The following is a 72,089-nucleotide window of genomic DNA, read 5'->3' on the forward strand; positions in this document are numbered from 1 at the left end:
AGGATTGGCCAGGCGGCAGTTGCAACCACGGATAAAGGGGAGGAAAACTGTCGTACCTGAAATCGGAAGGAGGGAAGGTTTCAGGGAAACATACCATCCCTTCAGTGGATTTCTTTTCCTTCCGGGAAAAAGAACATTTTTTTATAGACATGCAGATAGACATCAATAACGTGCTCCTCCCGGTCAGAGCCATGGTTGATTCTGGAGCCACAGGCTGTTTTATGGATATGCAGGAGGCCAACCGACTAGGCGTACGGTTCCTCCTAAAAGCCTCCCCCGAACTGGTCTACGCCGTGGACGGAAAAGAACTGGATTCTGGACCCATACGGCATCACACAGCGGAGTACGAACTCCGGTATGAGGAGGATCACCGCGAATGGATATCGTTCAACGTCATCCACGCCCCGCAGTACGGGATCATCCTCAGACTCCCGTGGCTGCAGAAACATGAACCCATGATTCACTGGGCCTCAAAGACCCTCCAGCTGAGGTCGGCATTTTGTCAAGCACAGTGTAACCGCGAACCAGTGCAGCCGGCGGCGGTGCTCGCCATCATACACGGGATAGCCACGGTGGCTGAAAAAGAGACCAAGCTACCAGAATGTTACCTTGCCTTCCAAGAAGTCGTCAGCGACAGTAAGGCCGAAGAACTCCCTCCACACAGGGAATTTGACTGTCGGATTGATCTGGTACCCGGGGCGGTGATACCCTGTGGGCGAATATATGCTCTAACCATCCCAGAAAACCTGCACCTACGAGCATACCTTGACAAGTACCTAGCACTCGGCTTTATTCGTCCGTCTAGATCACCTGCGGCATCGCCACTCTTCTTCATACCCAAGGCCAATGGGGAATTGAGGTGTTGTATCGACTTTCGAGCGATCAACGCTATCACGGTGAAGAACCGATACCCCCTCCCGTTGATCCCGGTTCTCTTGGAGCAGGTGAGAGCTGCAACGATTTACACCAAGTTGGATCTGAAAGGAGCTTATCACCTCGTGCGTATGCGCGACGGTGATGAATGGAAGACGGCATTCAAAACGAGGTATGGGCTGTTTGAATACCTCGTAATGCCCTTTGGGCTCTGTAACGCCCCGGCCGCCTTTCAGTTCTTTCTCAACGAGGTGTTGCGTGATTTTCTGGACGTCTTCGTAGTCGTATACATCGACGACATCCTCGTGTATTCCCTCACAGAAGAAGAACACATTACCCACGTGCAAAGAGTGCTACACGCCTTGTTCACAAACCACCTATTCTGCAAACTCACAAAGTGTGAGTTTCATGTGACCACCATGGAGTTCCTCAGGGTGATGTTGACCCCTTCAGGACAAGTGATGGCTGAGAGGAAGGTGAAGGCAGTGACGGACTGGCCCCGTCCTCAGAACGTGAAAGACATCCAAAGCCTACTCGGGTTTGCAAACTTTTACAGGCGATTTATACAACATTTTTCCAACACGGTCGCCCCGCTGACCAAGTTGACCCGAGTGAAGGTTCCCTTTGTTTGGACGGTGGAAACCCAAGGGGCATTCGATCAACTGAAACATGCCTTCAGCTCCGCTCCTATTCTGGTGCATGCCAAACCGGAGTTGCCGTTTTTGTTGAAGCAGACGCTTCGGAAATCGCGGTAGGAGCGGTATTGTCGCAGAGACAGGAGAACACCAGATATCTGCACCCCATTGCCTTTATGTCTAGAAAACTAAACCCCGCAGAGCTGAACTATACAATAGCTGAAAAAGAGCTCCTAGCGATCAAAGATGCCTTCAAGGAATGGAGGCATTGGCTGATGGGGGCAGTACATCAGATAACCGTTTATACCGACCACCGCAATCTGCAGTTTTTGCGAGCAGCCCGACACCTTACACCGCGTCAGTTACGCTGGACGCTGTTTTTTGCGGAATATAACTTCATCGTAACATTCCGCCCGGGAGTCAACAATCGGAAGGCCGACGCCCTCACGCGGCAGGAAAACGCTCCACAGAAAGAACCAGTGAAGGAAGCATCGATCATAGAACCTAGTCGAGTGGTGGGTCTCGTGGCCACAGACGACTTCCTGAACGGCGTGCGGAGAGGGATCCGCAACACCACTTGGAGAACCTGGCTAAGGTTCCACCCCGAATGGAGAATCCATCAAGGCCTCCCATTCAAAGGGAAACAGCTGCTTATACCCACAGGAGCATTGAGGAAGATGGTCTTTGAATGGTGTCACACCTCTCCCTGTGCCGGACATACAGGGCGCACCAAGACACTCGAAAGAGTGCTTCGACAGTTCTGGTGGCCCTCGGTTCGTCCCGACCTTCAGCATTGGGTGCAAAACTGTTCCATCTGCGCCCAAATGAAAGCGGACCACCAACCCGTACAGGGCTTGCTACATCCTCTGCCCACACCAGAGAGACCATGGGAGCGGATTTCAGTAGATTTCATCGTGGGACTTTCTAACGATCACGGAATGACTGCCATCATGGTGGTGGTCGACTATTACACCAAGATGGGGCACTTTGTAGCCTGCAAACAGGCTCCCACAGCGGGGCAAACGGCCATCCTCCTGCTAACGCACATCGTTAGGCTTCATGGACTTCCACAGGTCATAGTATCGGACAGAGGGGCCCAATTTACCTCGGGATTTTGGAAAACGTGGTGTTCCAAACTCCAGGTCACCTCTTCTTTGTCAACAAGCTTTCACCCACAGACCGATGGCCAAACCGAGAGACTCAATCAGACTCTAAAGCAATATCTCCGTTGTTACGTGAACTCAGCTACAGAGGAATGGGTGGAGTGGTTATGGGCAGCAGAGATAGCGTATAACAGTGCCACGCATTCATCCACGAAGTTCACTCCGTTCTTTAGCACTTATGGGTTCCATCCCAGGTTTACTCCCCTACTCCTGCCCAACACGGACACGCGACGCCCTGAACTGCACAACAGGCTGAAGGTTATGCGTAGGGTGCTTGCGGTAGCCAGAGGAAATCTGTTGAAGGCAAAGGAACAATACAAGAAGCAGGCGGATAAACATCGGAGACCAGGGCCAGTGTATAGTCGGGGTGATTGGGTGTGGGTTTCGACACGTAACATCCGCTTTAAGAAGTATAGTGTGTTCAACCCCAAATACATAGGCCCATTCAGAGTGCTGGGGCATGTGAACCCGGTAGCAGTAAAGGTTCGTTTACCGTCGCACTTTCGGATCCACCCCGTGTTCCATGTCTCCCTTCTGAAACGTGCCCACCAGCCTCCGTCTAGCCGTCCGTCCTCGGTTCGGGTGCTGCAGGACCAGGAGTACGAAGTCAAGGCCATCCGGGACGCGAAGACAGTGCGAGGCAGGTTGTGGTACTTGATCGCGTGGAAAGGGTACGGTCCAGAGGATGACTCATGGGAACCTGCAGCAGCGGTCCATGCACCCAGACTGGTTGCACGGTTCCATAGGCTGCATCCAGACAAGCCTAGCGGCCGGCGGTGATCCTCGGAAGAGGGATGTGCTGTCAGACTCATCAGCGCACGCCGGCACATCCTCGCGCAACACTAGGAAATGCGCGAGGAACTACACTTCCCGATGGGCAGTGCGGGAGGTGCGCGACGTAACGCGCGCCACGCCCCACCACAAGACGTCAAAAGGCGAGAGGTCACCGAGCACGGAGCCGATAATTCTTCGACCCAGGAGACGAGAAAGGAGACGCCGAGAGACGAAGGTCCGAACGAGCTCATCACCCAGGTAGCGGCCCGTGACATCCGGAGGTTCGTCGTGACCGAGGTAGGAGTACTGTGGCAGTATTTCCATCGGGGCTCGACCCATCTTAGTCGGAGACAAGCTCTTCGATCCCTAGAGAATCCCAGGCCCGCCCCTCTGTTGGCGAGACCGGCTGGTCTCATGCAGGGGAGCGAACAAGTATTTTGAGAGATACTAGACTTAAGGGGGCAAGCCTCGCTGTTCAAGACAGGCAGCCCCGGGGACATCGGAACGAGGAACCTGACAGGGTTCCTCTTTTTCCTGGCCAAACCTCCGTAGTGTCTGGCCTACAAGACCAGCTCATGCTCCCAACCCTCCACCCAGTGGTAAGGTTTGGGAGTACTGAAGACCAAAGATTTTATGTCTAGTAAAACCCAAAACCAAATAGAGTTTTTAGAGTACAGCGGCACCACTGAAGAATCCAAATGTTATTTGAGACTTATGGTTTTCACCACTGAATTCAAACTCCTATGAGTTTTCTGAAAATCTCGCAAGATTTGGTGGTCGGCCCTCTGTTTAAGGCAGGGATCTCCAATCTATTCTGTAATGAGAGCTACTTCTGATCAGTGTAAATCATTGTGAGCTACTGAAGTCCACGTCACTTGTGCATTCTTACCAAACTTCCCTCGCCCAGCTTAATTGACTTTAAACCTAATGTCCACGGACTCCGATACTGTGGTTTGAACAAAATACTATGACTAGGGTAGTATGATAGGGCTGCCATATGCGTCAGTGAGTGCATGGTCTGTGCAGATGAATGAACATGTGTGGTGTGAATGAATGGGATATATGTGTATGGGTGTCTGAGAGCCTATCTACTTGTGGTACAGGACATACCGTTCACAATATGTGGCACTGTTACATGTACGACACAAACATGCAACCTTTTTTTTTAATGGGAGAAATTTAAAGTGCAGAGAAATGTTCTGCAAAAATGTTCATAATAAGGAACCTTTATCTGCACTTTAAATTTCTCCCATTGAAAAAAATGGCTGTATTTTTCAGTTATAAATATGGCAGCGTGTATACCAGCCACTGGGCGCAAGATGCCTGCTGTGTGTGTATGAAACACTTTGAAATGGGAGAAAATTCAACTGAAGAGTTAATTTTATGTTTATATTCATTACATAGAACTTATCATTTTAATTTTCTCCCTTGTCAAAGTGTCTTTAGAAACAGCAGGCATATTACTCCGAGTGGCCCGTTGACAAGGTGCCATATTTATAACAGGAAAATACAGTCATTTGTTTAAATGTGAGAAATTTAAAGTGAAGAAACATGCTTCATAAAACATTAAGGCGCCGATCACGATCCTGTAAAAACCGGGTACGAACCGTCGGACGGAGCAAATTCTCCGTCCGACGCGTACCCGGTCGTCAAAATGTACAAACATGGAATTACGATTCGCACGGAAACACCATTTCCGTACGAATCGTACAAAACCCCGACCGACGAAAAAAAAATACAAATGCGATCCGGGAAAGCGCCAACCTGACGTCGGGACGCTCGCAGCCTGCCATTCACGAACCAGGAATTACGATTCGCACCGACGTCATCCCGCACGGTGAATATTATCCGGCAGCCAAAAACTGCTGGGAAATCAGGACGACGTGAACAAGGAGGACCAGTACGCGACGGACAGACAGGACGACGCGAACAAGGAGTACCTGTACGCGACGGACAGACATGGACCCGAACCTACGTGTCACCCCGGCCCTCATAGCAGTCGACCTCCTCTACAGGTTACGACGCAGACGCCGCAGAAGGTCAGAACAACAAAGGGAGGGGGGAAAGGGGGGGGGGATGGCAGGACCAGGGCAGGCCACAAACCCCCCACCAAAGTCACACAGCACACATGCCCTGGACATACCTGACTCCCAGGCCCTGGTCACTACGAGGGGGTGGGGGCGTGTCCAGCTAAGCCAGCGACCGCCACAACGGAAGTTCTTGACGACGCGAACCGGCAACACAACCAGACAGGTACGGATATGTACGGACCGTACCCCCACCCCGTATTCATGGAGCGTACCCCGAATGCCAACAGTGTAAGTACGACACGTACCCCCACCCGCGTATGCAAGGAGCGTACCACCAACCCCAACAGTGTAAGTACGACCCGTACCCTCACCTCGAATGCATGGAGCTTACCCCCCATGCAAACATTGTACGTACGACACGTACCCTCACCTCGAATGCATGGAGCGTACCCCCTATGCAAACATTGTACGTACGACACGTACCCCCACCCGCGTACGTATGGAGCGTACCTCCACCCCAAAAGTGTAAGTACGATCCGTACCCTCACCCACGTATGTATGGAGCGTACCCCCACCCCAACAGTGTATGTACGGACCGTACCCACACCCCACCAGTGTACGTACGAACCATACCCCCACCCGCGTATGTATGGAGCGTACCCCCACCCCAACAGTGTATGTACGGACCGTACCCTCATCTCGTATTCATGGAGCGTACCCCCACCCCAACAGTGTAAGTACGACCCGTACCCTCACCTCGAATGCATGGAGCGTACCCCCACCCCAACAGTGTAAGTACGACCCGTACCCTCACCTCGTATTCATGGAGCGTACCCCCACCCCAACAGTGTAAGTACGACCCGTACCCTCACCTCGTATTCATGGAGCGTACCCCCACCCCAACAGTGTAAGTATGACCCGTACCCCCACCTCGAATGCATGGAGCGTACCCACATCCGTGTATGTCATGAGCGTACATATTGTGAAATAGGAGGGGTGTGTGCAGAGTCCTCCCAGCAGTGCCCTGAGACAGGAGGGGTGTGTGCAGAGTCCTCCCAGCAGTGCCCTGAGACAGGAGGGGTGGGGGCCTATCACTCCCAGCAGTGCCCTGAGACAGGAGGGGTGTGTGCAGAGTCCTCCCAGCAGTGCCCTGAGACAGGAGGGGTGTGTGCAGAGTCCTCCCAGCAGTGCCCTGAGACAGGAGGGGTGTGTGCAGAGTCCTCCCAGCAGTGCCCTGAGACAGGAGGGGTGGGGGCCTATCACTGCCCCCAGGGGGGACCATGGGATCTGTGTGCCATCACACGGTGTTAGCTAGCTTTCTCAATTAATGTAAGCAGTTGCTGCATGTTGCAATTGTCCCAAGGTGTTTTCCTTCCTCTGTGTACCCTGACTTCTTCCCTGCAGGGTGTTCCCAATATTTAGCGCCGAGCTGTGTGTACATTAGCTGGGTGTGTGACGGACTCCTTCAACTTTGCACATGCATGCTGAGCCATTCTCCACCTGCATCATTCGTGGCATCCTTGGTAGTCATTGTACTTGTGTATGTGGACTATTGACATGACTTCATGTGTACATGTTTTCTTTTCGGCGCTATGCATGTGTATACTCCCAGCCTCGCACACATGTGGTACATGTACTGCAGGGTCTTTGTGCACCTGACTGACATTTGTGGGCATGGTATCTGTGGCTACTCCACCCTTAGCGTTCCATGGGCACTGCTGGGAGTGATAGGCCCCCACCCCTCCTGTCTCAGGGCACTGCTGGGAGGACTCTGCACACACCCCTCCTGTCTCAGGGCACTGCTGGGAGTGATAGGCCCCCACCCCTCCTGTCTCAGGGCACTGCTGGGAGTGATAGGCCCCCACCCCTCCTGTCTCAGGGCACTGCTGGGAGTGTTAGGCCCCCACCCCTCCTGTCTCAGGGCACTGCTGGGAAGACTCTGCTCACACCCCTCCTGTCTCAGGGCACTGCTGGGAGTGTTAGGCCCCCACCCCTCCTGTCTCAGGGCACTGCTGGGAGTGATAGGCCCCCACCCCTCCTGTCTCAGGGCACTGCTGGGAGTGATAGGCCCCCACCCCTCCTGTCTCAGGGCACTGCTGGGAGGACTCTGCACACACCCCTCCTGTCTCAGGGCACTGCTGGGAGTGATAGGCCCCCACCCCTCCTGTCTCAGGGCACTGCTGGGAGTGTTAGGCCCCCACCCCTCCTGTCTCAGGGCACTGCTGGGAGGACTCTGCACACACCCCTCCTGTCTCAGGGCACTGCTGGGAGACATCAGGCATTCCCCCCCTGGGATCCCCCCTACAGTACATAGCATGTGTGTCACACCTGGACACAATGTCAGAAGTCACAGTCACTAAAAAGGGACACAGTCTGTGCCAGTGGACACTGCACTCACCTGATAACCTGGTCGCCCGTACAGCATGGGGTACCGTGGGAGGATCACATCCACCAAAGCCATGTTCTCCTCCAGGGTGAATGGCTGTGACCTCTCCACAGCCCTTGACATGGTTCCAGGGAATCAGTAGCAGCAGCTGGGTCGTGGAATACAGAGATGTGCAGGCAAGTGCTCCCTCATGGGACCTGGCTGCCTTATATCTGCCTTGCTGGCCCATCTCATGCACAGGAGTACAGAGTGATTGGTCACTCACATTTGCATCCTATGTTTCCTCCAATCCCTTCAAACCTAGCAGTCTGTGGGTTCTCAATCTGTTTTTTTCTCCTGCATGATGTCAGCCCCACAAACACATTGCAACAAAGTAGATTCATTCCAACTGACTTCTGCCGTGCAGCTTCCTGAACAAATTCAAAATTTGAACTTGGTCTCCATGACAACCAGCATGCATGTAGGCCTTAATACTTGTCCCTCATGTGTCCCCTATGTAATTTGGAGCTTCACACACAGGTACGGTGCGTTGCGGGGCCCTAGGGCACCCCAAATGCATAGCAACGGCCCGTACACGCGTGCCTACGTTCACTATCACTCTGGGGTCCACGCGTATGCGCACTTCCAAATTCATGCAGAGCGCCGCCTCTTCCCCGAGCAATTCCGGACTTGGCTGCCATGCGGGAGAATGATCATATCCGGTGCTACCGCTTCCCCCGACGGTTGATTCTGGAGTTGACGGCGAGACTGGCACCACACCTGGAACCGCTGCACAGGTATCCTACGGCACTGACACCCAAGCTGAAGGTAATGGCAGCCCTACATTTTCTAGCCACGGGTACCTTTCAAAATACCATAGCTCATGTTGGTGGCATGTCCCAGAGCATGTTCTGCCGTGTGCTGCATGATTTCTTAGAGGCCATGTTGATTCACCTGGATGACTTCATCAAGTTCCCAACCCCTGAAATGTTGACTGGGGTCAAGCGTGGATTCTATGCCCTGGGAGGGATGCCCCATGTCATTGGGTCCATAGATGGTACACATGTAGCTTTGGTACCACCACACGCACGGGAGGTAGCGTACCGCAATCGGAAGCACTACCACTCCATCAATGCCCTTGTGGTGTGTCTGTCCAACATGGTGATTTCACATGTCTGTGCTCGTTTTCCAGGATCAGCACACGATGCCTACATCATGAGGCGTAGCAGGATGCCTGAAATGATGATGCAGCTGCGCAACGAACGAGCATGTGTTGTTGGTGGGTACAGTCTGTCTGTCCTGTATTTTGCATAGCCTACCAGCACGACCGCTTAACCAGTTCTAACGATGTCCATGTGCTTCCCATGTAGGGGACGCTGGCTATCCCAACATGCCATGGCTGCGTACACCTCTCCGCAACCCCATCACGCCGGCCCAGCTCCGCTACAACACAGCCCATGGCCGGACAAGGCGAGTGATAGAGAGGACGTTTGGCCTGCTGAAGAGCCGATTTAGGTGCCTCCACAAGACCGGCGGCGCGCTCCCATATGCCCCGGCGAAGGTCTGCAAAATCTTCATGGTCTGCTGCATGCTGCACAACATGGCAGTTGAGAAAGCTGTGCCACTCATCCTGGATCAAGATGATCAGGACCATCCACCCGTGGAGGACGAAGGGCTTGGCAATGGGGCTAGTGATGTGGAGGATGTGGAGCCGCAAGAGGACATCCGGACTCGGCTCATACGCGACTTCTTTGCTTAGTGGTGAGTACCAGTGTCTGAGTGTGCACGCATTGGTCCCTGTGTGGCATGTGTTGCGATGTGTGTCTCCATCTGCATGTTTGGCACGTGAGTCAGAGGTGTGTGTGGATGTGTCACTGGAGTGATGGTGGCAGTGATGGTTGTATTTCCCCAGTCATGATTGTGACCTAGCATGTTGTCATCCATACATGTGTCGAGTTCATGCACATGCAAGTGGCTGTGCTTTTTGTGGCTGACTTCTTGTGTGTCTCTCATCCCCAGGTACTTGCGCATGGCGTCTGCTGGTTGCATTGTTGTGGCACTGCTATTCCTCATGGACACGTCATGGTGTGCTGACTCAGCGTTACATGCACGGACAAGTTTGGAAGTCTCCTTAGGGTAAGGGATGCATCAGGGGTGTATTGGGTGTGGCAGTTGTTCACGATGTATGCACACTGCCCCTGTCGATGTTTGGTTCCTCTGCAGCCATGTAGCATCACCATGGGACACAACATGCAGCTGTGTACACCTGAATAGATGGTCTGACTGGTTGACAGTCATCAGTGATGGGATAGTGGATTGTGATGATGGCATCAATGTGTGTAACACTGCCCTCGGACACATACGGTTTGCATTGGCTTGACATGGTGTGGGACTTCTACATCAGCGGATCAATGGTGTATGGCAGTCTCTCCGTGTGCAGCTGTGGGTGTTTAGCTGTTAGCCGACAATTGTGTGCCAGTTCCATGGCTAACACGCATTTGTGCTGCAGAAGGGGGGTGCCAGTGTTGGACCCACATGTTACTCCACAAGAAGTGTTCATGTGTACTTCAAGTTGCCTCTGCAATCCCGATAACATGACTAATAAAGGTGTCCCTATGCCTCCAAGGTGCCTCTTCTCAGTCAATGCTGGTGTGTTGCCACGGTGCATCCAGCATGTCTGGCATGGTTTTCCCGGATAGTGGCTATGTGTGGATGTGTCGAGTAGCAAGATGCAAGCTGTGTGTGTGGGCTGAGACTGTGTATTGGGCATGATGTCCATGACTGTGTGGGTATTGTGACATGTGCCATCCCCATGCATCCAACGTTGGCCAGGCCCCCATTCTCTGCATCCACCGGACTCAAGCTTGCAGGACATGGTTCTGCCACCTGTCTACACATACCTGGGTGCCCCCCAGGACACTCCACATGATCCCTGACCTCTGCGTAAGACTGTTGCTGTACTCAATGTGTCTGTCAGCACGGTTGTGCGGCCACCCCCTCAGCTGGTTGGGCCCATCACGGGTGTGTATGGTGCTCCATGTCTGTCTTGCCTAATACACTGTGACCCGTGTGTCCTGTGCCAGACTCAGGCCCCAGGGTGTGGATGGTTGCAGTCAAAAGATAACTCAGGCATGTTTAGACTTTACAACACACATGTAAGGTAATAATGCAACCAGCAGGCATCTTCTATTCATGGTGTGATTTTTTATTTTTGTGGGGGGGGGGGGGTGTATAACGTGAGGGGCTTTCCGGGAGTTTGGAATCCAAAGTTCAGTAGGGGAGTTGGTGTCCTTGCCATTGGAAATCCTCAGAGTCCATGCCACAGTCTTTGTCAACATTGGTCAGACAGTGACCAGCAGGGCCATGTGGCAGAGAATGTCTCTTGATGCTGTGATGCTGTTGCTCCAGTGGGCCAGGTGCCAGGCCAGGTGTCCTGGGAGATGGTGATGTAGCGCCGACCCTCACGGTCCTTTCCGTGGACGACCCGGCCTCCTGCGGGGACCCTCAGAAGCAGGCCGTGACGATGTTTGGGATGCTCCGTCGGATGTCTCCTCCTCCTCCTGATCCCTCCCTGTGGGTGGTGATGTTCTACGCCGTCTGGCACAGGGAGGGTTGCCCATGTTGTCGGCCATCCGACAGAGTGTATTGTGAATCCCCTGGAACGCCGTCACTTGCTCAGCCTGTCTGTCCTCCATCCTCCGTTGGTGTTGCAGTAGACAGGCATGTTGCTCCGCATGTTGCTGGGCCTGCTGGGTCTTTATCTCATCGAGGGTCCCCTTGATCTCATTGAGGGTGGACACAACCTGGGCCATGCCCGTGGTGTCCTGCCGGTATGTGTCCAGGATGTTACGGACATGGGAATATACCGGTTCCCCAGCCAACTGGTCAGGCTCGCGCCTCCGCCGTCCTCCACTCCCACCACCCCTGCCCACTTGCACCTGGCCTGCCCTTGTGGGCACATCGGGTCTCCGGGACCCCTGAGGGGTGGCATTGGCGTTGTCGCCTGCCTCCTCCTGGGTGCCCGGGACACCGTGTCCCTCCTGGCCAGCCTGGCTGCATTGTGGTGGTGGGGCAGGGATCCTGGGTGTCTCCTGGGATGTGGCAGGAGTGGGGGTGGTGGTTGGCACAGTTGTACCTGACGCAGGTGCTGCAGGTCGTTGGACACCAGAGGGGCCAGGTCGGTCGGGGTCGGGTTCGTCCACAGAGTGGTGAGAGGCATCACTGCCGGTGGCTCCGTCATCCTGCAGAGCCGGGTCCTGTGAGTCTTCCCCCCCAGTGTTGGGGGGTGAACCATGAGGTTGACCTGTGTGTGAGAGAGACAATGTTAATTTTGGTCCATGCAACATCCATGTTTCATCAGTTTCAAAGTTGGAACATTGCCTCTGGGAATTAGGATCTGTCTTGCATTCCACTCACAGTGCACTTGTGCATGGGTGTGTCCCTTGGGCACCCCTTTGGCGCCTTTAACTATGTGTGGCACAGTCTTACTTGCTGCGTCAAGTGTGACTGCAGTCAGCAGTGGAGTGGGCAGGTGTGGCGAGCCGTGCATTGGCGCCTTCCGTGTTGCACTGTACGTGGGCACATGAAGTTGTTCCACACACTTCAATGATGCAGGTAGCTGTCGTTGTGCTCGTGCACAGGTTGTGACATGGCCCTGTGTTTTGCCATGGAGGAGAGGGGGGGTGCTGGCACTGGCCACCCTTGTCTACATGCACGCAGTCCACCTGCTGACGAGCAGACATTCCCACACACCACAAGGCTGATTTGCTCTCCCTGTGTGTCCCTTTCTCGCTCCCTCTCTGTCCCCCTCTCCCTCCCTCTGTGTGTCGGCCTCCTCCCTCTGTCCGTCTCCCTGTGTCTCCCTCCCTCTCTGTCCCCCTCTCCCTCCCTCTGTGTGTCAGCCTCCTCCCTCTGTCCATCTTTCTGTGTCTCCCTCCCTCTCTGTCCCCCTCTCCCTCCCTCTGTGTGTCAGCCTCCTCCCTCTGTCCGTCTCCCTGTGTCTCCCTCCCTCTCTGTCCCCCTCTCCCTCCCTCTGTGCGTCGGCCTCCTCCCTCTGTCCGTCTCCCTGTGTCTCCCTCCCTCTCTGTCCCCCTCTCCCTCCCTCTGTGTGTCAGCCTCCTCCCTCTGTCCATCTTCCTGTGTCTCCCTCCCTCTCTGTCCCCCTCTCCCTCCCTCTGTGTGTCGGCCTCCTCCCTCTGTCTGTCTCCCTGTGTCTCCCTCCCTCTCTGTCCCCCTCTCCCTCCCTCTCTGTCCCCCTCTCCCTCCCTCTGTGTGTCAGCCTCCTCCCTCTGTCTGTCTTCCTGTGTCTCCCTCCCTCTCTGTCCCCCTCTCCCTCCCTCTGTGTGTCACCCTCTGTCACCTCAGCCCAGCTTCCTAGACACACATTTTTTCCAGTCCTTTGAATGGCCCTTGGCTTGTTGATGTGAGTTTGTTTCTGATCTCCAGGCACCCATTGGGTGTAGTGTCTGTGTGTGCGCTGCTGCTGTGGTGGTGTGTGCTGCCACTCTTTCACAGTGTTGGCTGTTCATTAGCTGCTGTCATGTGCAAAACAGTGCCTTCACCCCCATGTGTTGATGCAAGGCGTCCGCAATTTGCTGGCGAGTCTTTCCTGTGTGGGGACACACTGTTTGTCTGGCTGTGACCTAGGCCATAAGGGCAGAGGGCATTGTTGTCTGCTTCTGAGTTGCACTATGTGATTTTTGGGGCCCACCCTCCCGCCATCCGGGTTACCGTGTCATGTGTTGGTGTCTTCTGTGGCCTGTGACTTGACATTGTCCAGCTGGGTGCATGGGGCATGGTGGCGGCAGTGGCATGTGCGTGTTCATGGAGTGTGGTTGAGTCATGCGATAGCTTGGGGTGGTTGCGTGTCTGTTAGTGATTTTGGTTGTGGATGACGTTCCCCCCATGTGAGGTGCGTTGTTTGTGTACTCACCCGGGTCTCGGAGTCCTCCTAATCCTTCGACTGCCTCCACCGGCTGTATGGCCATCATCCTCTCCTCCCAGGGCTGGTAGTGTACGGGTCTGCGGGACGGCCCTCCTCCAGTGGCGTTGGCCTGGTTGTGTTCCTCCAGCATCTTGGCTCGGACCCTCCTCCGCAGATCGTACCACCTGGCTTGGCATTCCTGCCTGGTCCTTCTGGTGTCCGCAACTGCATTCACAGCATCGACGATGGTCTGCCACATGGCTGTTTTTGCTGCCATGCTGGTCTGTCTGACCAATGTTCCAAAGAGCTGTGGCTCGACTCTGAGGATTTCATCGACAAGGACCTCCAACTCTCGGTTACTGAACTTTGGATTCTTGTTAGTGGGCATGGTGAGGGGTGTGGGTGTGGATGGTGGGGGGTGTGTGTGGATGGTGGGGGGGGTGTGTGGATGGTTGTGGGTGTGTGGGTGTGGTTGTGCAGGTGTGTGTGTGTGTGTGAATGTGATGAGGGGGTGTTTGTGGAGGTGGTTGTGTGAAGGTGTGCAAGTGTAAGGTGTGGTGAAGCTTGTAGTATGGTGCTGTAGGTTGTCTGTGGTGTCTGGCAGCAGTGAGTCTGTTGCAAAGGCTCATGGTTTGTGTGTGTGGCCCTTTTTATTGGTCCATTGGTGGGTGTGGCTGTGTTTGAAGTTTGGGTGGGTGTGTTATAAGGAGTGGTGGTGTATTGGGCCTCTGTTTGTTTTTGGCAGTTGCAGGTCAGTGAATGTGTTATTTTAGTGGTTGTTGGACATGTTTAGTGGCTTTGTGCCATTCGAATGGTGTATTCTTGTGTTGTTTTGGTTTGTCCTGGTTGTGTACGTGCGTTTTTAGCGTGTGTACGGTGTGTACATGGGCCATTTGGTTGTACGGTGCTGTCCTTGTGTGTGGCTCGGTACGACTCGTACATGCGGTTGTGATGTTGGGGCATGGGGTGCGCTCTGTACTTAGGAGGTTGTGGTGGGGGTGCGACTCTGACGTACACGGGTGTACATACAGGGGGGTACGACACGTACAGGGGTGGGGGTACGACTCGAACGTACAGGGGTGTAGGTCCACGGGGGTACGACACGTACAGGGGTGGGGGTACGACTCGAACGTACAGGGGTGTACATACACGGTGGTACGACACGTGCAGGGGTGGGGGTACGACTCGAACGTACAGGGGTGTACATACACGGGGGTACGACACGTACAGGGGTGGGGGTAGGACTCGAACATACAGGGGTGTGGGTACACTGGGGTACGACACGTACAGGGGTGGGGGTACGACTCGAACGTACAGGGGTGTACATACACGGTGGTACGACACGTACAGGGGTGGGAGTGCGACTCAAACGTACAGGGGTGTAGGTACACGGGGGTACGACACGTACAGGGGTGGGGGTACGACTCGAACGTACAGGGGTGTAGGTACATGGGGGTACGACACGTACAGGGGTGGGGGTAGGACTCGAACGTACAGGGGTGTGGGTACACGGGGGTACGACACGTACAGGGGTGGGGGTACGACTCGAACGTACAGGGGTGTACATACACGGAGGTACGACACGTACAGGGGTGGGGGTACGACTCGAACGTACAGGGGTGTACATACACGGTGGTACGACACGTGCAGGGGTGGGGGTACGACTCGAACGTACAGGGGTGTACATACACGGTGGTACGACACGTACAGGGGTGGGGGTACGACTCGAACGTACAGGGGTGTACATACACGGTGGTACGACACGTACAGGGGTGGGGGTACGACTCGAACGTACAGGGGTGTACATACACGGTGGTACGACACGTGCAGGGGTGGGGGTATGACTCGAACGTACAGGGGTGTAGGTCCACGGGGGTACGACACGTACAGGGGTGGGGGTACGACTCGAACGTACAGGGGTGTACATACATGGTGGTACGACACGTACAGGGGTGGGGGTACGACTCGAACGTACAGGGGTGTAGGTACACGGGGGTACGACACGTTCAGGGGTGGGGGTACGACTCGAACGTATAGGGGTGTGGGTACACGGGTGGGGGTTCGACACGTACACGGGTGTACATACAGGGGAGGGTGTACATTCACGGGGAGTACGACTCGAACGTATGGGTGCTGGGGGGAGTGTTGGGCGCGTATGCGGGCACATGTCTCCATGGTTGCAATGGGAGTTCGGTGCGGACGGTGTTTTTTACCATACGGTTGTGAGATCGGACGCACGGGTAGGATCGTGATTCCTCGGTCGTACTTCACTTTTCACGTTTGTACGGTAAATCGTCCGAGGACGTGTCGGACACATTTTCTGACCCGAGGACGTGTGGGGAATGATTCCCAATGCGGTTCGTATGGACTTTTTACCATGCGAATCGTGATTGGCAGTTTGTACGGCACTTGTACGATTCGTACGGTAAAAAGACCGGATACGAGTCGTACGGGGACATTTTTTACCGGATCGTAATTGGCACCTAAGACTTAATTGCCTTGATTTCAAGTAGAGAAAAACATTGAGTCAATGTTACAAAGAAACATTTGTATTCACTTTAAATTTCTCCTATTTGAAAGAAAATGGATATTTTTCAGTTATAAATATGGCTGTGTGCATACTAGCCACCGGGAGCAAGATGCCTGCTGTTTATAAATGTGACGCTTTGGAAAGGGAGAAAATTAAAATGAAGAGTTAACTTAATAATTAAGTAAACCCTTCATTTTAAATTCCTCCTATTTAAAAGCATTCAGAAATATCATTTTGTTCTCATGCTCCAATATTGAGTTGAGAAGGACATTTTAAATAATTCTGTACTTACATTCTGAACCTCTGTGACCCACATGGATCATAAATCTGATTGAGCACTGCTCATTAGCAGTCTCTGATTTCTGCAGTCGGATAATAATGTGAAATTTACATAGACTTTACTTAACTTTAAAAGGAAAATGTACCACTTATTTATTGCAGTTCTTAGTTAAAAATGAACTCAAGGCTGGAATCTTCTCTGAAGGTTTCTGCAAGCTACTGGTAGCTTGCCATTGACTGGTTGAAGACATCTGATTTAAGGCATGGCCATGTTACAGAAATTAATTGCTGTTGGAGAACTCATCAAGAGAGCACTTCGGCTGCTGATCCTCGGCAGATCAGCAACAACACCCTGCAACTCTTGTGGCTGATTCCTCACATCCAGATAACTCCTGTAAGGCAGCTGCAAAAGAAAGGAGACAATATAAAAGATAAATCCAGATTCATCCAGGCAGTAAGGAGCAAGGACTAGTGTGGATAGTTGAGAAAACAAACTTACCTGAGTAGTTGTAGTGTCCACATTGCGGAAACGCCAAACTGAAAAAGGAAAAGGATTAAGGAGGTAGCCACCAAGGTGCCATAGAAAAACACATTTATTGAAAGTCATGAAATGTTTGCTTTTTTTACATATTGCTATGAAAGAAATTATAACATTTAATTTTTCACCTTCCGAGCTCAATGAGGCAGGCCCTAGAACATCTATGGATTTGAATTGTGGCACACTATGAGTAAGGTGCAAGAAGTGATTCCCAACCGGCGCATGCAATTTCGCTCTCACATTCCGTTATGTCTCATTCCGCTTTTCCTTTCTGGACCCCTGTCTCTCGCTATGTTGTCAATCCATAGATGGAGCAGCAGGCCATAGCAGGAGTTTTGAATCAAGCATCTTGGAATTTCGCCTAACTCCTGCAGGATCAAGCAACTAACATGCTAGTGCTTACAATGCCATTCCTGTCACACAGGCCATGCCAATGATAGAAGGGCTTCACCATCTTGGCTTTAGTCAGAGATGGACACTGTGATTTTGCTTGCAGTAGGACACACATGAAGGGTTAGGTTGGTCCTGGAATGTTTACCCTATTGGTTAGACAAGGGTCAGGAGTCAACCCCACCCACAGGCTGGTGCCACCCAGAGTACCTTCCTCAGAAAACTTTTGAACCTGTGGAAGAACAGAAGAGGGCTGGACTTGCTGTCTATGACCTGAGAAGAGTCTATTAGACTCAACGTGCTCTTCCTCTTGTACTGAGGACAAAGAAGTGTACTCCAAGGGTCATAAGGATGATCTCATGTCTAAGTTATGGATACGCAACAAGCTACAAGAGGCCTTTCCAGCAATTTCCCACCTGACCAGTTCCAACGGGATATGCCCTGGATGCTGCGAGTGAGTCCTTGCACCTAAGTACTGTTCCCGATGTGCTGTATTTCAACTTGGTGGGTTTCATGTGCACTCCTTATAGCATTTCCCATAAACCTGGGACTTAGAAACTTTCTGTCTCCAAAGACTTCCAGAGGACCAGGATCAACCTGTCAAGACTATCAAATGAAGGTGAGTTGCTACTGGGCTCAAAACCCAGGTTGCTCTTGCTCAGAGATTTTCTGCAGCAACAAATCTGATTCAGTAGGACCTTGCAGTGAAGGTAAACGGCCTTGTGGAGCCCTCTTTGGCTACAGCCTGCAGTCTTGCCTTGATGGAGGAATCCAAACTCCAAAACAGTGATGAAGGGCCATATTTGTATATTGCTGGATGGTCCACCATTTGCCTTGTGGATGGAGCAAATTACTCCATCCCCGTTGCGAAGGGAACACCCCTCAAACTTATAAATGTCCTCTGAGCAGGTGGCCATTTATAATGCATCGCCAGAAACTGTCATCACAGCGGTTCCTGTAAATGCATCTCACTGTTTGGTGCAGGGCTTCATCAGCATGATGCAACTCTGCAGCAAACAGTTTTATTTTTTTAATTTAAAAAAAAATCCCAAAATTGAATTTTCCTTTTTGAAAATAGCAAAAATAATGATCCTCACATCAGGGTAGTCATCTCCCATGAAGGGGGAGCATTATTTGCTTTTTACTGTTCATCGCCAGGGTTTGACTGGTGGTGACGGACAGTAAAAAATGGCATATATACCCACCCATTCTGACTTTGTGTGCTGACTTGTAGCTGTTTCTCTTATGGACGTTACTCCATTGGGAAGTTGGAGTGGTTTGGTCATGGTGGTGATGGAGTAGTCACCGCCTCAGCCAAACTGAAAGTCTGCCTCCATTAAATCAGATAGGCTGACCTTAATGTTGGCGAAATGTATACTGCGTAGCCTTTGCAACAGAGTATGATTACCACCAGCATTTAAATCAGGCCGTAAGTCCGAAGGAATGAATCGTCTCTAGGTGAAGGTGCAAAAAGTGTCCAACCGGCATGGGACGTTCCTTGGGTGCAAAACTTAAATTTGTCTTGCTCAGAGCTTTCCTGACAAAAGTCAACAGCTTCACTGAGACCACGTGCAATAGCTATCTAATGAAGTGGACTCTATCGGCTACAGCCTGCTGCCTTGTGCTGCTGAAGACTTGACTTCTGTTTCAGAGACTTAAGGCCATATTTAAGGCCACATTTATGTATGGGTTGCGTCGCTTTAGCACCATGCAATGAGATGCATGTGCAACACAACCCTAAAATGTGATTTATCAAGTAACGCAAGGCCACTTTGCATGGCCCTGAGCAGCTTGATAAATCTGGAAGATAGCAAAGCAGCGCAAATCACTGCATTGCATTACCCAGCCCCAGGGAGGCTTCCATGAGCATTGCGTGGGTGTTTCCATGCAACACCCATGGATTTTTATGGGAATAGGCCAAAATGCTACGCCTTCCCAGGAGAGGCGTAACGAGGAGAAATATCTTTATTTCACCTCATTGCTTCCTCTTTCTATGTATTCTGAATTCTACAGCACACATAGAAAGGGGAGCATGCTTTAAAGTATTGTTTTTGTGCAAGACAGTGCTTTTTCCTGCACAAAAACAATCCCGCTTGCAACAAATGTCACCCGAGGTTCCATGGCATTTAGTTTGCTCCAAACTGAGGTGACATGGTGTGCAAAATAATGATGTATTGGGATGCGGCCTGAGTAATTACCAGTAGCTGAGATTCATTCAAGCATTCCATCCATCACTGTTTTGTATACTTAGTGTATCACCCTAGGTGGAACGAGAACACCCAGACTAGGGTCCTGTGCTCATTGTGTCACTGTAACGAAGCTATATTCGGCTGATGAACTCATAACAAGGGCAAAACCGGCACTGGATTGCTTGTGTTCTGGTTAAGGGAGGACCTGGATTGGTAGTTCACACTGGACAGTTCCTATTGGAGCAGGGTCAAGATTGATTTGCATTTTGCTGGGTCCAAACTGAGGTGGCATGGTGTACAAATTAAAAATATAATGGGATGCGGTCTGAGAAATTACCACTGGCTACGAATTATTCAAGAATTCCATCCGTCAGTGTTTTGTATACCCATGGTGCAAGGTTGCCAGCATTGGCACTACGCAGCATTTTGTACGCCAGCACTGGAAAAAGGCTGGAATGCGCCATACTGTGATAAATAGAGCACATTCCTGCCCTTTTCCTGTAATGCACTGCTGCACAGCAAGGTGACTTGCTACACTAAAAGGTAGAACATCCCACCAGGTCAAGCCTGGTTTCTGTACCCAACCTGTGCTCCATTGTAGTAGTCCCGAACTTGAGCCTCGGTGCTGGTTAAGCGTAACCAGATGACTGAGTTTGTGCTTAATTCCTTTTCTGATATGTTCACGTTTATATTTTAAAATTCATACCTCTGGTATTCCTTTTGGATTTTTGTCATTTTGGAGTCATTTTATTTATTATAATTTACTGTATTACTCTATTTTTCTAATCTGGTTTGGGATTTTTCCTGAGTTGTGTTTGGACTATATTATTGCTCTGTGGCATAAATATCAGGAGAGTTTAGCTCAGGTGAATTTAGTGTCCCCTATAGGTTCACCCTAAAAGTGTAGTGATTATGATTTGAGGTTAGTACTCACCCTCCTCAAATAATGCTCCCAACTTCTTACAATGAAGATTTCATGCTATGGGTTTCAGATGAAATTCACAGCTTAAACTCCAAGTACTCTGTGCTGATTTAAAATTGGTGTAGTTAGTTGAACCATACATCCTAGGAGTGTTATTTGCTTCACCTATTTTCTGATGTTGATGGTGAAGGTTCAACTTAACTTTTGCACAATCAGGGGCATATTTACAAGCCCCTATCACCACCCGAACGTCACTTTTTACGACGTTCCTATGGTGATAATCTAGTCGCCTTATTTACATGGCGACGTCAAGCCACTTAACGTGGCTTAACACCGCCGTGTAAATAAGGCTCCCTCTCACGTTACAATTAGCGTGAAAGGGGTGGGCAATGGGCGTTTCGGTGGGCATTCCGTTGCAACACCCATTGATTTTAATTCTGCCCCCTATTTACAAGAGTGGCGTAAATAGGAGGCAGCGACAAAATTAAGACCAGGAAAAACCTTGTCTTAACATGGCGAAACAAGGAGAAATGGTTAATTTCTCCTTGTTTTAATGTTTCTATATGTGCGGCATTGTGCAACACACATAGAAACAGCAAATAGCCATGAATGATTGCATATGTGCAGGAAGGTGTCCTTTCCTGCACATAAACAATCATCAAACAAATGGTGATTTGCAACTGCAATGTGTGCTACACAATGTAGCACACATAGGGGTTTCAATTCAGCATTCTGGATTCTTTATGTGCAGGAAGTAATCATTCCCCCAAGGGTGCCTGCGTTGGCATTACGCAGCTCGATTTAGCACTAGCGCTAGGGCAAAGGCCGGGTTGCGCCGGAATCTTGTGAATACAGCTCATCCCTGAGTTTTAGGAATGGAAAAGCGTGGGGTTACCAATAATTGCTTAACGCCACACTTCGTCATTCTGTTGTAAATATGCCCCTGAATTAGTGGAACTCAAGTTGAGGTCAATATCACATTTTAATAAATCCGATATTGATAAGGAATATATTCAAGTAGCAATTCATCTAACTGGGTATTGGAGATAATTTGGAGACCAAGTTGTAAATGGTCTTGCTGATTGTGGAAAATATGTGCCAATCAATTTTGAAGCGTTCAAGAGTTTTATGTGAAAATACCATATATCTGCATAACGTACACATCTTTATAATAATCACATCAGCCAACATCAAGATGCATTTTTTAAAACAACTGTAGCTGGACATCTCATTGGTCATACCTCTGTCTTAACTGTATGTGTTGTCTTAATTGGTTTTCCCGCCTGCACTTATCACACTGTTACTGTTTGTCTGAAGGTTGACCCCAGTTTTGTTGTCACTTTCAGATGCATATTGCCAACGATTTTGTTAATGTTCAGCTCAAAAGATCTACAGGCTGTGTAACTTGCTTTGAAGGCCCAAAATATGTATTCTTTCTTATGAACTTAACATTCTTTATGCCTTAAAATAACTTATTTTTAATATTTCATATCAGATATATGTCCATGCTAGCTTCTGTGCATAAAACTGTCTCAGTAGCCCCTTTTTTTAATTATAAATTTAAACCAGAATGGGAAAAAGCATGTGACTAATTTGCCATGAGATGCAACAACAGCTTACTCATTAATAAATAATCAAACGCATCTGGAATTTAGCTCGTGGCCGTCGCCTGTCAGTGCAAATGTAATATATTTCTTTAGAAACCCTTAGACGGTAAGTGCTATCTATCCTGTCTTGTTTTCAAAATCTAATTGCCATTTACGTCTGCACAGATTACCGAAAAGCCGTGAGCCTTGGTGACAGCTCATTGATATCCTGCTGACTCATACAACTAAGGCACATAAAAGCGCTCAACTTCACTCTCCTACCACTATCCACTTAATTTTATACCTGAGTTATAAAATAATTGTTCTAATGAGCTTAGTACGGACTCATTTACAGCACTGCACTCTAATGGGACACAGCCTTTACAACAAAGGGGCTTATTACAAAGTCGGACGGACTTCCATACGCCCAACACCGTCACAGATACGTGTCCGACAGATTTCCAGTCGGCGGTCCCAACCGCCTAGTCATGATGCGACCGCATATGGTGCGGTCGCTTACTAACATTTCCCTATGGAGCATGTGCTACAGCTGTAAACAGGCCGTAGCACAAACTCCCATAGGGAAATGGGAGGTTGTGTTCATCCCTGCAGTGCGTGGCTAGCACCTCGCGGTGCCTGCCACATGGTGCAGGGTTCAACGGGGGGTACCATAGGTGCCCCCTTGGCCAAACCGTAGGCCGCTGGTTGAAGGGGGCCCTGTTAGGGGCTCACAAACTCACTTTGCAACAGGCTTTCCATGTCTAAAAGCCCGGCGTGGAAAGCCTGCCGGAAACCAAGCATCGTAATCCAGATGGCGTAAAACGTTGTCCATATGGATTATCGGCCGGTCTCCGACTGGCCGATTGGCTCCTTGAGTCCGTTGGAAGCCAGCCGGGATAATCGGCCAGTTTCACTTCTGACCTCCAAATTTGTAATTAGCAGGTCGGAAGTGAAACCGATGATCTTAGTTGGAAAGCCTCCGACGTAAGGTCAGAGGCTGTCCGACCGAGATCGTAATCATCCCCAAAGTCTTAACAATGGAATTCCTTTACCCCGTAGCCTTTATGATACAGAAAAGTACCACACAGGTAGGTATTTGTACCTTTACCACACATGCAAGTAAAAAAAGGGGTTTTGTTTAAGAGTGGGTAGTGGTAAATGATGGTAAAGGTAATTATAGGGTGGGTAGTGATAAAGGGGGGTATATTTAGGATTTACAGGTGAAGATCCATCTAGTTCCACAACAAACAAAACACTAGGCAAGGATGAAAAACGCCTCTTACGAGCGGGGTGGCAAACATCGAGAGCAACACCCACTCCCAAGACACGAGGGCGAGGACGGGGACAAAGGGGAAGAGGCAGAGGAAGAGTCCAGGACTAAACAAATGGCGAAGACAGCGAGTAAACAGAGAAAGCAAAAGAGGCAGGGGACGTGTAAAAGGACCAATGGGAAACAAAATAAGCAGGTCCAATGACCCTACTATGATGGATGAGGCTACGGTAAATAAAACGGTGGTTAATCTATCCAACCGCCCTCTAAGCACTCTAAAAAAAAACCGACTCTGTGACTATGCCTTTCGTTCGGCCCATCAGAACATTTTAGCTATCCTGAAACAAGAATTGAATTATTTAAATTTGCTCGAAAAATGAAATAAAAGAAATGGCATTAACTATATAATGCCAAACAGGAAACAGAGATGGGGAGGAAAGAATCAGAACTTATTATAGAGACTAACAATGCCCCCAAACAGATCTTGACCATTAAAGATGCTGAGGCACATCTTACCCTACAAGATCTACTTGTCGAGACTAATCCAGATATAATGAATGAATGAATGAATCAATCAATACATTTATAGAGAGCGCTACTCACCCGTGAGGGTCTCAAGGCGCTGAAGGGAGGGGGGTGCTGTTACTGCTCGAATAGCCAGGTCTTGAGGTGCTTCCTGAAGGTGAGATTGTCCTGGGTCAGTCGTAGGTGTGCGGGGAGGGAGTTCCATGTCTTGGCGGCCAGGTAGGAGAACGATCTTCCTCCGGTTGTGGTTCTGCGGATCCGTGGGACGATGGCGAGGGCGAGGCTGGCGGAGCAGAGCTGGCGGGTGGGAGTGTAGAACGAGAGGCGGTTGTTGAGGTATTCGGGGCCCATGTCGTGGAGCGCTTTGTGTGCGTGGGTGAGGAGCCTGAACGTGATCCTCTTGCTGACGGGGAGCCAGTGCAGGTTTCTCAGGTGGGGTGTTATGTGGCTGTGGCGAGGGATGTCGAGGATGAGTCGTGCGGAGGCGTTCTGTATGCGCTGAAGTCGTTTCTGAAGTTTGGCTGTGGTTCCTGCATACAGGGCTTTCCCGTAGTCCAGTCGGCTGGTGACGAGGGCCTGGGTGACTGTATTTCTAGTTTTGGTGGGGATCCACTGGAAGATCTTTCGGAGCATGCGCAGGGTGTTGAAGCATGAAGATGAGATGGCGTTGACTTGTTTGGTCATCGTGAGGGAGGAGTCCAGGATGAATCCCATGTTGCGAGCGTCGTCCGTGGGTGTCGGTGCGGTGCCCAGTGCCGTGGGCCACCAGAAGTCGTCCCAGGCGGATGGAGATTGTCCGAGGATGAGGACCTCCGTCTTGTCTGAGTTGAGTTTCAGACGGCTGAGCTTCATCCATTCCGCGACGTCTTCCTGGAGGTTGGTTTTGGCGGTGGCTGGGTCTTTGGTGAGGGAGAGTATCAGCTGGGTGTCGTCGGCGTAGGAGATGATGTTGAGGTTATAATTGCCAGCGATGGCGGCGAGGGGGCTCATGTAGATATTGAAGAGAGTTGGGCTGAGGAATGCAGTCAGTTGTTTGTTGACGATCTTCTCGATGACTTTAGCCGGGAAGGGAAGGAGAGAGATGGGGCGAAAGTTCTTGAGGTCTTTTGGGTCGGCTGTGGGTTTCTTCAGTAGGGCGTTGATCTCTGCGTGCTTCCAGCTTTCTGGGAAGGTGGCTGATGCACAGGAGTTGTTTATGATGTTCCGGAGGTGGGGTGCGATGATGGCGTCGGCTTTGTTGAAGATGTGGTGAGGGCATGGGTCAGAGGGAGAGCCGGAGTGGATGGTGTTCATGACGTGGGTGGTGTCTCCAGTGCTGACGGGGGTCCAGGCACTGAGGGTGGTGGGTGTGATTGTCAGTGATGTCATTTGAGATGTCATCAGTGATGTCATGAGTGATGTCATTGACCATGTCATGAGTGATGTAATATGTGATTTCATCAGCAGTGCATTGCGGGCGCGCGAGTTATAGTTAGCTGAACTAACTATAACGGGGGAATTTCAATGGTTTTGTACGAGTGAAAAGTCAAGCTAACTATAACGCCCCTGAAACCTATGGTTTTTTCAGTGAATTTTTAAGGTTTTTTAAATGCTAATTCCTAACTATAACGTGCCTGAAACCTATGGTTTTTTCAGTGAATTTCAAAGGTTTTTTAAATGCTAATTTCTAACTATGCCTACAGAGATAGGACATGTGAAGAAAGAAGAAAAACCGCACAGAAAGAAAAAAAAGAAATGCAGAAAGAAGCAACAGAAGTCCTCAAAGACGAAGAAAAGTGCAGGAAGAAGGATAACGTGCCGAAAGAACAAACAGAAGAGCAGAAAGAAGCCTTGTTGCAAAATCATCCTGTACCCTCAACTTTTTCAGATGGATACTGGTGGTAATTGAGTCTGACTAACCAGTCCTAGAGCCAGTGCTATGTTAAAAGACACTCAGAATACAGTGAAAACACCTACATACAATAGGGAACACTATGCATTGAGGTCCCCTGTGAATTGCATGACCTCCTCTGTAAGCCCCTAGTATATAATAGGGCAGGGGATTAAAACTACCTCTTAAAACGCGCCACAGGGCGTGCTTGCACACGTCACCTCAGGCCCCGTCCCCTCCCTTCCCCACTGTGTAAACACGCCCTGTGGCCGTTTTAAGTTGGGAGATTAAGTCCCCTTGAATCCTGAGGGTCCCTAGCGTCCAGCTAGACCACTAGGTACCTCCAGTAAGCGCCACAGAGCTGCGTTGCAGAGAGATGTAAAAAGGGGCACGGCCTAGACCACCTCTCTGCAACACAGCGCAGTGGCGCTTACTGGAAGCACCTGGTGGGCTAGTTGGCCCCCAGGGTCCCTCAGGATTGAAGGGGAATTATTTCCCCAACTTAAAACGCGCCACAGGGCGTGTTTGCACACGTTATCTCAGGCCCCGTCCCCTCCCTTCACCACTGTGTAGACATGCCCTGTGGCTGTTTTTAGTTGGGATATTAAGTTCATTTGAATCCTGCGGGTCCCTAGGGTCCAACTAGCCCACTAGGTACCTCCAGTAAGCGCCACAGAGCTGCGTTGCAGAGAGGTGTAAAAAGTGGCACGGCCTGGACCACCTCTCTGCAATGCAGCTCAGTGGCACGTACTGGAAGCACCTGGTGGGCTAGTTAGCCCCCAGAGGCCCTCAGGATTGAAGGGGAATTATTTCCCCAACTTAAAACGCGCCATAGGGCATGTTTGCACACGTCACCCCAGGCCCCGTCCCCTCCCTTTCCCACTGTGTAAACACGCCCTGTGGCCGTTTTAAGGTGGGAGATTAAGTCCCCTTGAATCCTGAGGGTCCCTAGGGGCAAAATAGCCCACTAGGTACGTCCAGTAAGCGCCATTGCAGAGAGGTGTAAAAAGGGGCACGGCCTGCACCACCTCTCTGCAACGCAGAGCAGTGGCGCTTAATGGAAGCACCTGGTGGGCTAGTTGGCCCCCAGGGTCCCTCAGGATTGAAATGGAATTATTTCCCACACTTAAAACGCGCCACAGGGCGTGTTTGCAGACGTCACCTCAGGCCCCGTCCCTTCCCTTCACCACTGTGTAAACGCGCCCTGTGGTCGTTCTAAGTTGAGAGATTAAGTCCCCTTGAATCCTAAGGGTCCCTAGGGTCAAACTAGCCCACTAGGTACCTCCAGTAAGCGCCACAGAGCTGCGTTGCATAGAGGTGTAAAAAGGGCCGTGGCCTCAGAACACCTGTCTGCAACGCAGCTCCCTGGCGCATACTGGAGATACCTGTTGGGCTAGTTGGCCCTCAGGGACCCTCAGTATTGAAGGGGAATTAATTCCCCAACTTACAACTGGCCAGGGGGCGCGTTTGCAGATTGCTGCAAGGAGGGGGCGTGTCCTCCGGCGCGATGCCGGTCTTTTATTTATTTTATTTTTTTAAGAAGGAGGGCTGTGTGGCCGCCCCTTCTTTTTCAAATCTATTGGCCCTGGGGACCCCATCCCCCAGGGCCTGCACCCTAATTTTTTTTGTTGAAAAAAATAAATTTGGAAGGGGGCCGTGTGACACCCCTCCCAAGGCCTTAATCGGCCCCGGGGACCCCAACCCCCGGGTCATGGCCTTTTTTATTTTAATTTTTTAGGAGGGGGGCTGCGTTGCCCCCCTCCTCAGACTTATGGCCCAGGGACCCCATTCCCCAGGGCCGGCCTTTGTTTTTTATTATTTTAAAAAAAGATATCTTTATAGAAACACCTAGGACATGCTGGAAAAACCGTATGTACCTATCACCATGACGATTTGCGTTATATTCATTAAAAGGCAACTATGCATACAATGAATCCACGTGGAATGTATTTACACCGCTAGTGAAGCTCTGACGTGTCTGATGCCCTACCGTGCATAATCCCGGCGCCCCCGCCGGTGGGTACTCTCAAAGTAGACACTCTTGTCGTTTATTTATACAAACATGGGTAGCTATTGACCGGCACATTTAATACACACGCACACCAAGCCATTCAAAGGGGATTCGACAAAAAATCGACTAAACTATGCAAGAAACCCCCCTCACGGTTAATAAAACACACATCCACCGCCGGATGTGTAATACTTTTTATTTTACTCTCTGGAAAGGAGACAAACCTCACTTGAGAGTCACAGCGTGCTCCTGGCTGAGCCCAATGCTGTGTTACATCCACCAGTGCCCGCCGAGTGCCACAGACCTCTGTGTTGTATTCCACCAGCTAGTGCGTATGCTATGACACTCTCTAGCCCATGTGCACTGTAACACCACTCCGTGAATATGTTATGCCACACTTGCCTTCGCACGGGTTATATTGCCCCATCTAACGTGCCTTCCTCGATGCCTATGTTATAATGCACAGCGCTATGCCATACATATTACAATCTGGGATCCATATCTTTGTTACAGTGCATATGCAACGTTACACTCCCCAGCACATGTTTTATATTACAACTTTAGAGACTAGTTAGGTTACACAACACTGCCCTGTGCATATTACACTCCAAGGCGCATATCGCATAGCACGCGCTAGTGCCAGTGCTATCTCGCGCTCTCCAATGAATCTGTCATTGCGCACAATGTATTGCATATTATATTTCACGCCCGGTTCATCTTATATCACACTTTTTGGTGCATAGTTTATACCATATACTATATTTAGTTTTCATTTTCAATTGTGCTCTCAGGACTATGTTCTATATAACACTGCGTCCACCTACCATTTTCACGGGCATTACATTTTGCGATGGGGGTGGAGGGTCAAGGGGTGTTTCTGCCAAGTGAGCCTGGAGTCACAGTCACAAACGTCCTCTTCTTCCTGAATAAAAGTGAGATTATGCTGCATACTTGTTCATATTTTAAGTAGTTCGCACAGACACACATTTTAAAAACAATAAAGTTCCTAATACCCACCTTCTCTGAACAGTTAGCCTGCTGCCCCATCCACCTCCTCCCTATCCTATTTTGTCTGAATCCATGGACTAGCCTCCTCCCTCCTGCCATGCATGGTCTGATGTGCTGCCACTGCCCTCCATTTAGCATGATGTACCAGTCCACTCCTCCTGCCCTCCATTGCCCAATTCTATGGCCCATCATTGACCGCCTGCTTAGCCTCTGTGCTTAGCTTGCTGCCCCTATTCTCCTTCCCCCTGCCCTCCGATGTCTTTGTGCATGCCCCTGCTCCATCCTTTTTGCCCACCATGTTCCATGGACCTGCCACTCCTATCTACTCTGAGTGTTCTGTTGAGCTGCCACTCCCCTCCCACCTGCCTAGCATTGTCAGATGACTGTAACCTGTCCCTGCCACCTCCACCCTGCCTGTCCACGCGCCATGCCCCTATCCCCTTCCTCCTGTCCTCCAGGGTCCATTTTACTGCCACACCCTTCTGTCCTCCCTAGTCTGTTGTGCTGCAACTGCTCCTCCTGCCTGCCCCATGCGGTCTGTTGTGAGGCACCTTCCCCTGAACTCTCTTGTCTGTGCCCAGGTCCTGACCCTCCCTTCTATCCTCCATGGTCCTTTGTGCATGCCCCTGCACCCTCCTTTTTGCCCATCATAGCCATTGTGCTGCCACTAACCCTCCCGCTTGCCATGCATGGTCTTCTGTGCTGCACTGGCCCCTCCCACTTTCCCTGTGTGGTCAGCTAGCTGCCCCTGACCCCCTCCCACCTTCCCTCCATGGTCTGTGTGTATGCCATCATAGTCTCATTGTTGCTCTCCATGGTGTGTCTTGATTCTAGTGCCCATCCGGCCTGACCTCCATGGTCATCTTGCTGCTCCTGCCCTGCCCCCTTGCCCCCAGCCCTCTGTTTCCACGTGAAGACCCCTATTCCCTCCCTCCTGGCTTATCTGTTCCATTGTAATGCCCCTGATCCGTCCCTCCTGCCCTTTATGGTCTGTTATGCTGCAGCTTTCTCTCCTGTCTGTCGATTATGGTCAGCTAGCTACCATTGCCTCTTTCCCCTCTGTTCTCTGTTGTCCATGTTCATGGTCCTGTCCCCTCCCTATTGCTTTCTATGGATTGTTGTGCTGCACTCCCATCCCGCATGCCCTGTGTGGTGTATTGTGCTGCTGCAAACCCTGATGCCTGCCCTGTAGGGTCAGTTTGGTGCACCTCTCCATGTCCTCTGTTATCCGAGTCCATGTCCCTACCCCAATTCCTCCTGCCTACCATGATCCAAAGTACCATACTTGCGAAGATTTTGAACTTTGTAAGAGGGAGATTTTGGAAAAAAGTGGGGTATTGATTTTCCCATTTGAGTTACATTGAAAAAGAGGAGATTGTAGACAGGAGACAGATCAAATAAAGCCCATTTGAACTTAAAAACATTGGACGTTTCCTGGCTGAAACGGGTCAGTTGAAATGTATGGTTGTACTACCACTGCCTCTTCCTTCTGCCTACAATGGTCTATTATATTGCCACAGCCTATATTGCCAGTCCTGTATTGCTGGTTTGTTGCCCCTGCCCCCCTTTCCACTGCCCTCCATAGTCTGTTGTGCTGCCACTGCCCTTCCTGCCTGCCCAGTGTGGTCAAATTGTTGCCTCTGCACTCTCCTACCTGCCTTCAATTTTCAGAGTCCGTGCCCCTGGCCTCTGCCTCTCAACAGTATCCCAATGAACAACTAGATTGCTAACATTCTATATTTATTACAAAAGTGTGGAACGCCTGACGTCATCTTGATGTAATCAAAACTGTAATACCTAGAGCATTTCCTTTAGAAATTACATATATGAGAGGGTCTTATTTGCATCAAAATTATGGTTAGTGCTCTAAAAAACGAAAATGAGGACATATTTTCTGAGTTTTCAAATAGCGACAAAGAACTTTTAAATTATTTGTAATCTTTATGTTTTTTTACCCAGTTGACCACTTGATTAAATGTTGCACCTAGGGGAGAGGATGTGGTGTTACTTCCAGAGCTGCAGACTTTGCAACTGGGGAACCAGGTTGGAGTTTCTGCTTCAGCTCAACATTCTGTGATTCTGGTCAAATCACTTAATCTCCCCATGTCTACAACCACAATGAATTTGATCTTGTGTGATGTAACCAATGCTCATGTAAAGCACTCCAATACCTGACAAGTCTGCACTATATAAAATTGCAAATACACAAAAAATAAGTGTTTTGCACACTTCTGACATTGGGCTACATGTGGGCTACATCTGGGTGATCTTTGTGCTGCATTTGGGCTCTTTTGTCTCTGGTGGCCATCTTGGGAGATTTATTTGTTATGAAGTTTCCTAATTTCCTCATTTACTGTAGTCTCTTAGTAGGAAATGCTTTCAGTTTTTTACTTTGACTCCATCAAGAAGGTATTCAGATATGTCACACATTTGCCATAAATTCTGAATGTTAGCACTCTAGTTGCTCATTAGATCACTATAGTAAAGCTACTGCTCACCACGGAAGTCTGCTGCTGGTATTAAAAGTGCATGTTTCAGTCTGTATATCAGAATTTTTTAATGAAATAGAAGAGGATTTGAGAAGTCACTCAAAATGTGCCCTAATTTTTCTTTCTTCAGCAATAATCATAATTTCTATGGCAAAATGAACCCCCTCATTGTATTCCCTTTTAAATTAAATGTTTTTAGTGTTACCAGTTTATTTCAATCAAGACGGCTTCAGGTGTGCCATACTTTTGTCATAAGTAAGACAGTAAGCGCTCTAGTTGTTCTTAAGAACACTCTGGGACATTCTGTCATTGGGCTATACTTGGGCTACATCTGGGTGATACATGGGCTACATTTGGGCTCTTTTGTTTCTGGTGGCCATCTTGGGAGATTTATTTGTTATGAAGTTTCCGAATTTCCTCATTTACTGCAGTCTCCTCAGTAGGAAAACTTTCAGGTTTTTTTTTGGTTCCATCAAAAAGGCATTCAGATATGTCACACATTTGCCATACATTCTGAATGTTAGCACTCTAGTTGCTCATTAGATCACTGTAGTAAAGCTACTGTCCACCAGGGAAGTCTGCTGCTGGTATTCAAAGTGCATGTTTCAGTATACATGTCAGAATTTTTTTTGAAATAAAAGAGGATTTGAGAAGTCAAAATGTGCCCTAATTTTTCTTTCTGCAGCACTAATCATAATTTCTATGACAAAATGAACCCGCTCATTTTGTTCCTTTGTAAATGAAATGTTTTAAGTGTTACCACTTTATTCCAATCAAGATGGCTTCAGGTGTGCCATACTTTTGTCATAAGTAAGACTGTTAGCGCTCTCGTTGTTCGTTAGAACACTCTGGGACATTCTGTCATTGGGCTATACTTGGGCTACATCTGGGTGATATTTGGGCTACATTTGGGCTCTTTTGTCTCTGGTGGCCATTTTGGGAGACTTATTTGTTATGAAGTTTCCTAATTTCCTCATTTACTACAGTCTCCTCAGTAGGAAATACTTTCAGTTTTTTACTTTGATTCCATCAAGAAGGCATTCAGATGTGTCACACATTTGCCATAAATTCAGAATGTTAGCACTCTAGTTACTTATTAGATCACTGTAGTGAAGCTACTGCTTACCAGGGAAGTCTGCTGCTGGTATTGAAAGTGCATGTTTCAGTCTGCATGTCAGAATTTTTTAATGAAATAGAATAGGATTTGAGAAGTCACTCAAAATGTGCCCTAATATTTCTTTCTGCAGCACTAATCATACTCTCTATGGCAGAATGAACCCCCTCATTTTGTTCCTTTTTAAATTAAATGTTTTAAGAGTTACCACTTCATTGCAATCAAGATGGCTTCAGGTGTGCAATACGTTTGTCATAAGTAGGACTGTTAGCGATCTAGTTGTTCTTTAGAACACTCCGGGAAGCTGCAGTAGAACACAAAGGAATCAACTGACAGTCTCTGCCCTTGTTGGATGTACATGTTTTACTGAGAATGTCAGAATTCATTCTCACATGACTGAGAAAGATAATGTGAATTTACAGAAAAGATGCTCTCAGTTTAGCTTATAGATCACCTTACAAACCTCTGTGGGAAAAGCATGAGAAAATAGGTTTCTCTCAAACATGATTCATGATATTACAGCAGAGTTTTTTTCACATGGTAAAATCACCTTAGAACACACCACAATTCCTAAAATGAGTATGGTACCATCAACAAATGATTTATAATGTAACTAAAGTCTTAAAACCTTCTATTAACTGCAATGCTTTTTAATGAGGTGCTATCATGTATATTGGTCCCAAGATGGCTGCCAACACTTCTTGGATGAAGTACTGACAGCCAATCAGATCTCACCATGAGATGTGTGGTTAGGCTCCGCCCAGATATATCTATCTTTTTAACTCTAATTTTCTCAGGAACTACTGAACGGATTTACACCATTTAAGCAAAAGGCACGAGTCTGAACTGAGGACTACCTCTTTGCCAAATTTGGGGTAATTCCGTTCAGCAGTTCGGGCTGTAGCTGCATCAACAGGTCCTATGGGAAAATGCATGGGGAAAATGTGTTTTGGGACCCCCCTTTTTTCTCGGCCCCCGCTTGACGAATATCCGTGAAATTTTCAGGATAGGAGCGGACAAGAGCTAGCCAAAAGTGTGGAAAATTTCGCGAAGATTCGTCAGTCGGCGCCAACGTTATTCCAAATAGAATGTTGCAGATTTCCTATGGAAAATAGGTCCTAGCTATAACTACCTACTGGCGACTGCCAGTAGGTAATATATATATATATATATATATATATATATTCACTGAAAAAACCATAGGTTTCAGGGGTGTTATAGTTAGCTGGACTTTTCACTTGTACAAAACCATTGAAATTCCCCCGTTATAGTTAGTTCAGCTAACTATAACTCGCGCGCCCGCAATGCACTGCTGATGACGTCACATATTACATCACTCATGACATGGTCAGTGACATCACTCATGACATCACTGATGACATCATCCAGTGAATGTGTGTTTTTCTGAAAATTAAATATGTTTTATATATGTATATCTCAAGGTCGATGGAAGAATAAATGGGTATATAAGTGTCTAAATGGATGATTTGTTTTTGAAAAATGGATTGTGTAACTGACTGATTAAGTGTATCATAGTGAATACATGGCTTAGTGAGTAATGTTTAAATATGTAAATATCTGTATCAGTCTCTCACTTTGTGTATAAGTGGCTGCATGGGTTGGTGAGTAGCTACATGGGTGTCTATATAGGTTATTAGTTGTTTTTTTGAGTATCAGTCTGAGTGTCTGCATGGTTCGGTGGGGGTATTACGTAGTGCATAGGTGCATGAATGAGTGACTCACTGTTTGTATGTGTTGAACACAGCATGTGTGCAGGACTGTATGGGTGGATGAGTGTGTGTATGGGTGTGTTAGTGAGTGAATGACTGTCTCAATAGTGTCTTTATGAGTAACTACATATGTTTTAAACTAGTATATGTGACTATTGGTGTATATATGTGAGTATATGTGAGAGTGAGAGATTGAAAGAGTTCCTGTATGAATAAGTATGTGTTTCTATAAGTGATTGTTTAAAAGACTAAGTATGTGTAAGTTTCCGTAGAAGTAAGTGTGGTGGTGTGTGTATAACTGTATATGCAAGTAAATGTATGTTTGATTCTTTATTAGCATGAGTGACTATGGGTGTGAGTAACTCTATGGATGAGTGGCATTGTGTAACAGGATGTATAGGTGTATGAGTACATATGATGAGTGAGTACATGTATGAGTGACTGGATAGGACTGTTGGTGAATGAGTGGATGTGTATGTGGATCTTAGAATTACTGAAGAGGTTGTTGTAACTGGTATTGGTATGTCCATTGTTTTGAAAATTTTAGTCTCTATTTTTGAATGTGTGTATCAAAGGTTATATTAGGGTGAGAGGAGGTCTGCCACTCTATCACAAGGATGATGTCATCAGTGATGTCATCAGTGATGTCATTTGAGATGTCATCAGTGATGTCATGAGTGATGTCACTGACCATGTCATGAGTGATGTAATATGTGACGTCATCAGCAGTGCATTGCGGGCGCGCGAGTTATAGTTAGCTGAACTAACTATAACGGGGGAATTTCAATGGTTTTGTACAAGTGAAAAGTCCAGCTAACTATAACACCCCTGAAACCTATGGTTTTTTCAGTGAATTTCTGAGGTTTTTTAAATGCTAATTCCTAACTATAACGTGCCTGAAACCTATGGTTTTTTCTGTGAATTTCAAAGGTTTTTTAAATGCTAATTTCTAACTATGCCTACAGAGATAGGACATGTGAAGAAAGAAGAAAAAATGCACAGAAAGAAACAAAAGAAGTGTAGAAAGAAGCAACAGAAGTCCTCAAATACGAAGATAAGTGCAGGAAGAAGGATAACGTGCAGAAAGAACAAAAAGAAGAGCAGAAAGAAGCCTTGTTGCAAAATCATCCTGTACCCTCAACTTTTTCAGACGGATACTGGTGGTAACTGAGTCTGACTAACCAGTCCTAGAGCCAGTGCTATGTTAAAAGACACTTAGAATACAGTGAAAACACCTACATACACTAGGGAACATTATGCGTTGGGGTCCCCCTGTGATTAGCATGACCTCCTCTGTAAGCCCCTAGTATATAATAGGGCATGGGGATTAAAACTACCTCTTAAAACAGGCCACAGGGCGTTTTTGTACACGTTAACTCAGGCCCCGTCCCCTCCCTTCACCACTGTGTAAACACGCCCTGTGTCCAATTTTAGTTGGGAGATTAAGTTCATTTGAATCCTGAGGGTCCCTAGGGTTCAACTAGCCCACTAGGTACCTCCAGTAAGTGCCACAGAGCTGCGTTGCAGAGAGGTGTAAAAAGTGGCACGGCCTGGACCACCTCTCTGCAATGCAGCTCAGTGGCGCTTACTGGAAGCACTTGGTGGGCTAGTTAGCCCCCAGGGGCCCTCAGTATTGAAGGGAAATTATATCCCCAATTTAAAACGTGCCATAGTGCGTGTTTGCACACGTCACCTCAGGCCCCGTCCCCTCCCTTCACCACTGTATAAACGCGCCCTGTGGCTGTTCTAAGTTGAGAGATTAAGTCCCCTTGAATCCTAAGGGTCCCTAGGGTCAAACTAGACCACTAGGTACCTCCAGTAAGCGCCACAAAGCTGCGTTGCTGAGAGGTGTAAATAGGGGCTTGGCCTCAGAACACCTGTCTGCAGCACAGCTCCCTGGCGCATACTGGAGATGCCTATTGGGGGCGCGTTTGCAGAGTGCTGCACGGAGGGGGTATGGCCTCCGGCACAACGCCAGTCTTTTATTTATTTTAATTTTTTAAGAAGGGGGCTGTGTGGTTCCCCTTCTTATTCTAATTTATAGGCCCTGATGACCCCATCCCCCAGGGCCTGTCTCCTAATTATATTTTTTTGACCCCAATCCCCAGGGCCGGCCACTGTTTTTTATTATTTTTAAAAAATATATATTTATAGACACACCTAGGACATGCTGGACAAACCGTACGTACCTATCACCATGACGATTTGCGTGATATTCATTAAAAGGCGACTATGCATGCAATGAATCCCCGTGGAATGTATTTACACCACTAGTAAAGCTCTGACATGTCTGATGCCCTACCGTGCCTAATGCCGGTAGACACCCTTGTCGTTTATTTATACAAACATGGGTAGCTATTGACGGGCACATTTAATACACATGCACACCAAGCCATTCAAAGAGGATTCGACAAAAATTCGACCAAAACTATGTAAGAAACCCCCCTCACGGTTAATAAAACACACATCCACTGCCGGATGTGTAATACTTTTTATTTTACTCTCTGGAAAGGGGATGAACATCACTTGAGAGTCACAGCGCGCTCCTGACAGAGCCCAATGCTGTGTTACACCCACCATTGCCTGCCGAGTGCCACACACCTCTGTGTTGTATTCCACTAGCTAGTGCATATGCTATGACACTCTCTAGCCCATGTGCACTGTAACACCACCCCGTGAATATGTCATGCCACACTTGTCTTCGCACGGGTTATATTGCCCCATCTAAGGTGCCTTCCTCGATGCCTATGTTATAACGCACAGTGCTATGTCATACATATTATAATCTGGGATCCATATCTTTGTCACAGTGCATATGCAACGTTACACTCCCCAGCACATATTTTATATTACAACTTTAGAGACTAGTTAGGTTACACAACACTGCCCTGTGCATATTACGCTCCAAGGCGCATATCGCATAGCACGCGCTAGTGCCTGTGCTATCTCGAGCTCTCCAATGAATCTGTCATTGCGCACAATGTATTGCATATTATATTTCACGCCCGGTTCATCTTATATCACACTTTTTGGTGCATAGTTTATACCATACACTATATCTAGTTTTCATTTTCAATCGTGCTCTCAGGACTATGTTCTATATAACACTGTGTTCACCTACCCTTTTCACGGGCATTACATTTTGCGATAGGGGGTGGAGGGTCAGGGGGTGTTTCTGCCAAGTGAGCCCGGAGTCACAGTCACAAACGTCCTCTTCTTCCTGAATAAAAGTGAGATTATGCTGCATACTTGTTCATATTTTAAGTAGTTCGCACAGACACAATGTTTTAAAACCAATAAAGTTCCTAATACCCGCCTTCTCTGAACAGTTAGCTTGCTGCCCCATCCCCCTCCTCCCTATCCTCTGTTGTGTGAATCCATGAACTAGCCTCCTCCCTCCTGCCATGCATGGTCTGATGTGCTGCCACTGCCCTCAATTTAGTATGATGTACCAGTCCACTCCTCCTGCCCTCCATTGCCCAATTCTATGCCCCATCATTGACCTCCTGCTTAAACTCTGTGCTTAGCTTGCTGCCCCTATTCTCCTTCCCCCTGCCCTCCGATGTCTTTGTACATGCCCCTGCTCCATCCTTTTTGCCCACCATGTTCCATGGACCTGCCACTCCTATCTACTCTGAGTGTTCTGTTGAGCTGCCACTCCCCTCCCACCTGCCTAGCATTGTCAGATGACTGTAACCTGTCCCTGCCACCTCCACCCTGCCTGTCCACATGCCATGCCCCTATCCTCTTCCTCCTGTCCTACATGGTCCATTGCACTGCCACACCCTTCTGCCCTCCCTCGTCTGTTGTGCTGCAACTGCTCCTCCTGCCTGCCCCGTGTGGTCTGTTGTGAGGTCCCTTCCCCTGAACTTTCTTGTCTGTGCACAGGTCCTGACCCTCCCTTCTATCCTCCATCGTCCTTTGTGCATGCCCCTGCACCCTCCTTCTTGCCCATCATAGCCATTGTGCTGCCACTAACCCTCCCACTTGCCATGCATGGTCTTCTGTGCTGTCATGGCCCCTCCCACCTTCCCTGGGTGGTCAGTTAGCTGCCCCTGACCCCCTCCCACCTTCCCTCCATGGTCTGTGTGAATGCCATCACAGTCTCACTGTTGCTCTTCATGGTGTTTCTTGCTTCTAGTGCCCATCCTGCCTGACCTCCATGGCTATCTTGCTGCTCCTGCCCTGCCCCCTTGCCCCCAGCCCTCTGTTTACATGTGCAGACCCCTACTCCCTCCCTCCTGGCTTGTCTGTTCCATTGTAATGCCCCTGATCCGTCCCTCCTGCCCTTTATGTTCTGTTATGCTGCAGCTTTCTCTCCTGTCTGTCCATTATGGTCAGCTAGCTACCATTGCCTCTTGCCCCTCTGTTCTCTGTTGTCCATGTGCATGGTCCTGTCCCCTCCCTCTTGCTTTCTATGGATTGTTGTGCTGCACTCCCGTCCTGCATGCCCTGTGTGGTGTATTGTGCTGCTGCAAACCCTAATGCCTGCCCTGCAGGATCAGTTTGGTGCACCTCTCCATGTCCCTCCTGTCCTCTGTTATCCAAGTCCATGTCCCTATCCCATTTCCTTCCATGATCCAATGTACCATACTTGCAAACATTTTTAACTTGGTAAGAGGGAGATTTTGAAAAAAATCTGGGGTATTGATTTTCCCCTTCGAGTTACATTGAAAAAGAGGATATTGTAGACAGGAGACAGTCAAATAAAGCCCATTTGAGCTTAAAAACATTGGACGTTTCCTGGCTGAATCGGGTCTGTTGGCATGTATGGTTGTACTACCATTGCCTCTTCCTTCTGCCCACAATGGTCTATTACATTGCCACAGCCTTGAAGGAGGGTAGATTTTGTATCACAGGGGGCCCCTGACCCGTTCTGTCCACACCTGAAGTATGAGACCCTTGTCCTTGCCCTGCCAGCCGCATTTGTAGGCCGTATTAAATTGACCAGCGGGTCCTGTGTTGCTATATAATTATCCTGAGACATCCTTACCACTCAGCCAGCATAAAACCCCTGTGTAGGCCCTTCTGTTCAATATGTAGGCCTCTTTGTTAAATTGACCATAGCTCTGCAATTTTAGTGTATAGCAGTCTTCCTCTGCTTAAAATGTCTTGCTCTGCTTTGCTTGAAGTATCTTATTCTATTTTACCTATATGAAATGTCATGTTATGTTTAACCATTGTTCTCTTTACTTTTGCATTTAAAAGATTTTGTATTGTAATTGCAGGAATGCTTGCTCTAAGAGTAAACGTGAGTGTTCCTAGGTAACATTTTCCTTGGTGTAACTTGTTTCTCATGATGCATTTATAGATGTGTTTTCTCTCTCTCTCTGTCAGTACATTAATTGAGATACAGAGAATATCATGACAGCTGTATGATTATCTGGATTCTGTATTTTGTACTTTATGTCTCTATTCTGCGGTTTCTTTGAAGTTGCATCTTCTCATTAAACTGCCATTGTATTCTGCCTCCAATTCCATGTCTCATATGTCGGTTTTCTTCATTTTTGGAGCAAGCGTTCCTAGGCACCCCGGCTCAAATTAAGGTGCCCCTTTTGTCCCTGACTCACTCTCCTGCTCAGTTCTGTGGTGGCTCCCGGGGCTCTGGGGACCGCCCCTAGCTTCCTTGACCTGTAATAGATCTTCCCTCCAACAGCCTCTCTTGCAAGTCCTGTATTGTTGGTTTGTTGCCCCTGCCCCCCTTTCCACTGCCCTCCATAGTCTGTTGTGCTTCCACGGCCCTTCCTGCCTGCTCAGTGTGGTTAAATTGTTGCCTTTGCACCCTCCTACCTGCCTTCAATTTTCAGAGTCCGTGCCCCTGGCCTCTGCCTCTCAACAGCATCCTAATGAACAACTGGATTGCTAACATTCTATATTTATTACAAAAGTGTGGAACGCCTGACATCATCTTGATGTAATCAAAACTGTAATACCTAGAGCATTTCCTTTAGAAATTACATATATGAGAAGGTCTTATTGGCATCAAAATTATGGTTAGTGCTCTAAAAGACTAAAATAAGGACATATTTTCTGAGTTTTCAAATAGCGACAAAGCACTTTTAAATTATTTGTTACCTTTATGTTTTTTTATCCAGTTGACCACTTGATTAAATGTTGCACTTAGGGGAGAGGATGTGGTGTTACTTCCAGAACTGCAGACTTTGCAACTGGGGAACCAGGTTGATGTTTCTGCTTCAGCTCGACATTCTGTGATTCTGGTCAAATCACTTAGTTTCCCCATGTCTACAACCAAAATGAATTTGTTCTTGTGTGATGTAACCAATGCTCATGTAAAGCACTCCAATACCTGACAAGTCTGCACTATATAACACTGCAAAAACACAAAATAATAAGTGTTTTGCACACTTCTGTCATTGGGCTATATTTGGGCTACATCTGGGTGATTTTGGGCTACATTTGGGCTCTTTTGTCTCTGGTGGCCATCTTGGGAGACTTCTTTGTTATGAAGTTTCCTAATTTCCTCATTTACTGCAGTCTCCTCAGTAGGAAATACTTTCAGTTTTTTACTTTGATTCCATCAAGAAGGCATTCAGATGTGTCACACATTTGCCATAAATTCAGAATGTTAGCACTCTTTTTGCTCATTAGATCACTGTAGTAAAGCTACTGCTCACCAGGGAAAACTGCTGCTGGTATTGAAAATGCATGTTTCAGTCTGCATGTCAGAATTTTTTAATGAAATAGAAGAGGATTATTTGAGAAGTCACTCAAAATGTGCCCTAATTTTTCTTTCTGCAGCACTAATCATACTTTTTATGGAAAAATGAACCCCCTCGTTTTGTTCCTTTTTAAATTAAATGTTTTAAGAGTTACCACTTTAATCCAAGCAAGATGGCTTCAGGTGTGCCATACGTTTATCATAAGTAGGGCTGTTAGCGCTCTAGTAGTTCTTTGGAACACTCTGGGAAGCTGCAGTAGAACACAAAGGAATCAACTGACAGTCTCTGCCCTTGTTGGATGTACATGTTTTACTGAGAATGTCAGACTTCATTCTCACATGACTGAGAAAGATAATGTGAATTTACAGAAAATAAGCTCTCAGTTTAGCTTATAGATCACCTTCCAAACCTCTGTGGTAAAAGCATGAGTAAATATTTTTCTCTCAATCATGATATCCCAGCAGAAGGCTTTTTCACATGGTGAAATCACCTTAGAACATACCACAATTCCTAAAATGAGTATGGTACCATCAACAAATGATTTATAATGTAACTAAAGTCTTAAAACCTTCTATTAACTGCAATGCTTTTTAATGAGGTGCTATCATGTATATTGGTCCCAAGATGGCTGCCAACACTTCTTGGATGAAGTGCTGACAGCCAATCAGATCTCAGGATGAGATGTGTGGTTAGGCTCCGCCCACATATATATATGCTTTTAAATGCTATTTTCTCAGGAAATACTGAACAGATTTACACCAGACCTGCAAAAGGCACTTCCTTGACCTTATGGCTACCTCTCTGCCAAATTTCAAGGAATTCTGTTCAGCCGTTCGGGCTGTAGCTGTGTCTAAAGGTCCTATGGAAAAATGCATGGGAAAAACGCGTTTTGGGACCCCCCTTTTATCTCAGCCCCCGCTTGACGAATCCCCCCGAGACTTTCAGGGTAGGAGCGGAGCACAGCGCCCCACCTATTTTGAAAATTTCGCGAGGATTCGTCGACCGGCGCCAAAGTTATTCAAAATAGAATGTTGCGGTTTTCCTATGGAAACAGGGTCCTAACTATAACTACCTACTGGCGACCGCCAGTAGGTAATATATATATATATATACACACACACACACATATATACATGTATAGATATAATCTTGGGATAGATGCATGTTCACATTTTTTAAGAGTAAGTTCCATCAACTTTTTACAAAACACTGCAATGATAATGACTATATTTCAATGTTGCCTGACGCACAATGAGTTCATTTTTGATAAAGAGAACTACCTATAAAAGCAGGGAACAGCTATAGGGACCTCCTTTTCCCCTACATATGCCAATTTACTTACGGGATGGTGGGAAAAGGAGGGGCATCTGAACATATCAGATGCATGAAAAAAATAGTACTATTTGTACGCTTTATTTATGATTTATTTCTCATTTTGGATTGAGAGAAATCTATATTAATGGATTGTATTGGCAAACTAAACAACAATTAACTTAACATCCAACTTACCTTAACTTGGACTAAAATCAAAATAGATGTTCTTGATGTAACACTGTATGTTAAGAATGACAAATTAAGCTTGCAAATATATCAGAAGGAAACTGCAAGTAATTTATTATTGCATGCTAACAGTGGACACTTGAAAGCATTGAAATGGAGCATCCCCTACAGTCAATTATTAACAGCACGAAGAATTTGATCCCCAGATGAGGACTTTGCCAACAATGACAGTAATGAGATTTTCTAATAGGGGTTAACCCGAAAAGCACATAAACAAATAAAAATGAGAAAAAGAGAGTAATTATTATTTAGAATGAATCAGAGAGGATACTCTGGAATACATCTGGAAAAACCTTTGAATGCAAATGATTCTTAGAATCGATTTTTCTTGGAGCATAGTATTGAACATCAGAGCATAAGATCATTTCTTGGAGAAAAAAAACTGCCACATTCTCCAGCATGGTGAACATTTAAAAACCAAAATAAGTCCCCATCCCAAAATCACATATCGTAAAATCAGATCATTGGGCAACATACTCACGAGTAGCATGTTTACATTGTGGGAAAAAGAAAAATTGGTTGCTCGGCAAGAACAATGGATTTTGGAAATGTGGGAAGTGTGAAGCATGTTTATACAGCATAAATAAAAAGGAGTATAAAACGTTTGACAGTAAGACATGAGAGATAACTGAAAGGATTACATATAACTCAACCTTGTATTGGAATGTACGTGCCAGATGAAATATGTTAGGAGTACAATCAAAACAATTAAAATACTGATTTTACAACATTTAAGAGCCATTAGAAACCATGATAGGAGCTACACCATGTCTATATATTGTTGGGATGTTCATAATGGCAATCACACAAGTCTCAAATACTATGGAATAAAACACACCAGATTACATTCACTATGTGGAGTTCGTGAATTGGAGAAACAGAAATGTGAATCAAGGTAATAATATTTTTAGTAACTGAAAGTCCATGAGAACATGACTTGGATGCAGAACGTCATGTACATGTATAATGTTCACATTTCAATAATTTGATACCAGTTAAGGATGGTGATAAAATCATGGTATTATTGAGTGATAGTTTATTCACTGAGTCATTTGAAATCCTTGATCATTGATATATTTGAGACATTTTTATTGTAATTTACCTCTTTATTGTGATCTATCACTTTATTGTGATTTACCATCATTAATTGCTTACTGTGATTTGCCATCAGTGGCATGTACATAAAATTTGTCCTTCAAATAACGAATTATGTGTTGAAATTTGGTGTTGCTGCGCAACAAAGTCTAGACTTGAACATCTACCGACATCACATATGTGTTGCACTTTAAGGGTTATTTTAGTGAGGGGATCAATGTTGTGGCTTTGAGCCATATGCTTGAATCTACCATTGTTGAAAAAGTTCGAACCTGGATACCTTCTGATACTACATAATTTTTGCACCTTTGATGACAACTATACCCATTTATATAGGATTGCACTGTTAACACAGGGCACTTTTGAAGGTGAGAGGTATCCATGAGAATAAAAACATAGTGTTTAAAAAAAAAACATGAAATTGCCAGCATGTTTAAAATCTATTGCCATTAGCATAATCATCACTTCTTACATTATTTATATTGAATAAGCAAATATGCATTTATGCTCAAATAATACGAAAGTTGAAGTGCAAATGCAGAAATATGGAAATTAATTGAAGTTTTCCACAAAATAATTCCCTTGCCAATCCCTTACCCTATCTCTTTGCTGAAGGACTGCCACTCTGCTGGACTACACTCTACTAGACACCCACCTTGCTATGCTGACCTGCTGCCTGCTGTCCTCCTGCCTGTCTGAAAAGGACTGAACCTGCATGTCTTGAACCCAGAGTGACGCCAAGAGGTAGTTGGATGGATTCCTGATTTGAAGCCTCAGGGACATAACAGGCTTCCAACAACCTTGTATCTGCACCGGGACTCTGCCATCTGTGAGTCTACCTGGACAAGTGATGCCACCCCAGTCCTGGGCCCTTGGAAATGGGCTTAAGGTGTTTTGCCAGACTGTGGGGATCCAACAAAACTTGTGCATCCCCCCTGTTGCATGGCACAACCCCAAGCAGAGCCAACACATTGCCTCTACTTCGTGGATTAGACTTGTTACAAACACCTGTATTGCTGCCACAACCAGAATTGCCTTTGGAACCGCTGCTGTGCATGCCCTCGCATCACTCATTGACAGTAGCCTTGATGACGACGCCAGATTCCGCATCGCAGCCTCGCAGCTCTTTGGAACCACCGCATTGGTTTGACTGCACGCCGCACCTTCAACTCTGGATTTGTCATCTCAAGCAAAGTTGATAGGTTCTTGGATGCCGACGCAAAGGGACCTCACAAGTCTGCTTGCCACAGCCTTGCTGCATCTCGCTACCGATGCACTAGCTCTGCGACCCCTTATCTCAGAGGTGGCCAAAGTAGATCCAAGATCAAAGGGGAGGCTCACACTTATGGGCATTGGCTCCAAACTCCTTTTCTGCTCATTGTTCATTACACTAATACTGAATAATGAGCGTGGGTGACAGGTGAAGAATGACAATGAATGGTTTTAAGTGTCAGTAAATGATTATAAGTGAGTAGGAGCGAAAATGAATAAGAATGAGTGTGATCATGGAGTGGTAGAGTGGGAAGGAGTGTAAGTGAAACGACTGAGAATACTTTGCGTCACTTAGCACCCCATGTGCACAAATGCATAGTAAAATCCCCTGGGGCTTTATTTATCTGTTTGACCTGTCCTACTTCCACCTCGTCTGGGAGACTTTCCTGCAAAAGAAAGAAATTAACAGCGTGCGAGCAGACCAGAAAGAAAATATCAAACTGCGCCCTGTGTAACAGAGCACGAGCAAAATTTAGAAACCGATCTTCATGACTGCCACCATTTTAGGTAACTTTTTATGGGGAAGTTCTTGAAAATCTTGTCACCCAAGCTGCGCCCGGCATTAATCGAGGCTAATCATATCTTCCTCAATGGCCTCCTTCTTTTTCAGCTTATGAAGATTAATAAGTAATCACGTCGTAACGAGCTTGTAAAGTCCAAGTAATCACAGATCTAAAAGTAACTCTGTTAGCAAAATGGCCTTATTGTATTACTTCCTCTAAACTGCTCTGTTAATCTTTATTTGACCTTTCCTTGGTCCATGATCTGACCTCTTACTACTACTAGCTGCACTCCATCACCCTCCTGCATCCCTCAATAGTTCACACCCACTAGGTATGGACTGTCCCACGCTGTGCACCACTCTTTACGCCTGCTACAAGACTCATGCTACTCCGCCCCTCTCTTCTTCACATCAGTTTCAGTTTCATAAAGCTTTATTTCGGTTAAAAACCATAAAAGCACAAATATATAATACAGAAACATATTGATAAAAATTCATAGGGCATACTAGACCATAGTACATTAGATAAAATAGTTTAAAAATACTAAAAGAATCAAGTAATAAAACAATCAATGGCCAAAAGTAAGAACAGTAGATCAATAAATAAAACATCATAATACTACACAGGATTTGCCTTAAATATTACATTTCTTATAAACCACATAGAGAGGAGGAATCTTGAAGTGGCAAAGACAAACACAGGGGTCGTATCATGTTTTAATAATCTAAAAACCTCCCTGTAATCCCTAAAACCTCTCAATTTACAAAGGGAGATAATCCATTTACATCATGCCCTGATATAAGAGGTACAAAAAAGCAAAACGTGCAAGTCTGTCTCCTCTACATGCTCACAACCAGGGCAGGGGCACCACCTAGAAGAAGAGGGCATCCATTTATTTGACAGACCCCGCACCGGTAGAGAACCGTATCTAAATTGAAAAAAAGTTTTTTTGCTAACGGGGGCTGGATGTCATCCCAAAATTTTTCAAAAACATAATGGTCCTTCACCTCCAAAAATGTAAGAGACAACCTGCCCAGGTTAGGGTCCAGATCACGAAGATTCAGGTGGTGCTGTTTTAGAATACCCCCAAATGCCCTCTTACTAATCAGAGGACAGGAAGTTTCAGGCGAAGTCCACAAATCTTCCCTGTGTATATCATGGCAGAGTTGTTTAACATGTTTAAGCCACAGAATTTTACCCGATCCCCTAATAGACAGTAGATCGACCAGCTCTTCCTTATAGCTTGACAACTCAGGAGTAGACCAGAGTCTCCTCCAGTAAAGCAGAGGTCGATGGGAAATAGTCTCCTGGATGGGGAGCAGTCCCAAATCCAGATCAAAGGAGTACTCTTAGGGAGGTTTAAAAGACGTCTAATGAAATTATTTTCAGTTACGGACATGGAGCTCGCGTTAGCATGGCCCCAGAGCTCTACGCCGTATAATGCCGCTCCCCTAGCCTGAGCCCTGTAGATTTCAACTGGGGGACCCAAAGGTTTATAGGAGCATTCATTAAAAACCTTTAAGATTCCACCTGATGTTTGAATCAGCTTGAGATTAGCCTTGACCATATTGGAGTCCCACTCCATCCTATCATTCAGGGTGACTCCCAAATAATCGAATGTAGAAGCTTTCTCAAGAGAACATCCCTCCAGATGTGGGTGGGGGTAGGTTGATGGTTTGGAATTAAAAACCATAAATTTGGTTTTAGAAAGGTTTATCTCCAAATTTCTAGAGGAGCAGAAAGAACAAAAGGCCTCCAAAGTTCGCTGGACACCCATTGGAGATTTTGAAAGTAAAAGGGTGTCATCAGCGAACATTAGGGCCGGAATTCTGCGTGCTGCTAGAGTCGGAGAATCAAGATCCTTTACCCCCAAAAGATGTGAGATCAAACCATTGATAAATAGGGTAAATAAGGTAGGGGCCAACACACACCCCCGCCTAATACCCCTATCTACCGGGAAGGGCGCAGAGAGCTCGCCATTCAAACCATAGCGAACCCTTGCAAATGTTCCAGAATGGAGACGCTTGAAGAGGTCACAAAGGTATGAGGGAGCACCCATCTCAAGTAAAATTAGTCAAAGCTTATCCTGATCAATTGTAGAGACCCTAGGGCGAAAGCCTGCTTAAAGGGGCGATAGAATATGAAATTCTTCCATCCAACCTTCAAGCCTAGTTAATAGAATTCGCGCAAAGATCTTCTGGAGAACATCGATGAGGCTAATAGGCTGATAATTTGCAGGGTCTAAGGGAGAGGCCTTTTTGTGGATGGGGATGATTGCTGCGCCCTTCCAAGCATAAGGGATATCCATTCCAAAAAGAATTGCATTATAATATGTCAGTAGGTATGGCTAAAGAATGGTGATGGATTAAACCCAAATCAGTTGACTGGGGGTGAGTGCTTGCAATGTTCAACACTCCGTCCATCATTTCCTTTGGTTTTTGGTATGGTACCCAAACCAATGGTTCACTTTTAAATAGATCCCCCGGGATCCTATCTAAACCAGGGGCCTTACCAGAGGAGAGACTCATTAGAGCAGCCTGAATTTCAAAAGAAGTACAGAGTAGCAAATCGGGCACCCCTACTTCAATAGGGACTTGGGGAGATATGTTTGTTATAAATGGTGATAATTCAACCACACTGTCACTTGTCCGGACACTATAAAGAGGCCTGAAGTGTCTCAGCCAAACCTCCTCACTGAGACCAGATGTTATGGCTAAAGATCCCTCACACCTACCACACCTGACTAAGTTCCAGAGAGACCTGGAATCATGGCTGTCCAGGGCGTCCTTTATACTAACCCACCTGGCAGCCTCCCAATCTTTTTTAGATTCAGATGTGACAGATTTATACAAGGATCTAGCTCCTCTAATACTATGAGGAGTTCCATTTTTCACCTCCCACAGGAGTGCCCGTTTAGCATCCCTACATCTAGAATTGTACCAATTGGCTTGTTTCCTCACCCCATTTGGCTTAGAATTTACCGTATCATTAAAAAAAGTAGCGGCCAGGGAAAATTAGGCTCTGGGAAGACAAGTCTTGCCATTCAAGAATAAATTTAGCCACTCTAGGATCCCTAAAATTGATAATAACACAATCCCCTCCCTTATCTTTTTGGTTCACTCCCAACCAGCTCACCCTTCGCACAAACAGAATTTCCCCATAACCCCCTCTTGGTAAAGGTCTATAAGTATTCAACCATCCCCTGCGGTTGGCCTACTAACACTCCTTTTACATTATAACAAGGTGCAACCTTTTCTTTTATCCTGCATTATTGAGCACTGCCAGCCGGCATGCATTACTAAAATATGACTGTATTGAATAGATAGGCCACCTCTAGTATAAGCCCCTGAGGCATGGGTTCAGCTCGTAGCAGCATCGTATAAAACAAGCCTAGTATCACCGCACATCAACGTTGTTTACCAAAGAGCATGATCAAAGAACGTATTTTTTGCTGATGTATGTTTCATTAGGTTTGAAAATTCAGTTAATTATATATATCCGCTGTAAAAAATATTGGCGATGCGCAACCCCCCAATGCGCACAAGCACCTGACGCTAAGTGATGGTTTACTACCGTGGGAGCTTGACCTTGATTTTCACTTACAAACGTCTTCAGTGTCAGACGAGGTATCTCTTTAACCTAAGTAAATTATTTTGTGAGTGCTTCCTGTTTATATGCAGCCGCCGGGGGGCCTGGAGTTCCTGATCAGAGTCAGACTGTTTAAATGGAAACTTTATAGCCCAAGAAAGCTTTTAAGTAGGGGCAGCGGTAAACAAGGAATAGCATTTAATACAATCGGTGGTCAATTTAGAGAATATTCACTTCGCTCCGAAGCGCTTTCTTATAGTTATTAATCTATAAAGTACTATGAATGGTGTCAGGTTTCTAGAAGGACTTCTGCTGCCCCTATTATGAGACCATGTCCATGCATTGAGCTCTGTGAACAAAAACATAACGCAAAAAGATGTACAGAGCAAGGTATATACTCTGCAGAGCTCTCTTTTGAATCTCAGATACTATAGACTGATACATTATTACAGATTTTGAACAAAGGTTAAAAGGCAAACACTCACATATGTGGATAATTGCTTCACATAATGCCAAATTAGCCACATCATGTATCAGCTTTTCATATTGAATTCCCTAAATATAATTATTGAAGTACTGAGCACTGATTTATCATGTGTTAGTCTAAAAAATTAATACTAATCGCATTAAAAGATATTACCCAGTTAATTGTCAGCCATAGATCTGTGTGGAAATTTCATTGCTTAGCAGAGCTCTGAGTAGCTTCTATTATGTAAAAGGTTAAGACGCATAACTGAAGCACATAATCATGTTCTAATAACCACTAAAGAATTAAACAAGCATTGGTTTCACCATTGTGATCAATAATTAACAGTTTTTTGTTGTGAGTTGTAACTTGGTGAGCAGTTGTGCAAAATAGGTTACTACAACACCGTTAAAGTGTTATGACTGCTTTATTAAGAAAGGCAATGTATTGTGCTGTTTACTTGTGGCACTATAAAGCGGTGCATACCGGCCCATTTAAAGCACTGGCTACATTTAGACCTATTCAAGAGATATTTCTATGAAAGTCACAAGGTATCAGGCGTTTTATATTTAAACCCTAAGAGTTGCAGAAATTTGTGCAGATGTTTTACTAGCCTTTCATTATTTAGTATCAAGACAAAACAAGTAAAAACAAGCGTTTTGCACAGCAGCTAGCTGCTGCGCAATATGTAAAAAGCAGCATGGATAAAGAGGTGTGAGATACAGGGGCAGAGGCATGTAGAGCAGGAGGCAAAGGAGCAGGAGACAAGAGGGAGGGTAATGAACAAGAGGGGGGGGGTTGGGAGAAGGGACAGAGGGATGGGTAGAAGTGAAGAGACGAAGGGGTAGGGAGTAAGATGTAGAGGGGCAATGAACTAGGGAACAGGAAAAACAAAGGTGGTGGAAAAGGCAGAAGGGTAGACCCAGAAGGAAGAAGGGAATTAAACAGGAGACAGTGGGATAAGAGGCAGAGGGGAGGAGAGAGGGGGCATGGGGATGAGAGACAGAGGAATAGGTAGCATCAGACAGAGAGGAAGTGAGCAAGAGGCAGAGAAGCAGGGAGCTAGAGAACAGAAAATAAAGAGCTAAGGGCATAGAGGAAGAGCCAAAGGGGTAAGCAACAGATGGATGGTGTCATGCTTGCAGTGCGCCTGACTAGGATGTGGCACAGTACTTACAGCATAAAGCCGTCCTCCCTAGGCAGAGCATTGCTTTGCGTTCTAGTTGTTGCATCAGCAATCTCTGACTGTGGTCACTCCCATTTCTGCTTCCGGGGCACTTGCACGTCACATTCTTCACCTCCGACGAGACTCCTGTTTGTTGGCTTTCCCCTGAGACATCTTGGCTTCCTCTTTGGCATTCCCAGCTCCGGCTCCAATATCATGGATTCCCGTATACGAACGACATAGACATAACAACAACTCATTAAAGAATCAAAAGTATTCCCAAAATGATGGTGGTAACACTCTGCGCAAATGCAATGATTGCTGCAGCATATATATTTACATGGGCCAGTACTTATCTGACATGTTCTTTTTGAGTACAAAGATCCCGCTTTTTGCCACAGAGATACTCATTCTAAAAAAAATAAGATAAAGAAAAGAAAATGTTAGTTCAATCTTTCTGCCATACTTAGCAACATGTATTAGAGTTACAAAAAGGCCCTATACATTTTTTGTATTAGTTTTTGTTTTCAACTATGTCACTAGACCTGAAAATACAAGAGGACCTTGTATAAATATATTTTCTCCAGGCTTTGGAAAGTCTACGTTTGCTGCAGTTCTAGCTTTGCGATTGGGCCTTATTTAAAGTTTGATATAGTAAGCCTTTAGGTATGCATATAACCACAACCATGTATGTAAGAATAATGGTTCCATAGATAATCTGTCTCTATTTCAAACCTATACTCTCCCTTTCTTTCATAGATTATACAACTCCTGTGTATGCAGTCACTTACCTAATTTACTGAACAGGGTTGCATGATCTATAATTAGGGATTGACAAAGACCCTGATTCTCCTTTTCTCTTCTTTATATGCACGAAACATATAGATATCTCTGGGCACCCCATACTTTCCTGCTCTGCCTCCGTGGGACCTGTGTTTTTATGTCGAGCATCAGAACACATGCACTGTCTGCAAGACCTGCTGTAATTACACCAGAGGAGTGAAATTACAGCTGCAGCTTACCAGTGACTGACAACTCCATCGCCGCTCCTTATCAGCCGATGCTCCCGATACATCACTTCCATTTTTAAACCAGGCGCACCGGCCAATTAGAGTTTTCTTACACCATAGGTTTTAGCTGGACTATTTTTTTTCTCCCTTTAATAACAACAAGGCCAACACATGCATGCAGCCACCAATGTTTGGAGGTTGAAGGGCACAGATATTTTCCTGTGGTAGCACACTGCTTTTGCAGAATCAAGAGCTGTACTCTTATAAACTAAAATCTGAGTGGAGCAACATCTAATCTCTGTAGTTCTCCCAAAATCTTTTTGTTGATCACGAATGGTAAACATTAACTGCGTTTTCAATCCACACCTAAAAAAAAAAAAATCCTTCCACCCTCCTTCCTTACACTTTTGTTGCATCATGTCATTATGAAGAGCTTACTCAATATAAGTGGGGCCTGGGTATTCATTATTATGTATTTAACTATATATTTCATTTTGCAAATTATTGTATTTATTTTATAAACTGACTGTCGGAAGAAAGCTAAAATGCGGCATACATTTAACAATTGTGTGGGAGCAGATACACCCTCCAAAGATGGCTCCTCGAGGGACCTGCAGAATTTCGTATTTACGCATGGGCGTTGGGCATAGAATACAAAAACGTTTTTAATGGTACGTTATGTGACAGCCTGGTTGCAGTCCCTTTCAAAGATGGCTAGGTTTTGTTAATTTCATATACTACCCTCTTGTTCAAAGACGGCGTATCAGACGCCTATCTCACAGTCGTGCTCTCGTATTGGTAAAACGTGCAAGAGCTGTGCTGAGCCTGTCCGTCTTCATAGGTCTGACTTGAGGATACAGGTATGTTGATTATTTGTTATTAATTCTTTAAAATAGCAGAAAGGCGCTTGCGTTTGGGCCAGAGGAACATATCTCCCGTGATTCAACTGTATACACCTATCTGAGCATGCCATTATCTAACCAAACTAGACTGTTAATCTTTAGGCGTGATAACTTAAGCTTTAATTATGCATCATGATCATTACTCCTCCTGTGTGTTGCGTATTGTTCTATTTGCTCTGCAGTACTAGTTATATACATTTTTTTTAAATAACCCTGAATATGTCAATCTGTAGATGAGATTGCCTCCCCTGTTTTGTTTGTGTATATCATGGCCACTGCTGCCACAATTGATTCATTATTCTTTACTCCCACTATAATGCAGATGCTCATTGAGAGCACTGATGCATCTAGTACTGGGTGTAGTTGCGCTGTATCAAACTACTGTAAGTGGCAGCATTCGATGATGACGGTGCATATTAGAAGTCCTTAAATATGTCACTCGAGTACTGGTCTTTGCAGATTCCAAACTGTTTCCTGTGCTCCCCCAAGGATTGGCTTCTCATTTCATTTGATGCATTACTGTACCTTTCCATTGTTTATGCCTCATGGGCCAGTCTAATGACTTGTCTCTGTGGTTAGGGTTTCCGTGCAGTCATTTTTAAATGTTCCTAATGCCTCTGTGGGAAACAGCGTTTACAACGCATGCTTTAGATCTCATGCCGTTACAACGACCGCGTTGTTACAAAGCGAACCATTACATCGGAAGTCGTTACAATGACTTGCTGTAGGGGGCAGAAGATGTTGGATTTACAATCCTACAACTTCCATGCTGCTGCACAAACTGGAGTAGGAATAGTAAATTATACTAGTCCTAAGTCCAGCACGCCCCTACAGCAACTCACTGTAACGACTTGCGATGTAATGGTTTGCGTTGTAATGACATGCGATCTAAAGCATGCGTTGTAAAGAGATATATTAGTCTCTGTACACGGTCAGAGTAGATTTAAATTTCCATATTACCATTCTCAGTGTTACCTAATTTTGGCCCCTCTGGATTTCCTGTGTGACCTGCAAGGCAACCTGCTACACACCACATACCTCCAATTCACACCACAGAGTTCCACATCATGCAACAAAATTTAACAGCACACCACATAATGCAACTCCACAACATGCCACTCCACAACACCAATACAATTCCACATAATAAACTCCATAACACACAATCCTACTCTAAATAATTCGAGTACACTCAATACCATTTAATTACTATCCACCTAATTCTACTGCATACCATGCCACATATTTACACTGCACAACTCCGCACCACGCCACATAATTCCATGGCACACAATTCCACAACAAGCAATTCCAATATAACCCATCTTTCCCTTACACTTCCACAAACCCGTCATCTCTCTCCCACGCAATCACTACCCCTCTCATCTCCCCCATACACTACCACCAGCCCCTCTCATCTCGCAATCCCACTGCCCCCTCTCATCCCTCCCTCACACTGCCTCTCTCCTCTCTATGCTGTATGCTCACCCATGGTACCTTGCTGTACCCCCCCATGCTGTGCACCCTTCCACCTCTACCCCAGGATTTTAGGTACCACTCCCACTCATCCAGCCCTCTCTTACTCTCTCACCCCTCTCTGTCAAGCACTATTCCCGCCTCTCTAATACAGTTGACTTCAGGTCTTGGAGCACAGGTTCTTCCCTGTGCCTTTTCAAGGTTTCTGTCCCCCAAACCCACGCTCTCCTCCTCCTGTAGGTTGTTTTCTGAAAACACAGGTGCTCCCTCAAATGCATCTGTGGTCTACTCTCCCCGTCATTCTCTATATCTCACACACTCTTTCTGCTCCTCTATATGGAGTATGTTTACCACTTTGAACTCAAACTACCTATGCCTCTCTATCTTCCTTTCTATGTAGTCTGTGCAGCTCTCATGGTATCTATTCACCATACCACATAATTCCACTACACAAATGCACTAAACACCACTCAATTCTATGCCATACAATTCCAATTTAATAATGCATACATCCGCTCCACTTCAAAGCAAAGCACATAAGTAAAAGACATTCAGCCTCATGCATCAACCCAAAATCCAGTCGGTAAAATACCGATTCGGTAATAGCTCCCGGTATTAAGTAAAAAATACCCAATCCCAATGCATCAACCCAAAAGCAGAAATCGCTATTTAAGGAATCCTTAAATAGCGATTCTTTAAATAGGGATTCCTTAAATACCGATTCCTTAAATAGCGATTGCATTTAAGGAATCCCAAAGTGAGATTCCTTAAATGCAATGCATCAAAGTTAAAAAATTAGCGATTTCGCTAATAGGGGGAGCAAATTACCATGAAGATGAACTGCATGGTAATTTGCAAAAACTTTGAAAAATGCACTTTTGTGCATTTTTCAAAGTTTCATGTTGCGCACACACATGCCCTTAGAGCATGTGTGTGTGCAACATATGTGCACATATCATTTTCAGGGGTGCAACAGGGTGTCCTTTTGACACCCTGGCACCCTTGAAAGTGCTCCCGCTATTAGCGATTCGGTAATACCGAATCGCTAATACAGACTGGCTTTACATTCATTCCTATGGGCCTCCAAGCCCATAGGAATGAATGGGTAGGTATTCCTTATTACCGATTCGGTATTACCGATTCGGTAATAAGGAATATTAAGGAATCGCTATTTGAATAGCGATTCCTACATGCATAGCCTTTTGCTATTCCTTATTAGCGATTCCTTATTTTTCGCTAATAAGGAATCGCAAATGGCATTGTTGATGCATAGGCCCCAATGTCATTTACAATGCCAAAAGCTCTATGGAATGAAATGAATGAAATTACATTTATTGTATATGGTTAATTAAAACCGTTTACAAAATTAATTTTTAAAACTCAGATTTCATAAAATCAAGTCAAGTTCTAATAAATCTATAATGCTTAAAAATATGAAATTAGGTGATTAAATATTAAGAGACTGATGCAGTCTTCTTGGTCTGATTGCCCTTGGGGTGCATAATTCTTTCATCTCAATTGGCTGTGAGAGTCCCCAGTGCATATGCTTCTTTCATTTTATTGTCTACCATGGTTAGAAACATCATTAATTTACAGTTCAACTGCGGGTCAGCAGTGTTGAAGCATGCTATTACTGCTTGCCGTCATGTGCGAATACCCCGGACATTAAATTCTGATTTAAGTTCACAGGCCCTTTCTTGCTTTAGGTGCATACAGGTGCAGATCAAGTGTGCCATATCCTCTGTTCTGTTTCTATCCAGACAACAGTTAGTTGTAGCTTGCCCCCTCTGCCATGGTGGAAGGTGCAGGATAGATGGCAGCTATTCTAGTCGGTGTTTGAGGAATTTTTCTTTAATGCGCCGCGACTACCCCAGGCTGAAAAAAGTTGGTAGGCTGAGTGTTTTTTAGCTATTGATGGTCATCCATGCGTGGCTCTGTTTTGCAAAGGCGACTTTGTCGTCTATTAGGGAGAGGGTCCTAATTATCTTTTGTACTGCTTTTATAAAAAGTGCATGCGAGGTTGGTATATCCCAGAGCTGGGGGAGCCCTGCAGTTGCGAGGCTGCTTTTTAAATAGTTCCTGGCAGACCCTTGTGAGCTAAGCTGTAACTCCTTTCATAGTAGATGGTTTAAGGAGTTCTCGGGGGCATCCATTATTTTGTGCCAGCTCATTAGGTAAGCCCCCTGTTTTGCTAGCTGTTGATTGGTGAGCCCAAAACCCAGTCTAATCTGGTCCACAGAAGCATAAGTAGGTATGTTAAAGAAGATCCTGTAGGCTCTGATGATAGTGATATCTAGAGTTTCAGAGTTTGTCCCTCTCAAAGCAATGCTTCCATATGAGATGGTCAGTAAGATTTTGCTTGAGCAACCTGTCAGCTTGGTTTTTAGTTGTTTCAGAGATTTTGATAGGCCCAAGCCTTTCCTTCTGATTGATTCAAGCTGGTTGGGAAATTGACTGCGTTTTCAATGTTTGTGCCTTGATATTTATAGTTTGTGACATTCTGAATTTCTACGTTCCCCAGATGCCAAGCATAGGAACCTTTTAAAGTTTTTTTTATAGACATGGTTTTAGTTTTGTCAAAATTACCTTCCAGGAAGTTTTCTATGGCATTGCTCTCTAGTGCATTCAGGAGGTGTTGCAACCCTACTTTTTTTTTTTTAAACTTTGTTTATTGAATTTTGTACCAAAACATTACAGTCACACAATAGCCATAAGCGAACTTCAGTGGCATTTCAAGGTCTAAATCATCACAGCAGTACATCCAGTGCATTTCCGGGGGGAACGTGAACAGCAAAACATAAAGTAGCATGAGTCTTGGCGCAGGGACAGTGGGCATGAACAGCTGGCAGCAGAGCCATACACAAGTTATAGCACGTGTAACAGGCATGCAAACCAATCAACATGGCATGGGAATCATGGAAGAGAGATCAGAGTAGCTGCTCAGGGAGAAGGGGAAGCCAGGGGACACATGAACACAACCCTCACCCCCACAGGTCTGCAACAGCTCATCCGTCACCTTGCACAGGATGTGCGTCATGAGCATCAGAAGCAATGTCGTCATGGGCCAGAGGGGGAGCATCCTCCGTCAGGGCTCCCGGGTATTGCAGTAGGTAACATTGTAATGGTCCCCAAACATCAGCGGGACGGGATCGAGCCGGGAGCAGGTCGGAGTATGTCAGTATCTGCTCTTGGCAGTAGACAAGGTCTTTAAGCCATTCCTTAAATTTCGGGGCCCTCCCCCTACCCCACCGGCATGCTATTCGCCGTTTCGCCAACAGCAGCGCCGTTGTGACAAACCTGCGGCTCGCTCGCGGAATATGTTTGGTATAACCCAATAGCGCCTGCACCGGTTCGGGCTCAAGGAGCAGGTCCACCATCTGCGAAACGGCAGAATACACTTGGGTCCAGTAGGTCTGAATTGCGGGGCAATCCCAGGATAAGTGCAGGAAGTCTGCATGTGGGGCATGACACCTCTCGCAGTTATCCGAGTTCTGCAGCTTAAATTTGTACTTGGTGACCGGTGTGCAGTACAGGCGGTTCAGGAACTTAAAGTGAATGACACGGTGTCTACTGCTCGCAGAAATCTGCTCTGTCTGTATGCAACAGTACGACCACCTGTCATCCCCCAGCTCCAGCCCCAACTCCCGCTCCCACTCCCCACGGGCCCGTGAGGTGTCAAGTGCAGTGTCAGAGCGAACTGTGTGGTATAGTATGGAGACCAAGTGGGAGGGCGAGGACGCCTGTAGGACTCTATGCAATGGGCCAGTGATTTCGGGCTCCGCCGGAAATGTCTGCAATATGGACCGCATTCCATGCCTCAGTCTCATGTAGGTGAAAAGCTCCAGAGGGGTAGGCGCGTACCCGTCGAAGAAGTGTTCCCGGTCGCGGAAGCGCCCAGCAGAGAACAGATCTCCCCACCTCTGAATCCCCAATTTGCGAATCAAGTCTTGAAACAATCTTTCTTGTAGAAGGGGCAGCTGCGGGTGGTAGGCAATGGGGAGAAGGGGCGAGTACAAGAACGAGCTCGCCACTCGCTTAGATATCTCCAGCCACGCCCGCACCGTTCCCTGCAAGGCGTTATAATCCGAGATATTATGAGGGAGAGTACTATGCAGCAGGCCGCGCAGAGGCAGAGGAGCCGCCAGCCAGTCCTCCGCAGCGAGTTGGGGCATAAATGCTACGGGGTGGAACCAGTAAAATGCATAGTGCGCTTGAGCGCAATAATAATATAACTCCAGGTCCGGTATGTCCAAACCCCCCCGTGAGTAGGGAGAGGTCATCACAGCCCACTTCAGCCTAGGTCTCTTCCCACCCCAAACAAGCCGAATCAATTCCGAGCGTAGGCGATTGAAAAAATGCCGGCCCGGGGGGAAGGGTATGTTCATAAACAAATATAAAAGTCGAGGGAGCACTACCATCTTAATCAAGGCAGCACGTCCTGCCATCGAGAGGGGGAGCGCAATCCAGCGGTCCACACAGGAGGAGACCTGTGTCAACGCCGTACCGTAATTAGAACGCATCAGTTCCTCCCTGTCACGAGAAATCTTAATGCCGAGATATTTTACGTCAGACTCACACCATTCTATGGGATAGTCAAGTGAGAACTTCCGACATCCATCCGTCAGATGGAGGATCTGAGACTTTGACCAATTGATTCGTACGCCCGACATCTCACCGTACGTTATGAATTCCCGGAGTAGCGGGTTCAGGTTATTTTGGGGGTCCCGCACATACAAAGTAATGTCATCTGCGTAGAGCGACAGCAGAAGCTGCCTCTGCTCGCAGATCAGCGCCCGGTGTTGATGACGCTGTCGCAACCGCGAGGCGAGGGGCTCCAGCGCCAGCGCAAACAAGAGGGGGGATAAGGGGCACCCCTGCCTGGTCCCACGGGCGATTCCAAAGGGCTCCGATGTCCTACCATTGATCAAGACCCTGGCACAGGGGCCACTGTAAAGGATAGCTATCCAGCCCAGGAAAACCAGGGGAAAACCCATACTAGTCAGCACCGCTACCAGGTAATCCCACTCCAGGGAGTCGAACGCCTTCGTCGCGTCCAAAAAGACGGCCACCATCTGGAGGCTGGGGGCCACATTCTGCAAAGTGGCAAACAGCGTGCGCAGGTTGTGCGACGTTGCCCTGCCCGGTATGAAGCCCGACTGATCCGGGAGTACTAGCCCCTCCATAAGGAGCGTCAGCCAGTTAGCCAGAGTTTTAGAGAGGATCTTTGCGTCACAGTTAAGGAGGGACAGAGGCCGGTAGGAGTCAGGGGAGGTCGCCGGTTTGCCCGGCTTCAAGAGGGAGGTAATCAAGGCCTCTCTCATGGTAGGGGGGAGCCTTCCCAGCGTGTGGGCTTCCTCAAACACCACTTTCAAGATCGGGGCAAGGATATCTATGTACGACTTATAAAACTCGATCGGGAGCCCGTCGAGTCCCGGGGCTTTCCCCGAGGCCATTTGCATGATGGCCTCACGAATTTCATCAATCCCGAGCGGTGCCATGAGGAACTTCCTCTGTGCATCAGAGAGCCATCCCAATGTGATCTCCCCCAAATAGGGAGCCAACTCCGGCGGTTTAGTGTGAGCGGAGGAGTATAGTTCAGTATAATGAGCAACGAATGCTTGCATGATAGACCGGGTGTCCCTATGGAGCTCCCCCGAACTACCCTGGATCTCGAGGATTTGGTTGTTAAAACGGGGCGGCCGGATTGCCCAAGCTAGGTATTTACCCGGGCGCTCCCCCTCCCCGTACCTACGAGCCTGAAAGTATTTCCCCCTGAACCGAACCTCTCTGTCCGCAGTTTCTTTATAGTCGGTCAGTAGTTCCCGGAAGCGGGCCTGCGCCCCAGCATCAGTATGAAACGTGGGGGCAGTCTCCAAGTCTTTCAGGTCAGTCTTGAGTTTACGAAGATTGTCACGCAGAACCTTGAGGACCCCCACCCCTTTCGAGATGCACAGTCCTCTAATTGTGACTTTAAAAGCCTCCCACACCACGGCAACACTATCCACCGTGCCACCGTTGCGCTGGAAGAAGCTCTCAATTTCCTGTGCAATTTCGGATCTGAAGACGTCGTCCAGCAGGGCAGTTGGCTGCAGTCTCCACGACATCGGAGAGCCAGCGAGGTCAGTCAATTCAACGCTCAGCAGGACCGGGGCATGATCGGAATATGTGCGAGCAAGGTGTTTTACACAGCCTATCGTGGGAGCAAGCCCCGGGGAAACTAGGATATAGTCCAGTCTCGCCCACGTGGAGTGCGCGGCAGTCCAGTGCGTGCCCTCCCTTGTCGCCGGGTGCCTAGAACGCCACGTGTCCAGTAAATGACGCTCAGTAAGAAGGTCATGCACATATGCCTGCGAGCGGGAGTAGTGGTGTGGGCTCGGATTCGCCCTATCCCTCTCGGGGTCAACAGCTATGTTAAAGTCACCTCCCCACACTAGGTAAGTGGAACCGATACGCAAAATCTCTCCCCATAGTGCTTGAAGGCAAGACGGATCATCTATGTTGGGACCATAATAGCACACCAAAGTGAGCGTATCCACGCCCATGCGCCCCCAGACAACACAATACCTGCCCTCCCGATCCATCCGCTCGCCCATTTGCACAAAAGGGGTATGTTTCCTAATGAGGATGGCCACCCCACGCGAATAGGTGGAGTAAGAGGAGAAGGTACGGTGCACAGCCCAACGCGACGCAAACAACACTGGCCTGGAGGGGTCTAGGTGCGTCTCCTGAAGAAAGGCTACCCCTATGTGATGCCTATCCAGGTATGCCAGGACGTGTCTACGCTTTCTGTGGTCTCCCAAGCCCCTCACATTCCAGGACAAAAAGTTAAGCTGCCCAGTAGAGTCCCTACGTGTCTGCGGATCACTCATGGAAAACAAGAAGACTCAAACACAGCAATACAATGCAACCGCCGCCCCCCGAACCATGTGAAGAAGACCATGCCAACAGCGCCACATCCCTTTCAAAACTAGCATACATACCAAATCCCCAACTCCCCCCCCCACCCCCCACCCACAGCAGCATCCCAAACATGCTATCTGGACAGTCCCCCTCCCCCCCACCCCGAAGCAAACTCCGTCTATAGCAAATGCCATATTGGAGCAACATGTAAACTTAAAGTCAAGTGGGTAATACCCTTGGGAGGACAGTCTAGGTGAATACACAGTAACCCCTCGATCCAGAAGAGTGCGCCCTGCCCGGGGGCCGGACCCTCTCCATGGACAAAAGGGTGCCCAGCAAGACGATGAAGTCCTGAGAGTCTAGAGCAAGCCAAAGAATTGCTGAACTCCGCTAACAGCCCCTCACAGTGAACACAGCTAGGTCCATGGGTCCCTGTATCAAGTCCCACAATGGCAGACACGCGCAACACCTTACCAGCTGACAAGCAACAGTCTCAGAGTCGACAGGTCAACAATCCAGCACCATCATCCTGATGCCGGCGAGGAGGGGCAGTCCTGGTCACGTTTCTTGAGTCGCTTCAAGAACTCCTCCGCCTGTTGGGGTTTAGTGCAAAAAATTTGTTTCCCTTGATGAGTGATGCGCAGGCGGGCCGGGTAAAGAAGCGCATAGTCAATTTGTGCAGCACGCAGTTTGTGCTTGACCTGGACAAATTTCTTCCGCTCCTCCTGAACCACCGGGGTGAAGTCCGGGAAAATAGTGAAGGTTGTGCCGCCATAGGATAGGGTCTTCTTCTCCCTCGCCGTCCGAAGTGCGACATCTCGGTCACGGAAGTTCAGCAAGCGTGCGATAATAGGGCGAGGGGGAGCCCCCGGCGGCGGTCTCAGGGCCAGAGATCTGTGTGCCCTTTCGACGATGAACTGGGGAGATAGGGAGTCCGTGCCCACCACCTCTCGCAGGAGACCCTCCACATAGTCCTCCATCTTGCCCGTGTGGGTCGATTCCGGAATGCCAATTAAACGGATATTGTTCCTCCGACTGCGCGCTTCCAAGTCTTCATTTTTGGCTGCTATTACATGGAGGACTTTGTCCATGCGCGCCACAGTGGCAGACAGTTCCGTTGTTCGATCTTCGGTGTCTGAGATACGCCTCTCCGTCTCTGTGAGGCGTTCGCCATGGCTGTCAACCTTATGCACAATCGAGTCCATGCGGGATTGCATGGAATCCATTTTGTCAACTATGGTCGCTAGACTTTGCCGCATGTCCAGCAGTATGGACTTGACATCCTCCCCCGGCGGGGCCTCCACCGACGTCGACCCCGTCGCAGCGGCCTCCGGTTGCGACCTGGTCTGCTTCTTGGTCTCGAAAGTAAGGCGAGGCTGACGGCTGTCCGGCTTCCCCATGGCGGCACTGCCAAGCTTCCCCACAGCAGGATCGGGGGCGCGCTCGGGTGAGCCTCGAGGGCAAGCAGCAAAAGGGGGGGAGCGGCAGCTCAGGGGAGGGGGGAAGCCTCCAGATCGTACAGCGGATCACAGGATCAACCACAAGCACCCTGTTCAACCCCCTCCACCTGCTACGTGGGACCCCGCTGGGGACCAGCCGCCGCCCCCGGGACCGATCGCGATCCCCCAAGCTTACCCCTCACCTCCACAGCTGGTAGCAACACTCCTTGAGCGACCAGGGTGACCCCCGCGCGGATCGCCAGCAGGGAAGAGCCAGGTAGGTGGGGGCAAAAAGGATCCAAGGCGAGCCCCACACGCAGGACCCGCAACCGCGACCCGCCAGTCAGGGGGAGACAGCATGCACCGCCGTCTAGCGCCCTCAGGTCAATGGCTCCCTTCTCAGTCCCGTCTCTCCCCAGCGTGGGCTCCACAACGGAGGCTCCGGCGCAGGAGGGCCAGCAATCAGCGCACCAGGCAGCAGTCCCTCCGGGCCTCGCACCTCCTCCGATCCGCCGATCCGTCGGACATTCAATCGCCCCCAGTGGGCACGCAGCCAGGCACCAGCGGGGGGGGGGGCGAGAGATCCGCACAAGCTGGTGCGAACGAGGCAGCTCCACGCCGCAGCAAGGATCCGGCGCGGGCAGGGAAGGCGGCCGCCTCAGCCGCGACCTCAGCCGGATGCGCCACTCACCAGCGCCCGCGCCCGTCGGGCATCACGCTGCCATCCAGGCCGTCCTCTCGCCCCCGGCCAGGGGTATCCAGTGTGGGCTACAGCGACCCCCGCAGGCACGCCGCAGGCACGCCGCAGGGCCGCCGCCCGCAGCCTCGGATCCGGAGGCGAGGCCTGTCACCCACGTGGGAAGCACCGGCCTCGCGTCACAGCAGCCTCCCGGTCGCGGCTCCAGTGGGACGTCCTCCACAGCCGGCGCAGCTCGCAGCGGCTCCCGAGTCCGATATCGCCGGGCCACCAAGGATGAAACAGCGCTCAGGCTGCGGTAGGGATGTCGGGCCGCCTACACAGGTCCGTGCAGGCAGCAAAAGACGACTGTCAGGAAGGATTTTGAAGGATTTCGTCGCTGGGCTGCGGGAGCTTCACCCGAAGGCAGCCATTCCGCTGTGCGCCACCTAGCGCCAACCAGGTGTTGCAACCCTACTTGCGTGTGGCTAATCAAGACCACATTGTCCCAGTAGAGTATGCTGGACAAGGCCTTGCCTCCTATCCTTGGGGCGTGTGCATTTGATAAGTTTAAGGATTGCGTCAGGTCTGTCACATACAATTTGAATAGGGTTGGTGCAAACACATAGCCCTGTTTGAGCCTCTTGGTCGCGTGGATGTGCCTCAATAGATGTGTTCCATTAACCAATTTTACCTGCACCCAGGTACCAGTGTGTAATTGTATTATCATTTCAAGGAGATAATTCGGAATATTCCAAATGGCCAGTTTTTTCCACAGCCTTGCCCGATCGATGTTATTAAATGTGGCTTTAGGGTCTATGAAACACAAGTGCAAAGCCTGTTCTTTAGCCCCGGCCCTGTCAATAAGAAGTTACATTGTTAAGATGCTGGTAGTTGTGCTGGTTGCTTTGCAGAATCCTGTCTGGTTGTATGGAATAATACCTTGGTCTTCGGCCCACTCTTATAGCTCCGCTAATAGGGTACCTGCCAAATATTTCGCTTCTATATCGAGCAAGGCGATGAGGCAATAGTTTTTCAGAAATGCTTTGTCACCTGATTTGTGGATTGGTGAAATAACCCAGCCCTTCCGTGAAGCTGGAAGCTGACTCGTTTGCCTGATTTTACAGAAGATTGGCTCTAACGTGTCTGCCCAAAATGTTGCATCTTGTTTGAAAAGGGCTGGTGGAACTCCATCCTGAAGCTCCTTCTTTTTTTCCCTTGGATATTTGTTGTTTGATTCTAGCTAAGCGAATTAACTTAGCTTCCTCCTGGTGTTGTTTAGTAGTACCCTGGATTCTTTTGTGGGGCCAGATGTTGTGGTCAGCCGTGGGTTCCCTGAAGGGAGATTAAAGTGAGATTCCAGGTACTGAGCCCACGTCTCCTCAGGGATATGTGATGCCACTCCGCCGTGTAGGGGGCGCATTACTTTATTCACAAGAGACCAAAAACGCTTGCTGTTATTAGTTTTGGAGTCCTGGAATAGTCTGGCCCAGAGGTTTTCTTCTCCGGCACTCTTTATGTCCTATTTGATTTTTTTCAGCTTTGATTTATGCTTGCGTAAAGAGAGAGTTAAGATTGGGTCTCCAGGATTATATCTCAGTAATCTAAGGGCCTTTTTAATTGCTTTTTTGTTGTCATTAGCAAATGCTGCTGTGTGCTGGATATCCTTTCTGTTTTGCTCACTTCATTGCTCAGTCTCTGCTTCATTTTTGTGGCATATACGTTTGATAGCATGGCGATAAAATCTACTCCATTCTCTGGTAGAGTATTTTTTTTTGTTTGCTGCAGTTATGTAGGAGAAGCTTTGCTGCCTCCAGAAATTCCTCAGTATCTGCCAGCAAAAACGTAACTCTTTTGAGAATAATTGCATAAGTGGAGCTGCATCCCCCTGGTACAGATTCCAAAAGGGGAGCATTGGCCTGGAGAAGTACTTCTTGTGGTCGGTGATCGCTGTCCGCTTTGTCGCAGAGGGTAAACTAAATCACGTAATGAAAAAGAGAAAGAAAGACAAGAATGTAGTCAAGAGACTCAGTATAGAATGACGCTGCTGGTGGAGAATCTTCTGCAAACCTGCCGTTTAAAACTCGAAAGTCGATATGTTCTAGGTCCTCCTAGAAGCCCCTGGATCATTGCTTGGTCTGCCATGTATTCTCTTCTTCTGGTCAGGAATGTTCCAAGCAGATGACTAGGCCAGTGTCTCTTCTGAAGCCGAAGAGCCCAAAAGGTGGAGATTGAAGTCCCCTGAGAGAATAAAGTTGGAAGTATCTTGTTCCCTCATAGTTTCCGAGACGTGGTCTAGCAGGTGCTTGACGTCCCTGGTTTTATGTTTTGGGATTATGTAAGTACTGAAAATGATTACTTCCTCATTGTTTCCTTTGATGTGGAGTGAAGTTTTGATTGTCTTGACTAATGGGAAGGCAAAGGGGATCTCCATGTCGTTGAAAGTTCTTGCAACCGAAAGGTAGGTTGCCAGCCCACCTAAAAGTTGCCCACATTTTGCTTTTCTTATTACTGGTGTATGAAACCGTACGAAGCCCTCTAGATAGTATGGTTCGGATGCCCATATTTCCTGCAGCACCACTATGTCATATGATCTTGTGAATGATAGAAACTCAGGGTCCATTGTTTTGCTTCTAAGGCCGCTGATGTTCCAGGAGCAAAGGCAACAGGTGCTGCCGGGTTCTGCTGTGAAACTACTTGATGGTTTTGATGGTGGAGGGTGGGGCAGCTGGGGCTACTGGGACTGGTGAAGGGTGAATAGCAAGCAGGACGAGCACCGGAGGGGGGGTGTACTAGGACAGCATGCTGCGAGCACCATGCTTCCCACAGCTCCATGCAGCTCAGTGCTGCTCCATGCCCGTGCCTGCCTTCACCTTTTCCCTCCACGCCACTCTTACCACTCTTGCTGCAGCTTGCCTCTGCTTACTCCCGCCTCTCCACCACTGGCCTCTGAACTCTGACCTCTGGCTTCTCAACTTGACACCCGGTTCTGGTCCCGTCCACACCACACTGGTTGCACCCTCGCCCAGTGCCGGTGCTGCAGCAGCTGGAGTCTGCCCATGTGCTCCTTAACCCGTTAACCGCTGCGTAAATTCCACCACGGTGCGGGTCATTTATTGAGGGGACGGGGCGGCGTCGCCCAACGGATGTGCGCAGCACTACCGAGGTAGAGCTTGCTACGGCCGTTGGCTGACGCACGCACGCGAGGGGTTAAACTAGGGATGTATTGAGGCTGTAATAAGGCTGATTTTTGGTTGGGGGCCAAATGACAGCCGGGATAGCTGGGAGAGAGGCCGCCGGCACAGCTTAGTGGCGGGTGCGGGGCTTCCTGGTGACCAACAAACTGTGCAGGGACTGACCGGGCCTCCTCTGCGGTACACCTGGGGCTGCTCTCAACAGCCGATGACTATCGGCAACTGCAATCGCAGAACTGTGCTGGCGATAACAAGTTGATAGCAGCCCGGGGGGAGGGGGACCAGGGAGTCGGAGTTGGAGCCGGAGCCTTCTAGGGCGTGATATGTGATACGTGGTGCATGGCTCACCAGTTCACCGACCCATCGGCCAAAAGCTCTAACTCTTGCAAATGCAAGACCTATTGCATTACAAATGCTTGTTTCTCTTCCCATCCCCTCTTCCCCCATTCCACCTTGATTTGCTTTGACGTCTGTTGGGCGGTCTCCATGGTGGGTAAAACTTGGGACCTAGCTTCACTACCTTGCCATTGCTCCTGCGGAAACACAGGTGGGAAATTAACAGATAGGTGTACAGTAAGTGACAGAGGGCAGGGGCAAGACAAGGATGGGATCAGGAAAGAAAGATTCACTGGACCAATAGCCAGATGTTTTGGGACCAGCGGACGGGGGCCAGAGAGTAGGTGGAATAGGGAGCAAAAGACAGGAGTTGCAGGTAAGAGACCGGGGTCGAGCACTAGAGACAGAAGGACAGGCAACAGAAGAGGAGGTAGGCGCCAAGAGCCATGGTGGCAGGGAGCTAAAGTGAGCGGGATATGGAGTTAAAAAGAGAAGTTTAGGGAGCAAGAGACCAAGGGGCAAGAGTAATAGGGGCAAGTTAGGGGCACAGAGCAGGTGAGGGAGGGACATGAATCAAGAGACAGCAGTGTATGGAGTAAGAGACAGTGGGGTAGAGGGCAGGACACATCAGACCATCACCATTGTTGGAAGTCTGGTGGCTCTATGTATCCACTGCAGCAGTCTGAGTTTGATCTCAGGTTCGAACCCCGACAGGTCTACTCAATCCTTTCAAGAACGATAAAGTGACTACCGCTAAATTGAGTAACAATGACTATCTGTTATTTCAGCACCAAATTACCCTGTTGAACATATGTGTTTTACAAATGCATGTTTGGATCAATACTTATTAGCTGAATCGACAACATACTGGAAATACATTGTAGTATATTATAAATGCTATATTGCTGCTACAGAAAAATATATTTCATACAAATTAATGAATGTCCATGCACAAGAAAACACTTTTGTAATCACTAAAAGTCAACTAAAAGATGTGAATAGTTCCGACTCTAGGCAACAGCTGCAGGGCATTGGAGGGAGTGTCAGTGCTTAATTTGAGCTGGTGGTTTCCGTTGTCCAGAATCACAGGATGTTGCGTTACTCCGAGACTGGAACCTGGTTCCCCCGCTCGGAAGTCAGCAGTCCTTGCCCTTAGGCCACCTCCTTTCCCCGCTTTCATGGTTAGTAGTTGGATCTGTTTTAAGCAGTGCTAACAGGAGAAATGGGCTGGTGCGGGCTGCCTCCTGACGAGAGCCCCGCCACTTTATTATTATTTTTCTTTTTAATTAACCACTGCTATCCACACTTTACAACGCCATTAAATACATTTATCAGACTGCACTTGCCCCGTTCGTGCTTTGGTAACAGTAAAGATAAACGTGATGAAATATTAAACTTGGACAAGATATACATATCACATAGGGCATAAAAAGGTGCAGCACGACCTAGATAACTTTTATGAACTCATTTGGTAGCTAGGCGCTAGCTGTCAGTCCTGTAGTGCAATAAATATCGAGTTTGAATATTACAAATGACAAATGTAGACGTTCTGATTAAATACTACAGAAAACAGTAAAAAGTGTTTTTAGGTTGCCACAACCTCCAAAGATGTGCCCATCCTTATGCAAGCATAAATGGTCTCAAATATTCTGTGCAGCTGAGAAATCCACATGTAAGTGAGTGGTTGAGACTGGAACTTTCTATCGTGATGAACGAAAAAATTGCTTTGGAGGTGTCAACTGGTATGAAACATAATCCACAAGCCCAATAACAGCTGAGCTCTTGGTAGCTTCATTTCATCAATGAACTATAACACCTGTAGATATACATAGATATAAAATGGATCTGAATTATCATTTGTTTTGCCCAATAAAACGAGTGTCATCAAGGAAGACCTGCTGTCAAATGTTACTAGTCGGCCTGGAGACATCTTGGGGGAGAATGTCTGACTAAATGTCGACAGACAGAAAATCGACCTACAAAAATATCGACACAGAAAAATAGAAGTCAAAAATATCGAAGTCCTATCAAAATAAAGGTAAGTACAAAAATATCGTAAATAAAATATCGTTGTCAAAAACATCGATGTTAAAAATATCTTTTTTTTAAATGCATTAATAATAATGTAAAAATAAGTAAATAATAAATATATTTTTAAAAATTCTAGATATAAATATTAAACATATTTAAAAAATAATAACAAATACAGATAGGTGCCGATTCCGATCCTGTAAAACCCGGGTACAAATGGTCGTAATGAGCGTTTTCTCCGTCCGACTCGTACCCGGGAAAAACACCTTACTCACTCGCAAGTACGATTCGCACAGAAATACCATTTCCGTACGAGTCGTACAAAAGACCGACCGGCAAAAAAATACATACAAATCTGAATCTGGACAGCGCGTACGCTACGTCCGGACGGAGTCAGGCAGCGTTTTACGGACCAGCAAGTACGATCCGTGCCGACGTCACTCCGCACCTCTATTTTTTTACGGCAGCCAAAAACTCCCTGGAAATTGAGGACGACGCGAAGAAGGAGCACCGGTACGCGATGGACAGCGATGGACCCCAACCTACGCGTCATCCCGGCCCTCATAGCCTACGACCTTGTGTTTAGAAACCGACGCAGACGCCGCAGAAGATCAGAACAACACCCAGGGGCAAAGGGGGTGGGGAGGCTGGGGCAGGAAACATTACCCCCACCCAATTACAAATATACATATGTCTTGCACAGAAATGACCTCCAGGCTCTGGTCACTGGGGGGGGCGTGTCCAGCAATCCCTACCTACCTCCACAACGGAAGTGGACGTCGACTTGTACCCGTCACCACTACAATGGTGGTACGGCCCGTACCCACGCCCCCAGAGCATGGGTACGGCCCATACCACGCGTACCCCTACGTCACCGCCACAATGGTGGTACGGCCCATACGCACGCTCTGGGGGGCGTGGGTACGGGCCGTACCACGCGTACCCCTACGTCACCGGCACAATGGTGGTACGGCCCGTACCCACGCCCCCCAGAGCGTGGGTACGGGCCGTACCACGCGTACCCCTACGTCACCACCACTATGGTGGTACGGCCCGTACCCACGCCCCCAGAGCATGGGTACGGGCCGTACCATGCATACCCCTATGGCACCACCACAATGGTGGTACGGCCCGTACCCATGCCCCCAGAGCATGGGTACAGGCCGTACCACGCATACCCCTACAGCCCCATTACATGATGGATACAAGGCGTACACACGCCACAGATGTAGGTGTACGGCTTGGTGCAGCACATCAGCTGTAAATTGGGGGTGGTGTATGCTCAGGACAGCAGTGTACCACAGCAAGGGCGCAAGTGGGTGGGTGGGTGGGTGCAGAGGACTCCCAGCAGTGGACAGGGACATGGGGGTGGGTGCAGAGGACTCCCAGCAGTGGACAGAGACATGGGGGTGGGTGCAGAGAACTCCCAACAGTGGACAGAGACATGGGGGTGGGTGCATATCAACACCAGCAGTGGACAGAGACGTGGGGGTGGGTGCAGAGGACTCCCAGCAGTGGACAGAGACATGGGGGTGGGTGCAGAGGACTCCCAGCAGTGGACAGAGACATGGGGGTGGGTGCAGAGGACTCCCAACAGTGGACAGAGACATGGGGGTGGGTGCATATCAACACCAGCAGTGGACAGAGACATGGGGGTGGGTGCAGAGGACTCCCAGCAGTGGACAGAGACATGGGGGTGGGTGCAGAGGACTCCCAGCAGGCAGTGGACTGAGACATGGGGGTGGGTGCAGAGGACTCCCAACAGTGTACAGAGACATGGGGGTGGGTGCAGAGGACTCCCAGCAGTGGACAGAGACATGGGGGTGGGTGTAGAGGACTCCCAGCAGTGGACAGAGACATGGGGGTGGGTGCAGAGGACTCCCAACAGTGGACAGAGACATGGGGGTGGGTGCATATCAACACCAGCAGTGGACAGAGACATGGGAGTGGGTGCAGAGGACTCCCAGCAGTGGACAGAGACATGGGGGTGGGTGCATATCAACACCAGCAGTGGACAGAGACATGGGGGGTGGGTGCAGAGGACTCCCAGCAGTGGACAGAGACATGGGGGTGGGTGCAGAGGACTCCCAGCAGTGGACAGAGACATGGGGGTGGGTGCAGAGGACTCCCAACAGTGGACAGAGACATGGGGGTGTGTGCAGAGGACTCCCAGCAATGGACAGACATATATGAGTGGGTGCAGAGGACTCCCAGCAGTGGACAGAGACATGGGTGGTGTACATCATTATCAGATGACCACAACTCCATGGGTGTATGTACGCATCCCTAACTTTGGACAATGATGATAGTGCCATAACAACACATCACTGACAGCAGTGTCCCACTCCCAGGAGGATGGATGTCTTTCCCCCACTGCATGACACACCACATGTGGGTGTGAGGACAAATAACACATGCATACCCACCCCTGGCAGATGCAGCACAATACACACACTGAGATCATGCCACAAGACTGTATAGTCATGTCACTGCCTACTAAACTAAGAGAGCCAAAGAGAACACACACTGTCACGCACATCCCAGGACTGATAGGAATGTTCAGGTGCTGGGTCAGCCACCAAGATGTTGTCTGTCATGGAAGGAATAGGGTGGAGGTCCCACAGATACAATGCCCACAATTGTGAGTCAGGTGTTCACATACCCAGCAGAACAAGTACCATATGTGTGCTAGGCTGGGATTACACACATGCATTGTGCGGAAAAGGGACAATTTCTCCATGAAGGCATGGCAAAATACTCTATACACAAGTACAGTGAGTACCAAGGATGGCACAGACGATGCAGCCGGAGACATTGCTGAGCAGGCATGGCCAGAGTTGAAGGGATCCATCACCAACAAAGGAAATGTAGACACAGGTCAACACAACAATTGTGCAACTCTCTGCAGGGAAGATGTCAGGTGCCACAGAGGAAGGAACACTCCTTGGGACAATGTCTCCAAACACAAAGAGCATACACGACAAAGAATCTTTGCAGAGACCTTGTGATGGCACGCAGATACCAGGTTCCACCCCATGAGCAGCAGACTACAACATTTCCCTGAAACATAACACATGCCCACAACCCCAACTCCTGTAGCATCAGCATCAACATCAATACCTGAAATGCAAGACTTTTCTAATGAAAATCGAAAATGCTTTATTCAGCATGAAAATAATAATGTGTAAACAAGACTATTCACAAAGGCCAATGGCCAGTCCATATCATCAGTCATTGGGGGAGGGGACACATGGCCATGCGTCTCCCCTAGCTTGTCTGCACATCAGAAGACTCTGTGTCGTCAACTGGGGGGGGCATCATGTGGGGAAGGACCAGGCACCGCAGGGACAGGAGGGGGAAGGGTAGGTGTGGTGGGTGCAGGGACAGACGACTCCACCACAGGGGGTGGGGCAGCGCCAAAGGTGGAGGTGAGCTCGGCGCTGCACACTTCTGCCAGTTCTTCAAGCGTCTCTCCTGCACCCGGAGAAACAACAGGCCCCAAGGAGGGGGGGGGGTCGGAGGGATGGGTTGCTACTGGGGGAGGTGGTGGACAGGCTGGGGGACTTAACTCCCCTACCCATG

This window comes from Triturus cristatus, chromosome 3_1 (assembly GCF_964204655.1).
Source record: "Triturus cristatus chromosome 3_1, aTriCri1.1, whole genome shotgun sequence".
In the NCBI taxonomy this organism is placed as follows: domain Eukaryota; kingdom Metazoa; phylum Chordata; class Amphibia; order Caudata; family Salamandridae; genus Triturus; species Triturus cristatus.